Below are 72089 nucleotides of genomic sequence, written 5' to 3' on the forward strand. Positions count from 1 at the left end.
GCCTGCTCCCCCTGCGGCCGCCAGCAGACCTCCCCAGCCAGCGGCCGCCGGCCAGCAGACCTCCCCAGCCAGCGGCCGCCGACCAGCAGACCTCCCCAGCCAGCGGCCGCCGACCAGCAGACCTCCCCAGCCAGCGGCCGCCGACCAGCAGACCTCCCCAGCCAGCGGCCGCCGGCCACCAGACCTCCCCAGCCAGCGGCCGCCGGCCACCAGACCTCCCCAGCCAGCGGCCGCCGGCCACCAGACCTCCCCCAGCCAGCGGCCCACCGGGAAATTTCCCGGTATCCCGGTAGGCCAGTCCGGCCCTGTCTGCACGTGAGCATTCTTGAAGGGGCTGGCCTGCACACAAGGATGACTTGCCCCATTTTCTACAGGCTCCTAAATCCCATAGCATCATAGGCACCCCTTCCAGCCCTGCTCCCTCCCTGCCCACTTTCACACCTTTTGATCGAACACAATAAGCACTATATGTTAATGTAGTGGTCATAGTGAAGAGATTCTGTCCCTTTTCTTGAACAATTTAAAACTTTGCCATTTCTGAGAAACTGCAACATTTACTTGTATCTGGAAACACACCTCTAGTGGCTGTATGAAAGAAAGTCACTAGAGGCACTTCCTCCTTATGACCTTCATTTTTCAAAGGTCTTAATATTCAGTATTATTTGAGATGTGGAATGTGTCAAGATAGGATTGTTGTGGGGACTGCCCACTGGTATAATGATGAACTGTAAAGAAATGTAATGACTAAACAATACAAGCTAAACATTATTTATATTAACTTGGCTTGTGGATGTGGCTTTAACCCCTTAAGGGCCAAACTTCTGGAATAAAAGGATATCATGACATGTCACACATGTCATGTGTCCTTAAGGGGTTAAAGGGACACTATAGTCACCAGAACAACTACAGCTTATTGTATCTATTCTGGTGAGTATAATTCTTCCCTTCAGGCTTTTTGCAGTAAAAACACTATTTTTTCTGAGAAAAGGCAGTGTTTACATTACAGCCTAGGGATACCTCCACTGGCTATTCCTCAGCTGGCTACAAAAGGTGCTTCCTGGGGCAGTGCTGCACAGTGTTTCTGCCATTCAGTGTCTCCACCCTCTGAATGCAGACACTGAACTTTCATCATAGAGATACATTGATTTGATTAATCTCTATGAGGAGATGCTGATTGGTTGGGGCTGTGTTTGACTTGTGTTGGCTCTCCCCTGATCTGCCTTCTTGACAATCTCAGCCAATCCTATGGGAAAGCATTGTGACTGGCTCAGAGAATCACTTCTGATTATGTCAGCCAAGCAGGCAGATGAGAGGCAGAGCCAGCAGCTGCAGACTTGAATACATAAGGCATAAAGCTATCCTAGATATAAGATAAGACCAGGGACTAATGAAAGTATTTAGAAAATTGGCCAGACTAGATGGGCCGAATGGTTCTTATCTGCCGTCACATTCTATGCTTCTATGTTTCTATGTTACAAGTAATATTTTACTGTATTTAGATATTTAGGGGGCCAGGAGGCCAGGGGCCAGGAATATCCCACACAGCAACAATGTTCTCAATTTGTTTCAAGTTTCTTTCACCATTTGATAATTTTTTCCCTTGCTTATTTTAACCGTCTGGTAATATTGTAACCTTTTAACACATATGTTGTTTCTCAATGAGTCACAATAAAATAAAAACCGTCATCATTTTTTCACTCTGTGAGAAGTTTTGGATTGGCAGAGCGCAGCATATGCCAAATCATGCTACTGATGTCCCTAATTCTTCTCAGTGAGAAGCAATTGTCCTTACCATCAGTCATGATAATACATCAGAAGGTGGGGAGACTGCAGAGAGGCTGTAATAGTTAGGGGGTAGGGGGGTTGTTTAGTTTTCTTTACATTATTTCTTTAATTATGGGGGCTCCTAATCAGAACAAGAAACAATACATAAAATGATAACTGTTTTCCTTTAAAACTGTAAGTTGTGGCAACAGTAGGGAGCAGCTCCATTGTCACCCAATAAAAAGGGCATTCTTTATGGATGATCAGAGTTAACAATACATCATCCTTAAATAATAGACGCATGCTATAAATGAATCAATGTGTAACTTGAATGTGTTGTGGATTTTTACAGCATGCTGGCTCAGAGTGTAGAATGCTCATAATAGCAGTGTGGCGTTCTAAACTCTTTTCACAGACCCAAAAAACACCTGACATGGAACATTGCATGAGCAAGTCAAAGCTTGAACAAATGAATCAAAACATACTCACATTACAAGCCCTGGGAAATAGATGGGAACAATGAATTTCTTTCCTTCAGCTAGCTCTTTATTGTGACAACATGTAGCGTTGGCAAGGCTATAGCAAGTAATGTTGCATTATTTCCATTGCTCAAATACTTGAGTATTATTTTTCATGGAGTTAATATAACTGCTGCCATTCAATCCAAATACGTCTAGTTAACATGTATTCAAAGAGCAACATTTTGGAAATGCAAGGACAGCTGCAAAATGCGCTGTAGGAAGCAATGAAATAACTTAAAGTGGCACTGTCACACCGTACTTACTATTTCCCAATCGCTTCTCTTCCTTTTCCCTACTCTGTCTTACGTTTATTTTTCCCATCCATTTCTAAGTAAAAACGTAAGACAGAGTAGGGAAAACTTTGTATTATGCATTTTTCATACACCTGACATTTCTACAAACTGGGCGGGGCTACTGCCGTCTAAAAGTGTTAATCCCCCCCCAGCCATCACCAGTGACAACTACAAGGAATTGGCTCTGTCTATGGAGGATCCTGCATTTTTTTGTTCTCTCACACGTGCAGTGACGTCAGAGCACTTGCTGGGGGAAAATGGCGGCGCCCATGAGGGACCAGTTCAGGTAAGTAGATCTTACTTTTCCTTGCCAACGGACCCTCACCAAATTCTGCGAAGTCCCCAGATGGTGACAGTGCCGCTTTAACCCCTTAAGGACAGAGGACGGTTCAGGACCGTCATCAGCATTTTTGCGTTGCCGACCGGTGACGGTCCTGAACCGTCCTAACCGTCCAATGTACTTACCCGATCGCCGTCTTTCCCCCGGCGGCGATCGGCGGTGCTCCCAGTGTGGGGAGACTGCCTGCAGCCCAGACAGTCTCCCCATGGTGGTTTAGGACCCCTGTGGCCATGTGATCGCCCAACAGGGCGATCACATGGCCACAATAGGTGTCCTAGTCTCTGCCAGCAGGGGGACTATCTGTGCTGACAGGCAGTCTCCCTGCAACTGTAAAATCAAAAAAAAATTTAAAGTGAAAGTTAATAAAAAAAAAATATTATTATATATGTGTATATATATGATATATAGACATATATCATACCTATATAATATATGTCTATATATCATATATATATATAATGTCATGCTAAGTGTATTTTTATATTAATATGTACATATATTAATATAAAAATACACTTATAATTAATTTACACACGTATATATATAATAACTATATATATTGTATATATATATTATTATAAAATACGAATAATAAATAATTGAAATTAAATAAAAAAAATAAAAAATAATAATAAAAATTAAAAAAAATTATATATCTATACGAAATTTTATTCAAACTGTATTTTGATATTAATATATATATATATATATTTATATCAAAATACACTTAGAATGAAATTGTATATATATCTATGTATATATAAATAAATAAAAAGAATGCGAACTATTCATATGTCCATATACAAAATTACATAAATAATTATATAAATATACACGTAGACTTCAAATATATAAATATGCATATATATTTAAATTCTACGTGCGTATTTATGTAATATTTTTACATAATTAAGTTATTTTATTGATTGCAATTTAAGGGACCTGCCTGCCAACCCAGGCCGAAAGTCCAGAGAATTTAATTTGCTATTACTGTATTTTACCCTGTAACGTTCTACGACACCCTAAAACCTGTACATGGGGGGTACTGTTTTACTCGGGAGACTTCGCTGAACACAAATATTAGTGATTCAAAACAGTAAAACATATCACAGCGATGATATTGTCAGTGAAAGTGACTTTTTTTGCATTTTTCACACACAAACGGCACTTTTACTGATGATATAATTGTTGTGATACATTTTCCAGTTTTGAAACACTAATATTTGTGTTCAGCAAAGTCTCCTGAGTAGAACAGGACCCCCCATGTACAGGTTTTATAGTGTTTTTGAAAGTTACAGGGTCAAATATATGGGTCAAATATTTTTACATTGAAAATGGCCAGGTTGGTTATTGGCCAAAATTAGCGTTCAATTTAGTTTTTTACTTTTTTCACACACAAACAAATATGAACGCTAACTTTGGCCAGTGTTTGCGACTAAGTGGCTACTAAAAAAGTCTGGACATACCCCATATTGAATACCCTGGGTTGTCTACTTTTAAAAAAATATGTCCATGTGGGGTGTTATTTAGCAATTTATGACAGATAATAGTGTTACAATGTCACTATTGATACATTTTAAAAATGTATGTTTTGAAACCGCAATATCCTACTTGTACTTATAGCCCTATAACATGCAAAAAAATAGCAAAAAGCATGTAAACACTGGGTATTTTTGAACTCAGGACAACATTTTGAATCTATTTAGCAGTTTTTTTCATTCGCTTTTGTAGATGAGTAAAAGATTTTTCACATAAAATTCAAAAAACGTGTATTTTTTTCAATTTTTCATCATATTTTTTCATATTTTTTTTAATTAAATTACATGAGATTATATAAATAATGGTATGTAAAGAAAACCCCTTTGGTCCTGAAAAAAACAATATATAATTTGTATGGGAACAGTAAATGAGAGAGCGGAAAATTACAGCTAAACACAAACACCACAAAAGTGTCAAAAAGATGCCTGGTCGCAAATGTACAAAATGGTACAAGATGCCTGGTCGCAGATGCACCAAAACTGCTTCATTGAGCTAAAGAGTTTTGGTGTTTAGAGTTTCTCTCTAAATGTAGCAGAGAAAGAGTGCAGAGAGGATTACGGATATGACTTTCACAGCAAGACAGGGTTAATATTTGCTTTACTTTCTTTACTGATACTGCCAGCAGCAAAGAAAGTAACAGTTAACATAATTAGTAAAAAAAAAATATTTATATATATATATATATATATATATATATGTGTTTTTTTAAATCAAGCAATCAACATAAAGATTGGCATATAAACCCCCGTCAAGACCCCCCACTCCCTCTCTCTTTGCTGTTGCCTCCAGGTGAGCATTCTCCATCTCAGAGTAATTCAGCTCTACCCTTATGTATGTTTTTAGTTGGTTTAGTATTTACCTTGTTGTGGTGGTGTTTTTAGATCTTGGGGTGTTTGTGATGGGTGTGCCTTGCTGTGGTTTTGGTTTTCAGCATGTTTTTACAGCGACCCCCAATTGTGGCACTTATTGCCCTGCAGTGCCTGCCACATTTCTAGGCGTCCCTGGTATACTCTACTCTCTTCTACACTCTTGTTATGGAATGTGTTTGGTGCCAGACCACCGCAAATTAGGCCTTCACCCTGGCACTTATTGTGCTGTTTTATGGTCTCCGTGCAGTGGTTTTCCTAGTTGTCCCTGGTGCCCCCTTCCTCTCCTTCTGCACTCACTTTTAGCGTGGTTTCAGTGCTGGACTGTCATAAAATAGGCACTGGTTTTACCACAGCACCATGTGTAGGCCTTCTTGCATCAGCCCTTTTGGGCTGCTCCCCACATTAGTGATCACATGCTGGCTGTGTTGCCAGCTCTCCTGCCTCCTCCTCTGTTTCCCTCTGTCAGGTGACCTCAATTTGTTTCTGGAGTTAGGCTCAGACCAAAAGTCTTACTTCAGGTGGAACACTGGGCCCTGTTAAAGGTTTCTATTTTCATTGACCCTTCTCTGACTGACCCCCATTTCTGGCCATAACCAGGCTTTGTGTGATTGATGCACATAGGGCACATTGCAGTGTTGAGGGTGACCCCCTCCATTGTCATTCTGAGACCCACTTACTACAGATAGGCCCTACTGGTAGTTTGAGAGAGGACCCCTATAATGTTACACGTGAACCTCCTATATTTGGCTTTGTCCTTTCCCAGTGGGTGACCCCCACTTATGCACACTGGGTGACCTTGCCCTTAACCCTCGGTTCTGTATATATTTCAATTGTATTTGTGGAAAATGGCAGAAAAGACAGATGTCAATGTGCCCATAGGCCTCCAAGATTGCCTTGGCTCAGCCCTAGCTAATTCTCTTGCTAAACCACTGACTGCTTTTCACCATGATGTGCCTCCGTCTGCCCTATCCCTGGACACCCATCCCACATCCAGACAAAGGGGTTTGGATTCTCTCTTTTTTTATTTATTTTTTATTTCATAATAAGACATACAAAAATGGCAAGCATTATAAAAATACACAACATTAGCAGTCATTACAGAAAGTCTTTTTACAATATAATAATTTGTAGGTCTTCCGGTCTTCCATTATCTGTTCAGATTTTGTTAACAGAATGGAGACTAGTATTCCTACGGAAATGTATTCCCAATTATCTTTAAGTATACAAAACAACTCCCACCTGGCCAGAAATTCTATCTAAGGATTAATATATCTTTTATTAAGGGTATCAGTTAAGACTGTAGGAAATTTGATCAGCCATTTATCCCATATTTTCTTAAATAAGGACAATTTCTGTCTATTGGCATAGTAGCCACGTTCTATTATACATTGGTTGGTAATCTGATTTTTTTTTACAGGGAGTGCAGAATTATTAGGCAAATGAGTATTTTGACCACATCATCCTCTTTATGCATGTTGTCTTACTCCAAGCTGTATAGGCTCGAAAGCCTACTACCAATTAAGCATATTAGGTGATGTGCATCTCTGTAATGAGAAGGGGTGTGATCTAATGACATCAACACCCTATATCAGGTGTGCATAATTATTAGGCAACTTCCTTTCCTTTGGCAAAATGGGTCAAAAGAAGGACTTGACAGGCTCAGCAAAAGTCAAAAATAGTGAGATATCTTGCAGAGGGATGCAGCACTCTTAAAATTGCAAAGCTTCTGAAGCGTGATCATCGAACAATCAAGCGTTTCATTCAAAATAGTCAACAGGGTCGCAAGAAGCGTGTGGAGAAACCAAGGCGCAAAATAACTGCCCATGAACTGAGAAAAGTCAAGTGTGCAGCTGCCAAGATGCCACTTGCCACCAGTTTGGCCATATTTCAGAGCTGCAACATCACTGGAGTGCCCAAAAGCACAAGGTGTGCAATACTCAGAGACATGGCCAAGGTAAGAAAGGCTGAAAGACGACCACCACTGAACAAGACACACAAGCTGAAACGTCAAGACTGGGCCAAGAAATATCTCAAGACTGATTTTTCTAAGGTTTTATGGACTGATGAAATGAGAGTGAGTCTTGATGGGCCAGATGGATGGGCCTGTGGCTGTATTGGTAAAGGGCAGAGAGCTCCAGTCCGACTCAGACGCCAGCAAGGTGGAGGTGGAGTACTGGTTTGGGCTGGTATCATCAAAGATGAGCTTGTGGGGCCTTTTCGGGTTGAGGATGGAGTCAAGCTCAACTCCCAGTCCTACTGCCAGTTTCTGGAAGACACCTTCTTCAAGCAGTGGTACAGGAAGAAGTCTGCATCCTTCAAGAAAAACATGATTTTCATGAAGGACAATGCTCCATCACACGCGTCCAATTACTCCACAGCATGGCTGTCAAGAAAGGGTATAAAAGAAGAAAATCTAATGACATGGCCTCCTTGTTCACCTGATCTGAACCCCATTGAGAACCTGTGGTCCATCATCAAATGTGAGATTTACAAGGAGGGAAAACAGTACACCTCTCTGAACAGTGTCTGGGAGGCTGTGGTTGCTGCTGCATGCAATGTTGATGGTGAACAGATCAAAACACTGACAGAATCCATGGATGGCAGGCTTTTGAGTGTCCTTGCAAAGAAAGGTGGCTATATTGGTCACTGATTTGTTTTTGTTATGTTTTTGAATGTCAGAAATGTATATTTGTGAATGTTGAGATGTTATATTGGTTTCACTGGTAAAAATAAATAATTGAAATGGGTATATATTTGTTTTTTGTTAAGTTGCCTAATAATTATGCACAGTAATAGTCACCTGCACACACAGATATCCCCCTGAAATAGCTATAACTAAAAACAAACTAAAAACTACTTCCAAAAATATTCAGCTTTGATATTAATGAGTTTTTTGGGTTCATTGAGAACATGGTTGTTGTTCAATAATAAAATTAATCCTCAAAAATACAACTTGCCTAATAATTCTGCACTCCCTGTATATGAGACCACTCAATTAGTTCTTAATTTTTCCACTGTTTTGCTATTATCAGCTTTACTGCCATCAGTATCTGAACTATAAGAGCTATATCAAAAAAGGATATATAGTCTAAATCAGAGTGTAAAAACACAATTTCCGGGTGTACGGGCATTTAATATTTTAATTAAGTCTGCAATCAAACCAAAAATTATTAGCCAAATTGTATTGATGTTGTCGCAAGACCACAACATATGGACTAGGTCAGCTTGCTCTTTTTTGCATCGCCAGCAAGTTGGATCTTCCTTGGCTTTAATTTTATATAGTTTTACCAGAGAGTAGTGCCATCTATATGCTATTTTGTAATGTAGCTCTTGAATTGTTAAGCAATGAGTGATTTTACCAATTTGAATCCAAGATGCGGCCCATTGTTTTTTAATCTATTAATTTTGAAAGCTCCTTCCCCCACTTCTCAAAAGCTTTACATTTTGTATTTAGAGCTTTATTTTCCAGATAGTCAGATAAGTTACAGATAACTTATTAAATAGTAGATCAAACAATCTTCTTGTTTGATCTACTATTTAATAAGTTATCTAAGTGAGCTGTTTCATTTAATCTAGATTTTTTATACATATTATAAGTAATAACATGTTTTGCTCTAATTATGGAGAAGAAATCCTTTAAGGAAGCATCGCATTTCCTATAATTTGATTCGTTTCTATAAATTTAGAAGTTTGATACAGATTTGAATTTCTCAGGTTTTAATTATGGAATCCTCTTGATAATTTCATATCTATCATATTAAAATCAGGAGTTACTAATGGCATAGCCATATGGCATTTATCCTTTAATCCATTTTTCTGTTTAAATTTAAGCCATTCATTGATTAGTGGAGCTATTATTCTAGACGTACAATACCGTAACCAATATTTTGTGTTTCTCTCAAAGTCATAATGTTATTTCTAAATTAGGGATTCCCATTTAACTGTTGTTCGATTAAATACAATTCTTCTATTTTATTAGTCTCTAGTTGAATTTGAGATATACGAGTTAAAAAGCTTGCTTGTTGATATATAAGCATATCTGGTAAACCCATTCCTCCTTGTTTTTTTATTTTTTTTTTATTTTTTTTATTTTAACCTTAGAATAGCTGTTTGAACGTCTTTTATAGTGAAAGGAGATTCTAGATAAGAATTTTGTTCTAAATTAGGAGAAGAAAGTTTAATGTCTTTAAGATAGTTATTCATTTCTTGTATCTTATTTTTTTGACATGGAATACTATATAGTGAGAAGTAATATTTCAAAAAAGTATTACCTATGCCTGCAGAACTAAATAAGTTGCAATTAGCTGTATTAATGTTCAAAATCCTAGCTTTTACTTCTGTTTTCCTTAGATAATTCATAAGAAGTTTATTAGTTTGGTTGCCCATATAATATGCTTTCTGTTTAAAATAAAGTAACGCTTATTAGCTCTATTTATTCAATATTCTTTGATCAGTGATTTAACTTTGATAATTTTAGTTGTATATTCAGAGTTTGGGTTAATTTCATTGAATACATTTACATTATGTAGTTCTATATATAGATTGGAGTTGTGTATTTGTCATGTTTTATTTAGCTCAGAGTCCATTTTAATTAAATAACCTCTCGTAACACATTTAAAAGCGCACCACACATTGGCCGCACTAGTGTCGTTATTCCAATTTTCTTCAAAATAATTTGATGTTTTTTCATTTAATTCTTGAATATTGGTAGGATTATCAAGCAGGTTATCTTTTATTCTCCAGTTTCTTTGTCTTAAGCTATAAGAGCTTTTTATGTTAATGATGACTGTGTTGTGATCAGACCATCCAAATGCTTTTATTTCTATATTTGTTGAATCTTTCACAGCTTTATCTGTTAAAATCATGTCCAATCTGATTGGTATTGCCGAGAAAATATGCATAATTGTATTCCAAAGGATTCAATGTACACCAGATAGGGGTTTGGTTTCTCACCACTCCCTGGTTCCAGTTGCAAAGGCCCTTGGAAAGGCCACAATGCCTCTGCAAATAAGGAACCTCATGTGCCCTAATGAGTACAGTTTCTCTGCTGTGAATGGGCACAACTTGCACTCTGCTTACTGGGCATTGCCAACTCGGCTGCTGAATGCTGCAAAGTAGCACTATTTAAACTGGATCTGAAATTGGTGGACTTCTCAGGCACAAGGCACCAACTTTCTGAATCCTTCTCTACATCACCCTATAGATTCCAGCAAAGCTCACTATTTCCACGTGGTTCATCTCGTGGACGAGGCTCACCATCCTCCCAGGATAGGTCTCCCAGATTTTTCACTCTCTCAAATATTCCAATTGCGGGCAGGTTGCCTCACTTTTTCCCACAGTGGGCGGCACTCTCCTAGGATCCTTGAGTACAAACAGTATTTGGTTCACACAGAACTAGACAGCCTTTGGACAAAGGGGATATAGTGAGGGCGATGGGTTCTCCCTGTTTTCTGAGCAAAATGTTCTTATTGTGGAAAAAGAAAGACTGAGCCCTCATAGCATATGTGATCTACCACCACTTCAAGATGGAGGCCATTGATCATCACCAAGACTTACTCTGCAAGGGCAATTGGTTCTCACATCTAGACTTTAAAGATCTGATGGTTCCAATTCATCAGGAAAACAGGCTTCCTGCAATTTCGGTGGAATGACCAAGTGTGGCAATTTACATGCCTTCTCTTTGGCCTCAGCTTGTCCGCTTGGTGCTTAACCAAACTACTGAAATCTGTCATAGTATGTCTGAGGTCTGATGCATTGTCTATCTGGATGACATCCTCCTGATGGCTTAGGTTCAAGTGACTCTCTGTAGAGACACAACCATGAAGGTTCGTCTGCTGCAGGATTTCAGATTTGTGCTCAGTCAGTTCAGTTCCTGGGGTTTACTGTGGATCCAGTGCAAATGGTTCTTAAACTTCCATACTCAAAGATCGGGGTAATCACGAAAGAGATTTGCTGCATGCTTCGGATACCACAGATAGCACTTTGGGCACTGGCTTGGATGATTGACTTTGTGACTTCATCAATTTAGGCTATATTTCCAGGTCCCCTACACACCATGCAATGCCTAAAACGAACACAATCTATAGGCCATGACTTCATACGACCAGGCCATCTCAGTCACCCACAGAACTGCAGTGGTGTCTGAGACATATGGAAACTTAGAACAGCAGGGTGATATTTTGATCCTGCCCAGACTTTGAGCTGGAATCTAAGCTGTAATCAGGAAGGAAGGAATCCACATTCATCTTATGCATATGAAACCTGGTGAGTTGCTGGACCTGAGACTAGCAAACCTCATACATAGATGTAAAACGCAATGTAATTCAGGCACTCAAAGTACAAAGGTAGCAGATTTTTTTTTATTCTTTATTTTGGGTGTGTTGTAGTACATGACAATTGCAACAGTATATGACATTAGTATGCTTATACATAGTTTTATGGTACATGTGGCGTTCATCTGTTGACTTCCCTTGCAATGGTTTGTGTAGTCGACTCTTCTGCATGGGAGTCTTTCTTTCCGACATCACCGAATTTTATACAATATAACATTCAACATGTAAACATTTTTAATTACAGAAGAGCTTGTCATTTCAAAACTCTTAAGTTAGCAATGTGCATGACAAGCGGAATAGGAGAGGGTAAGGGTAAGTAAGAAGAGTAGATGAAAGTGAAAGAGATAGTGGAGCATACATGGTCGGAGTTTAGGGTACATGGGTCATTTATCGTTGTCATTGGTTAGGCCTCTATTGAAGGAATTGCGTAACATACAAAACGGTGGGCCGAGCAGGGGCTTCATGTCTTTCAAGGTTTTTTTGCCTCGCGTGCCGGGAGGCCAAGGTTGGGATTCTTGTTACTGGGTGTGAGGGCTTATGGTCTCCCTTCTCAGCTCCCGCTCCCCTAGTCCCCCTAGTCTCCAGCCAGCCACAATTCCCAGATATTCTCACATGATTTCATCATGCCTCTGACTTTTGCTGTTAGTTGGTTCATTATGCGTGTGTCTTATTTTTGTGTATGACAGCTTCTATTTGGGGGGTGTCATGTTTGAGCCATATCTGTGCCATGGTTCTCCTGGCTGCTAAAGTGAGTTTATGTAGTAATTTTTGTTCCTTTCCCATCCACTCGTCTAATGGTCTAGAGAGTAGGAATACCCATGGGTCTCATTTTTAAAAGGTAGCAGATTTATTTGGAGAATCAGTTTATGTTCAGATGCAGGCTCCCTGGGCTAGGGTGCAATGTGTGATGGCGTGGCCATGGGTTGGGTCTCTGAACTCTGGACAAACGGAATCTAGTCATCAATTGCCTAGAATTGATTATGGGATCCTTTCCATTCGAAGCATCAAGAAAGGCAAGAACCATTGCTCTCTGGTTCTCCAGATTGACAACTTGTCAGTGGTGAACTATATAAATAAAGTTTATAGTGTAAAAATTCTGTGGGATCTCACTCGAGATCTGTATCAGTACTACCTTGACCGATATCTTTCCATCAGAGCAGAATATCTCCCGGGCCAAGACAATCTAGTAGTGAATTTGTTCTCCTGTCACTGGTGACATGCCAGCGATTGGAGCAGGCCTGCACAACATACGGCCCGTGGTAGCCAGTCCCTAACTCCTAACAGCCTCAGGCTGCAGACTGAACATCAGGAAATCCACTCTTCAGCACCCAAAAGGTATGAAACTGGAGGGTGGTCATAAAAGAGTATATTTTGACCTGCATGTTAATATGTATGTATGTGTGTGTGTGTGTGTGTGTGTTTGTGTGTGTGTATCTGTTTGTCAGTATGCATAAATCCGTATGTCTGTTAGTGTGTGTATATATATGTCTGTTAGTGTGTGTATATATATGTCTGTTAGTGTGTGTATATATATATGTCTGTTAGTGTGTGTATATATATATGTCTGTTAGTGTGTGTATATATATATGTCTGTTAGTGTGTGTATATATATATGTCTGTTAGTGTGTGTATATATATATGTCTGTTAGTGTGTGTATATATATATATGTCTGTTAGTGTGTGTATATATATATATGTCTGTTAGTGTGTGTATATATATATATGTCTGTTAGTGTGTGTATATATATATGTCTGTTAGTGTGTGTATATATATATGTCTGTTAGTGTGTGTATATATATATGTCTGTTAGTGTGTGTATATATATATGTCTGTTAGTGTGTGTATATATATATGTCTGTTAGTGTGTGTATATATATATGTCTGTTAGTGTGTGTATATATATATGTCTGTTAGTGTGTGTATATATATATGTCTGTTAGTGTGTGTATATATATATGTCTGTTAGTGTGTGTATATATATATGTCTGTTAGTGTGTGTATATATATATGTCTGTTAGTGTGTGTATATATATATGTCTGTTAGTGTGTGTCTATATACGTCTGCCAGTCTGTGTGTGTCTATATACGTCTGCCAGTCTGTGTGTGTCTCTACGTCTGCCAGTCTGTGTGTGTCTCTACGTCTGCCAGTCTGTGTGTGTCTCTACGTCTGCCAGTCTGTGTGTGTCTCTACGTCTGCCAGTCTGTGTGTGTCTCTACGTCTGCCAGTCTGTGTGTGTCTCTACGTCTGCCAGTCTGTGTGTGTCTCTACGTCTGCCAGTCTGTGTGTGTCTACGTCTGCCAGTCTGTGTGTGTCTCTACGTCTGCCAGTCTGTGTGTGTCTCTACGTCTGCCAGTCTGTGTGTGTCTCTACGTCTGCCAGTCTGTGTGTGTCTCTACGTCTGCCAGTCTGTGTGTGTCTCTACGTCTGCCAGTCTGTGTGTGTCTCTACGTCTGCCAGTCTGTGTGTGTCTCTACGTCTGCCAGTCTGTGTGTGTCTCTACGTCTGCCAGTCTGTGTGTGTCTCTACGTCTGCCAGTCTGTGTGTGTCTCTACGTCTGCCAGTCTGTGTGTGTCTCTACGTCTGCCAGTCTGTGTGTGTCTCTACGTCTGCCAGTCTGTGTGTGTCTCTACGTCTGCCAGTCTGTGTGTGTCTCTACGTCTGCCAGTCTGTGTGTATCTCTACGTCTGCCAGTCTGTGTGTATCTCTACGTCTGCCAGTCTGTGTGTATCTCTACGTCTGCCAGTCTGTGTGTATCTCTACGTCTGCCAGTCTGTGTGTATCTCTACGTCTGCCAGTCTGTGTGTATCTCTACGTCTGCCAGTCTGTGTGTATCTCTACGTCTGCCAGTCTGTGTGTATCTCTACGTCTGCCAGTCTGTGTGTATCTCTACGTCTGCCAGTCTGTGTGTATCTCTACGTCTGCCAGTCTGTGTGTATCTCTACGTCTGCCAGTCTGTGTGTATCTCTACGTCTGCCAGTCTGTGTGTATCTCTACGTCTGCCAGTCTGTGTGTATCTCTACGTCTGCCAGTCTGTGTGTATCTCTACGTCTGCCAGTCTGTGTGTATCTCTACGTCTGCCAGTCTGTGTGTATCTCTACGTCTGCCAGTCTGTGTGTATCTCTACGTCTGCCAGTCTGTGTGTATCTCTACGTCTGCCAGTCTGTGTGTATCTCTACGTCTGCCAGTCTGTGTGTATCTCTACGTCTGCCAGTCTGTGTGTATCTCTACGTCTGCCAGTCTGTGTGTATCTCTACGTCTGCCAGTCTGTGTGTATCTCTACGTCTGCCAGTCTGTGTGTATCTCTACGTCTGCCAGTCTGTGTGTATCTCTACGTCTGCCAGTCTGTGTGTATCTCTACGTCTGCCAGTCTGTGTGTATCTCTACGTCTGCCAGTCTGTGTGTATCTCTACGTCTGCCAGTCTGTGTGTATCTCTACGTCTGCCAGTCTGTGTGTATCTCTACGTCTGCCAGTCTGTGTGTATCTCTACGTCTGCCAGTCTGTGTGTATCTCTACGTCTGCCAGTCTGTGTGTATCTCTACGTCTGCCAGTCTGTGTGTATCTCTACGTCTGCCAGTCTGTGTGTATCTCTACGTCTGCCAGTCTGTGTGTATCTCTACGTCTGCCAGTCTGTGTGTATCTCTACGTCTGCCAGTCTGTGTGTATCTCTACGTCTGCCAGTCTGTGTGTATCTCTACGTCTGCCAGTCTGTGTGTATCTCTACGTCTGCCAGTCTGTGTGTATCTCTACGTCTGCCAGTCTGTGTGTATCTCTACGTCTGCCAGTCTGTGTGTATCTCTACGTCTGCCAGTCTGTGTGTATCTCTACGTCTGCCAGTCTGTGTGTATCTCTACGTCTGCCAGTCTGTGTGTATCTCTACGTCTGCCAGTCTGTGTGTATCTCTACGTCTGCCAGTCTGTGTGTATCTCTACGTCTGCCAGTCTGTGTGTATCTCTACGTCTGCCAGTCTGTGTGTATCTCTACGTCTGCCAGTCTGTGTGTGTCTGTACGTCTGCCAGTCTGTGTGTGTCTGTACGTCTGCCAGTCTGTGTGTGTCTGTATGTCTGCCAGTCTGTGTGTATCTCTACGTCTGCCAGTCTGTGTGTGTCTGTACGTCTGCCAGTCTGTGTGTGTCTGTACGTCTGCCAGTCTGTGTGTGTCTGTATGTCTGCCAGTCTGTGTGTGTCTGTATGTCTGCCAGTCTGTGTGTGTCTGTATGTCTGCCAGTCTGTGTGTATCTGTATGTCTATTCATGTGTAGTGTGTATCTGTATGTCTGTCTGTGTATGTCTGAGTGCGTATCTGTATGTCTGTATGTCTGTGTGTGTGTGTGTGTGTTTGTGTGTTTGTGTGTTTGTATCTGTATGTCTGTCTGTGTGTGTATATCTGTATGTCTGTCTGTGTGTGTATATCTGTATGTCTGTCTGTGTGTGTATATCTGTATGTCTGTCTGTGTGTGTATATCTGTCTGTCTGTCTGTGTGTGTATATCTGTCTGTCTGTCTGTGTGTGTATATCTGTCTGTCTGTCTGTGTGTGTATATCTGTCTGTCTGTGTATATCTGTATATATCTGTCTGTCTGTGTATATCTGTATGTCTGTCTGTGTATATCTGTATGTCTGTCTGTGTATATCTGTATGTCTGTCTGTGTATATCTGTATGTCTGTCTGTGTATATCTGTATGTCTGTCTGTGTATATCTGTATGTCTGTCTGTGTATATCTGTATGTCTGTCTGTGTATATCTGTATGTCTGTCTGTGTGTGTATATCTGTATGTCTGTCTGTGTATATCTGTATGTCTGTCTGTGTATATCTGTATGTCTGTCTGTGTATATCTGTATGTCTGTCTGTGTATATCTGTATGTCTGTCTGTGTATATCTGTATGTCTGTTCATATGTGGTGTGTATCTGTATGTCAGTGTGTGTGTGTATCTGTATGTCTGTCAGTATGTATAAATCTGTATGGGTGTACCTGTATGTCTGCCTGTCCGTGTGTTTGTCTGTATCTGTATGTCTGTCTGTGTGCATATCTTTATGTCTGTGCCTATATCTGTTTGTGTATCTGTATGTTTGTCTGTATCTGCATGTCTGTCAGTGTTTGTGTGTATCTGTATTTTATATGCAATTTTATACCTTTACTTGGAAAGTGAGGCGCTAAAAACCTGTCTGTGGCCTGAAGAAGTTTAGCCTATTTTATTTTTGACCTTATCCTACTGCAAAGTTGTGCAGGTCTGGATTAGAGGTTCCATCCAGATGTTTTTTTCACCCCCTGAAAAATTGTTTGGGCCTCCTCCATCTGGATTTAGTCATGTCCAGGGCAAATTGCCTGTCAAAATTTTTTTTCAGCTGGTTACAAGATTCTCTCAGCTTGTCGATGCATGCATTTCTGCAGACATGGCAAATTGTCGGGAGCATATTGTTTTACCCCTTCTCTATGATTCTGCAAACTCTTCATCTTCTAAAATGGCAATGCATGACAGTCCTGCCGATAACATGTTGGATTCCTTTATGGTCAATGTTGTGGTAAGTCTTACATTTTCTATCCTACCTTTTTTTCCAAGGCAAAATCTACAGGGCAATTCCGTTCGGCTATCTCTGTGGCACGTGTCCTGTCTTCTCCACGGGATTCACTAGGCTAAACCTCCTCCCTCTCGCTGCTCTTCTTTTTTGTATGTTACCACAGTTGTCCATTTTTTTGGAAGAATGGACGAATAATAATCTGTTGTTGATACGTCAGTAATTGGCACAATTGGCCCTCCCTCTCTATCTGGTGGTTTCATTCTGTCAAGTTTCTGATGTTTCGAAGTTTACTCTTTTTCTTTGACCCCCAAGGGTATCTCTTTTGCTATTTTTCAGCAGACCAAGTCTAACTCTTAGTTTTTTTACCGTATTTCCAAGATAGGTCATGTTTCCGTGGGGCTCCCGGTCTGTGTTGTTACATTCAATTATGTCATCATTGCGCTCCTCCCGCATGGTCAACTTTTAATCCTGTGTGTTTGCCCATTTAAACTGGTATCTGCTTCTATGGTGGCTCAATTGGTCGGTGGGCAGCCATGGACATGGGTGGCTTGTTGTTAACGGCAAAATGGTCACGGGAATTTACTTTTCAGACGTTTTACTTTTGTCCCCATTTGCGTGCCTCTTACTCCTTTGTTTCTAGCTTCTAGGCCAGTGATGGCGAACCTATGGCACGTGTGCCACAGGTGGAACGCCGGGCCCTTTCTGTGGGCACGCGGCCATAGGTTTGCCATCACTGCAGAGCCTGCCCGAAACGGCAGGTGCCTACTCTGCTTCCGTGTCGGGAGGGATCGAGGAAGCAGCTCTCCTGTCCTCCCGCGAGCTGTGTGGAGTGTTGCTGCGTGTTACCATGGCAACGCTCCACACAGCATCGCGCGGGAGGACAGGAGAGCTGCAGGACCTGTCCTCCTGTCCTGCATACCACCACCGGACCATCAGGGATGGCTGTGTTCCCCCCCTCCCCTTCACCAAAGGTAAGAAGAAGGGAAGGGGGGGGATACTGATTTCATAAATATTTAATATGTTAAAAAAAAATATTAATGCTTCTTCAACTCATCCTACCCTACCCCTACCCACATCACCCCTACCCCCCTACCCACAGAACCCCTACCCACAGCACCCCTAACCCCACACCCACAGCACCCCTAACCCCACACCCACAGCACCCCTGTCGCCCCTACCCACAGCACCCCTACCCAAAGCACCCCTACCCACAACACCCCTACCCCCCTACCCTTTCCTCCCCCCCACACACACACAGCACCCCTACCACCCCTACCCACAGCACCCCTACCACCCCTACCCACAACACCCTACCCACACACACAGCACCCTACCCCCACACAGCACCCCAACCCCCACACACACACCACCCCAACTCCCCCCCCACACACACACACACAGCACCCCAACCCCCCCACACAGCGCACCCCAACCCCCCCCACACACACACACACAGCACCCCAACCCCCCCACACACACACACACAGCACCCCAACCCCCCCACACACACACAGCACCCCAACCCCCCCACACACACACAGCACCCCAACCCCCCCACACACACACACACAGCACCCCAACCCCCACACACACAGCACCCCAACCCCCACACACACAGCACCCCAACCCCCCCCACCACACACACAGCACCCCAACCCCCCCACCACACACACAGCACCCCAACCCCCCCCACCACACACACAGCACCCCAACCCCCCCCACCACACACACAGCACCCCAACCCCCCCACCACACACACAGCACCCCAACCCCCCCCCACACACACACAGCACCCCAACCCCCCCCACACACACACAGCACCCCAACCCCCCACACACACACACAGCACCCCAACCCCCCACACACACACACACAGCACCCCAACCCCCCCCCACACAGCACCCCAACCCCCCCCACACACACACAGCACCCCAACCCCCCCCCCCACACAGCACCCCAACCCCCCACACAGCACCCCAACCCCCCACACAGCACCCCAACCCCCCCCCCACACACACACAGCACCCCAACCCCCCCCACACACACACACAGCACCCCAACCCCCCCCACACACACACACAGCACCCCAACCCCCCCCACACACACACACAGCACCCCAACCCCCCCCACACACACACACAGCACCCCAACCCCCCCCCACACACACACACAGCACCCCAACCCCCCCCCACACACACACAGCAGCCCAACCCCCCCCCACACACACAGCAGCCCAACCCCCCCCCACACACACAGCAGCCCAACCCCCCCCACACACACAGCAGCCCAACCCCCCCCACACACACACAGCACCCCAACCCCCCCCCACACACACAGCACCCCAACCCCCCCCCACACACACAGCACCCCAACCCCCCCCCACACAGCACCCCAACCCCCCCCACACACACAGCACCCCAACCCCTCCCCCCCACACACACACAGCACCCCAACCCCTCCCCCCCACACACACACACAGCACCCCAACCCCCCCCACACACACACAGCACCCCAACCCCTCCCCCCCACACACACACAGCACCCCAACCCCCCCCACACACACACACAGCACCCCAACCCCCCACACACACACACAGCACCCCAACCCCCCACACACACACACAGCACCCCAACCCCCCACACACACACACACACACAGCACCCCAACCCCCCCCACACACACACACAGCACCCCAACCCCCCACACACACACACACACAGCACCCCAACCCCCCACACACACACACAGCACCCCAACCCCCCACACACACACACAGCACCCCAACCCCCCACACACACACACAGCACCCCAACCCCCCACACACACACACAGCACCCCGACCCCCCACACACACACAGCACCCCAACCCCACACACACACACAGCACCCCAACCCCCCACACACACACAGCACCCCAACCCCCCACACACACAGCATTACACACAGACACATACACTGCACCCCTCAATGCAGTATATGTGTGTGTGTTCAGCAATCTTTATGTATTCAGCTGTGTGTGTGTGTGTGTGTGTGTGTGTATTCAGCAGACTGCATGCGTGTATTGAGCAGACTGTGTACTCAGCATTGTGCATGTATTTAGCGGACTGTGTACTCAGCAGTGTGCGTGTATTTAGTGGACTGTGTGTGTATTTAGCAGTCTGTCTGTGTCTCGGTGTGTGTATGTATTAAGCAGTTGGTGTCTGAATGTGTTCAGCAGTCTGTGTGTATGTATTGCATTTGTGGGAGATACTAATAAATATAAGCTTAATTTATATCATTATTTAAAATTTTTATAATTTAACTCTGTTGTGTTCTTCTTTTAAAACAAAAAGTTGTTAACTGTACGAGTAGTTTTTTCTAAACGTAAACCTCAGTATTCAGGTTTAATTGCCATGTTGGCACTTTGAGGGAAAAAAAAGTTGGCATGTATTGCGGTTTGGGCACTCGGGCTCAAAAAGGTTCGCCATCACTGTTCTAGGCTATAAAAATGTAAACTTGAGGATTATTCTATTATTATTATTATTATCGCCATTTATATAGCACCAACATATTCCGTATTGCTTTACAATATTATTAGAGGGGTGATTTAACTATAAATAGGACAATTACAAGAAAACTTACAGAAACGATAGGTTGAAGAGGGCCCTGCTCAAACGAGCTTACAGTCTATAGGAGGTGGGGTATAAAACACATTAGGACAGGAAATTGCAGTCAAATTAGGTGGGAGTGAAGCAGAGCTGGAGGAGAGAGTAGAGTGCTGCCCTTTAGAAGAGAGCAAGAGACATGTGTGTGAGGTAGAGGTTAGTCTGGGAGGCCATAGGCTTTCCTAAAGAAATGAGTTTTAAGGCACTTCTTAAATGATTGAAGAGTAGGGGAGAGTCCGATGGCGGTAGGCAGGCTATTCCATAGGAAGGGAGCCGCCCGCGAGAAGTCCTGCAAGCGCGAGTTGGCCGTACGGGTGCGAGCAGCGGACAGAAGAAGGTCACGGGCAGAGCGGAGAGACCGAGAAGGGACATACCTATGAGGAGATATCTGTGAGGAGATATAAGAGGGGCTAAGATTATTCAGTAATTTATAGGTATGGGTTAGCACTTTGAATTGACTCCTATAGGATACAGGAAGCTAATGTAAGGACTGACAGAGGGGTGAGGTGTGAGAGGACCCACTAGGGAGGAAAATCAGTCTGGCGGCGGCATTCGTTACAGACTGTAGCGGGCAATACGGCTTTTGGGAAGACCAATTAGGAGAGGGTTACAATAGTCTTTAGTAGAGAGCCATTATGAAAATACTAGGATTCAGAACACTAACCCTCTCTTAATGGGAAATAAAAATCCTAAAAGCTTACATTCTACTCTCAGGCTTGGTGTTTGAATAATCTAAATGTTATTAAAGACAGGAGTCAAAATAATTCCCCCCACACTTTTTTACTTTCCTGTCCCTCTGTTTTCTTTTAATTATTTTTGACATGGCTAAGTCTATAATGCTTTTTTCTTGGGAGGGGTGGTTTTTATTTTTGTAGTTTATTTTGTGGTATATATTGCACAATTGTGTTACTTTGATTGGCAATGTAGATGTGTGTGATACCTTATACAGTTTACTCTTTTCTTTTCATTTTAATCTGAATTACCTTGGATGCCATGAATTCCTCTTCTGCTGTTTATGATCTGTTCTAACATTCTTGGAATGTGCTGATCTTCTGATCATCCTCAACAAAGAAAGAGGAAGGGTTTTTTTTGGGGGGGGAGTTTACAAGCCCATCTTTATGCTGACTGGTTAATTTTTTTTTTTTACTAATTATGTTACTTGTTTCTTTGCTGCTTGAGGTGTTGGGAAAGCAAATATTTGCCTAGAATAATCATCAATTCTAGCGGACTCAAACCAGTTTCCATCAATTAAGAGTAGAATGTAAGCTTTTAGGATTTTTTTTTCCCATTAAGAGAGGGCTATTGTTCTGAATCCTAGTATTTTCATAATGGCTTGCTACAAAAAGCTGGCAAATTGTATAGGCATTCATCCAGAAGTCAAAGTGTTGGAGGGATAAATGATGTTTTTCATCATTCCAACGTAATAGAAAAAAAATGTACTATTTAAACAAGAATTTTTATTTATTTTTAATGCATAAAAAAAAAAATGCTTTCCTTTACAAAACCAGAGAAAATTATGTAATTTGTTTTGTTTTACGTCCACCGTTCTTTACGAAACTAAGTAAGGAACTAACTTGGCCTTTAACATGCTGCACGAAATAGTTTAGAACAACAAAACCAAAGAGGTTTTCACCAAAAACGAAATTTTCATTCTATCAAATGCTCATAAGCCTGCCCTGTTTAGCCATTTATATTGTAAGAGTCTTTGATGCATGTTTAAAATATGTAATAACACAATTACTAAAACACTGTGAAGAAAAAACAATCTCACACTGTGCTAAGTGAAACAATGTCATGCTTCTTAAGTGCACTGGTGTCCCTGAATTAATCTCAAATTGGGCTCCACAAGGGTAATTTTGATCATTCCCATTGACAACACTAGGATAATGCCTCGCTGTATTGATTTGGTTGCAGTCCCTGATATTAAGGTTTAATGATTTTAGCGATGTACATTTAAGTGAAGTTATTTATGTGTGCAGTAAATCTGCGGGGTTTGTTTATTGGATTTTTTTCCTTTATATACTTACTAAACAGTGGGGTGGCCCCTGACTGCCAGGAAATAAATAGCATTGCTGGGGTTTTGTGTTTTTTGTTTTTTATTTTATAAAAAAAATAAAAAATTTAGCCTATACAGAGATTGTGTTTACAGGAAGGATATATTATTTCAAGTTTATTTTCTGGTTTATTTCAGTTGTTCATTGCGACACGGTCAATAGGAAAAGATTCTTACAGAATCTTGTGAAGGAAGCTCACAGCAAATGAGTAAATATCAGTCTCAGTTATTACAGTATTGGTATCTGCAGTATCCTTGTTTTAGCATTTATCTGAGTGGTTTTTCTGGATTGTACTCAAAATCTGCATTTTTTGAGTGTGATCTTTGGAACTCTTCAATGTGATATGTCTTTGTACTTCACACAAATTGTCACAGGACACTCCAGATTGGATTTGACCTCCTATTTTTAATATATTATGCAGATAACGCATTCAATTTGATCAAATAGAAAATAAAATATTCTATGGATTTCATTTATTTACTATAAATCTAAAGCTTCAACAGAGACCAGGAGCGGCTAACATTCTTCAAACAATCCCGGTCCTCCCACTGTGCATATTCCATACGTTCCTGCCCAGCAAGGGTTTATTTCAACATTATATTAATTTGGAGCAAGCATTCAGAATTTCAATTCTACCAATATAGATCTAGAGCCTCTTCCTAGCTCTGGTACTTTAATGATGAAGAGTAGCAACCCAATTTATAAATTTTATAGATCTTTGTTCAAAAGTGAATCCAGCTTTTTGGTTTACTGCTCACTAAATATAAATATATTAAGGTTATGTATAGTTAACCATGTGGCAACTGAGATTGACTTAATTAAGTTAGGTGTTGTGATTTGCAGTGTAGCATTTGTAATTTTCTGGAAAATGTACATATAATTTGCTATATAAAATGCACACAATGCTTCTTAAACACAGGCTTAAAGGGATACTCCACTGCCCCCCAATTTTTTTTTTTAAATTACTGTTTAGTACATATACCCCAAATACAAATTTGGACACATTAAACTATGCATTTTTTCTTTTGGGTATGTCTAAAAACAACTTGCAAAACCTGCAGTTCTCCTGTCTGCAGCATTTACAAGCCCTCCCCTTCTATCCCCAATAAGAAGTCTTTGCAAGGTAGGTGCTCTTGGCAGTTGTTGCCTCTTGAGTTTAGCTCCACTGAACTAACCAAACCAGGAAGTAAAAGAACTAGTCTGATCGACTGTCTTGGGAGTGTAGACAGGTTCATTTACAAATTGAAATCTTCACTTTTTTCAAAATGTACTCACTATTTACACAAAGCTTTTCAGCAAGCTAAAGTGCTTTAGGTGTCTGGAGTGATCCTTTAACCCCTTAAGGACACATGACATGTGTGACATGTCATGATTCCCTTTTATTCCAGAAGTTTGGTCCTTAAGGGGTTAAAAAGGAACACTACAAGTACCATAACCACTCTATGATACCAAGAGTACATTGACACTCCCCTATAGTGAGATATCCAACTTTTTTAGCATGGTTTGACAACTTGCATGGGTTCTCTATCAGACGAAGCTTGATGTCACTGTAGGGTAAAGAATGTCAAATGTAGGATTGCGCTTGTTGGCTGTGGGTGCTCAGCCAATGCTCACAGTCAATGAAGGCAGTTCTGCATGGTCTTTCTATGCTCTACAGAGCAATCAAGCTTCTTCTGCTAGAGAAGTCTGGATATGGCAGACAGATTGTCAAACCGAATGAAAAAGGGTGATGATATCTTATTGTTGCATGGAGCCAGGGCACTTCATGCCTCATAACCATTACAGCAGGGATGCAGGGGTTACAGTGTTCCATTAAAAAAGACACTTAACCACTGTTTAGCCTATGTCTAAATATAAGAGCACGCTGTTGTAGCGCCTGTATATGCGTTGTAATCACCTGCACGTCAAAAATAAAGAATTTAAAATATATATATATATATAAAAAAGACACTTAAGTCTATCTAAGTGGGCATTGAATAAACACCCACAGTACATATTCACACAGTGTTGTATGTTACAATTTTTTTCTTTTGGCATCTATATAAATTCAACACTTTCTGTAGCGTTTCTCAATATTAAAGAAAATCTCTAGGTACCATAACCACATCGTTGAAATGAAGTGGTTATGGTGCCACAAGGTCCAGTGTGCTTTCTTACCTGAAGGGGTTAAACCGTTCTTGAACAGTTCTCAAAGGCTGCCTCCAGCACCGGATCTTCAATTCCCCTAGTGGCATCCGGCTTCTGAATTGACTCTAAATGCCTTTATGAATGGGGAACTACTAATTGGCTTAGAGAGTGAGCTGACCGCTCTAGCCAATAAGTGGCACTCCTGCCAGGCAACACTCCACTCTTCTGGATAGTCAATGTCAGAAGCCGCTGGGAGAATTGGAGAAATGTTATTGGCATCATAACAACAACAACTATGTTTATGAAGTTGTTATGGTGCCCCAAGTGTTCCTTTAATGAAGGGGATATAACAGCAAAACAGAGTCCGACTTTGAGAGCAACGTTATAACTATGCTGAAACTATTACACAGCTCGAATGACTTTACAATCTAGAGAAGCTTCATTACTACTCTACAACTGCAAATGTTTATGGGTTTGTAGTTCAGCATACCCAAATAGTTTCATTTATAAAAGGCATACAGAAACCTTGCTGACAAACTAATTAGTCACAGCATGATTTTATTAGCTCACAGAATAGTTTTTTGTTTTAATGCATGCAGCTGCAATACAGGACCTGTCATAGGAAGCGAAGACAACCTGCAAGTCGAACAAGGTCTTGCATGGGCAAAATGAAGCTATTCTTCCTCTGTCAGGTTTCCATAAGGAGGCTGGACTTTATGCTGCAGTGACTAATAAATGAGTGCAGCTATAATTAAAAGAATGATGGGAGGCAGGTGCAGAGAAGCCCTTCACAGCAAAAGGTGCCATCGTAGTTCTAGAGCTCTAAGAGTAAATTTATTAAGGCTCTGCTACTTGAGAGTGGAATCATAGTTTGAACAACTGTGTACTGATGCTGGTTTATCTACAGATTTGGAAACTGAGTTGACTGCTGTAAACCTATACTTCAAATCCTGATTTGACCTGTCCAACAATTTCTTATTCATTATTTGCCCTGTCCGCTGCTTGTGGCAATTTAGTCTTATGGGTATACAATCACATGTGCACAGTGAAAGTTCAACTTTATCTAATTCTTTATTTAAGTTCCAGGTGCACACAGTGGCATTATAAATAGGTTGCAGTACAGCAATTATTTTGTATAAAATCATGTCGAAATAACAGTAAAAAGAAAAAGTCACACAAATAAGAAAGATCCATAGCAGTGCTTCACAAACTGATATTTTGTCACAATCCTCCCATATATCCCCCTACGTGTGTCTCCCTCCACAGATCAGTTTCCCAGAGCTGGTAGAACAAAGTGCACTGTAGAGATGGTGTCAGGCTTACCTTGCTGGGAGTCCAATATGCAGAGATATGCTCACCCTTGCAATTAGACACAGGCCAAGGTGGTCAAGGAAGAACTCACCTGGCCTGTGAATCTGTGCACGGGGGCTGTGCAGGTTAATGCTTGAAGTCGCAGTACAGAAAAAGGAAATCCAGGAGAATAGTCGTAGGTAAGCCAATGGTCAGAGGATGCCAGAAATCAGGAGGTACGAGTAGCGAGCCGAGGTCAGGGGATGCCAGAGGTCAGGGTACAAACGAGTAGCAATCCAAGGTCAGGAGAATACTGGAACGTGGAATAGCAATACTCCAACCAGAGTCATTGAACTGACACTGCCCTTAGGGAGGGGCAGTGTCTTATACCTTGTTGATTAGGTATCAGATTCAGCTGGAGAGTTACTGACAGGTCTGAGCCAAGTGAAGTCCAGCCCCCTAGTGCTGCAGGCAATTCAGGTATAAACGGGAGTTATCCAAAGTCCTGAAATGGCTCAGAGGTAAGAGAGCAGGTTCAGAACTGCCGAGTACACAGGTTCAAATCCCTCTTCGGGCCATAAAAGGGTGACCCCGTCTGGCAGTCTGGAGATCACGGTGTGAATCCTGACAGATGGATTGCAAGACCCTATTGTCCCATACACCTGCTTGTTGTGGATCAGCCAATGTAATCACATTATGCTCTTTATACAGCTATATCTTTAAGCATGTTGCCCCAACCCGCTAAAATCCTGGGGAACCGTACCCGGGTGGGAAATCCCTATTTTGGAGGAAAGGGGTTGTAGGAGACAGATGCAACATAAGGAAAATTTTATTTAGTGTTTTCTACAGCCCCATGCAAAAGAGCTTGAAACCGTGTTCTAGTAAGGTGGTTATCCAGCCACATGAAGAATTGGGACAGAACCCATGAGACTTGCATTCCAGGTCTACTAATCTCCATTCCCCTGGAGTGGAATTCCACTGAACATTTTCTGCTAATTGAGCATCCCCAGCTTACGTAAATAAATGAAGAAGACTTAATCCTCTGCATGTGGCAGCTCCACTTTTAAAACATTTAGCCCCCCCACCCCGACAATAACATATCTGGTACACCCATCATTCGTATTAGTTGAGGATATCTAACATTGAATTGAATCCTGTGAAAAGGGTTTAGCTCTGGGAAAACTCAAGAGAGTTCTCATTATGGCCCAATAACTCCAGATGATCACATTTCAGGTGAGAACCAATTGGATGACAAGGGGACGTATTTACATAGTCTTGGAGCCTAATCACTTGTTTTCATGCACTAAAACCAAAAGGTATTTTGACTGACTGAGATTGGGATCAGTAGATGGGGAAGATGTTGCTGTCACCTTTAACAGAAGACCTGTGTAATGTAATATGATATAAAAAAGGTTAGAAGGGAAATAATAAATTAATAAAACATATTTGGGTTTGTTTGTGTTTTGAGCTTTAAAATGTAGAATAAATGTAATTAAATGATAGTCGTATAATTGATACAGAATTTGAAAGTTATATTCAAAACTGTATTATGTGATGCTTTAATGCTTCTATGGTATAACATTATACTCTAGCCTGGAGCAGATTGAAAATGTTGTGTTGCATAATGAGACCGACCGAGTACTTCAGTTCCTGCATCTTTCTTTGCCATGTGCGGTGTTAGAGGTGCCACATCATAAGGAGGTGAAATACTTATTTTTCTTCAAACCGTGTTTGATTGTGGTATCAATCACTACGCAATAACGAACAGGTATCCATACTGCCTTGCTTCGAATCTCCATGGGTATTTGTTGACTTTACCCCAGATTAAAAAAATTAAACTGCAGGGAAAATGGGGGGTAAAACAAACATATGCATTCAGATTCTTAACATTGATAAATGCATATAGCCAATGCTTATTTGTTACGTAGTTTATTTTTAGTGTGGGTTTTTGTTTTCCTTATCTGATGCCAATTTTATTGTCATTGTCAAGATTGCCATTTGACCCGTGCCTCGCATTTATTGTGAGCAATCATTTATCACACAAGCTGCTATGCCACTGCAGGAGTCACAGTCCGCAGCAGTTCTGGTAACAGAGGTCTCTTCTTGTATGTAAACTTCCAAAACAAAAGCACCAGGCAAAGTGCCCACTAAAAGCTAGTATTTACTTTTACCAAGTAGCAGCTATATTCGTGCCAGGGGTCTGAAAACATCACATACTGGGCCTGTACATACAACAGATTAACATGTATCCAGTCTAGAATGCCAAAGTTCGCATACTGAAATACTCGAGTTGTTGCTATGCATAGCACATTTATTCAAGCTGCCCCTCACCCATAGTTGTTGCCTAGTGAGCTCAATCCAAAAAAAAAGAAAAGAAAAAAAAAGATTTATTTGGCAATTAACTAGAATAAGTGGGCTGCTTCTTGAGAATATTTGCACCATTTTGTTTAATTGGTAGGTATGCAAATTCACTGAAAGGAAAATATCAATTAACTCGTTAAATTGTGTACGTATGACCAGCAATCTTGCATCTGTGCTGCATGAAAAAAAAAAAAAAAAAACTCTGTTTTTTTGTTGTTGTTTTTTCGTGCTTCTCTCTTTTTTTTTTTTCCTCTGTGCAGTGATCACACAATGAAGACACTCTCTTTTGATACTTCTTGTCTGTTGCACCATTAACCTCTTCTCTGCTTTGAAGATAGACAGGTTAAAGATAGCATATCTGGGGGAGGGAACTAGCTCTGTGTAGACTTCATGACATCAACTGCTAAGTGATTGGTTTTTCTCTAGCCTAAAACGGACTGGCGTGCAGCAGAGCTGGCTGGTGTGAAGTCTGACAGGCTTCCTTTATATTTCTCGGCACATTCTCTTTTATTCCTCCCTCTCTCGCATCAATATTTAATCTCCTTGTAAGAGCTATGAGATAATGCAATGTGCAGATTCAGAGAAGGTGCAGTGAGGGGGAGACGTGCTGCTGCATGCTGCTGCTACTGCTGCTGGTGGTTTTGACTGGACACAGCGAGCTGGGAAGAAGCTGCCGGGAGACCAGGTGTATGCAGCTCTCCAAAGCCAATACTTAAAGCATGTCCTCCCTGGCCACCACCACCTCCTTCCTGGGAAGGGCAGCTGGGGAGGAGGACACAGGAGGATGAGGAGAGAGAGTCGGCCGGAGCACAGGACGAGGAGGAAGAGGAGAAGGAGAGGAGGAGGGGGTGGTGGAGGAGAGGCCAGCACAGAGGATGAAGTGGGGTGTCCGCGGAGCTTGCGCCGCCCTCTCCAGCTGCTTCTTGCTTGCCTGCGCCCTGAGCGCAGCTGCGGTGGGCCTCAAGTGCTACTCATTGGGTTCTGAGTTGAAGGGTGAGCCATTCCGCCTGGGTACGGCTGCTGGCGCCTTTTACTCTGGGGTGCTGCTTACTGCTGGTCTTTCCCTTCTGGGCTTTGCTCTGCTTTGCTGCCAGGAGGATGCATCTGGGGAAGCCAAACCTGGAAGCCAGAACTTTCTCCTGTTTGGAGTGCTGGTTTTCATGTTGGGGGTACTAAGCGCCTTTGCGGGTGCTGTTATAGACGGGGATACTGTATCGCTTGTAGAGAGGAAATATTCACACTACTGCTTACAGCAGCCACTTCCCAGTGGAGGTGGCAGTGTCACCAAATGTCAAAAGTTAAAGGATTACCAGCGTGGTTTAGTGATCTCCACTATTTTTAACTCACTGGAGTGCCTGCTAGGAATGATAAACCTTCTGCTGGTAAAAAACTACAAGTCCTCGCAGCAACGCCGCAGAAGAAGGAGGAGATGTGGGAGCAGGAGGCTTCAGAGTCAAAGCAGAGGCTCCATCTTCTCTAATGAAGAACATGATTTTTCCCCTGGGGATTTTCCCTTCCAGTCAGTCTCCTACATCAATGTTGGGGTGTTCCATCTATTTGATGAGGCAGGGGTGGAGGTACATTGTGGGGGGCATCCATCATTGGAGTTGCCAGGGTACTCCCCCATGGACCCCGATTTAAACCCATCCTACCCTTACAGCTACCCTTTGCCCAATGAGCAACCCCCTCCTTACGATGAGATATACCCTGCTCATGAAAACTGCAGCAACAGCAGCACCACAACCACCTAACAGCAGTCAGACTGATGTAGAGGGACTCTCCTGCTCCATGATCTGCACTGACAATCATAATGCCTGCATGTAGGACAGGGGCATGCCACATAAAGGCAATTTTCACAATGTAACTACATGGATGTGTTGAGACAGTGCTCATAAGCAATGTAAGTTCTAGGGTGAAAGGTCAAATGTTTTGATGTGTGTGTGCGTGTGCCTGTGTACCTGTGTGCCTGGTCCCACAAAATGCACTGTAACCACTTAACATTCATTTCACCTGTGTGGAAATGATTGAATAAGTTAGGAATTATCAGTATTCCCCTTTTTCTTTACATATATATTTTTTGTTATACCAGTGTAAATCAAAATTTTGGTGTTCATTATTGCCATGGTTACAGTGTCTAGCTACAAAATGATTATGTCAGTATAAATAGGATTTTTTTTTTCACATCTGATGATGAGATTACTCATCTTTATCAAATCTCTAGATTTTATCGGTAAATGCTTTCGGTAATGTCAAACCTCCTACCATTTTTTTTCTTTCCTTATAAATGAATCATCAACTAATGGTTTTCTATCCCAAGAAAGCTACCTGACTGCCACAATCATGATTAATATGCAAAGAATGAAAAAAGGTTTTTAAAAAAAATGCAAAAATCCTTCCTTGGCTCTAATCTATAATATTTGTACCAAACAAGTGAGATTTCCATTTCACTTTAACCCTTTTTATTTTCAAAGGGTCAACTCTTTTGCCAGCAGAGTTAATATAGTCTTTGACATTTGCAGGTAAGGGAGAGAGACCTTATGTTTACATTTGTGGATGTGTTAATAAAGAGAACATTTTATTGTATATAACCATTCAAATACCTGATGAGTAAGCAGCCCCTGAGTGATGTGCTCTGCTCAGGTAATGGTTTATGATATAAAAACCAAAAGTGGAATCTGAATGTTAATGTTAAAATGCATTGTTTGGTTTCCCTTTGTGCCTGGTTTTTACTGTAAAAACTTTGTCACATGCAATTAGAAAAAAAATCAAAAATAAATCTGTGATTTAAAGCACTACAATAACCCCCATTTAACATTATCAGATACTAATAAGATTACATTACAGACCAAAAGGCCAGTAAATAAAGCACTTTATCAGTTATGTGAATATTACTTTTGTAATAAAAAAAGATGAATGAAATATTTTTAATGCCATTTAAAGAGTAAAAGAACAATTTATTTAGACATTTCTTCTGAGATGTAGCAAATTGTTAATATTATGTTCTTGGTTTTATGCAAATTTATTCAATCCGCACTTGTGCATATTATTTATAAAATGAATGTAAATTTCATAATATTGCATGAATTCATATGCTCAATGTATATCACATTCCCATTTTTATTAGTAACTTTGATTAATGTCTGTCAGATCCTTATGTCTGTGTTGCATGCTTTAGTTAATTAATAGAAATTACAATTCTGACCATCTTTGATATTTTTATTTGAATAATATAAGCATTGGGTATTATACAATGCCATTTTTTTACTATTAATTTTGATGCTTTATAATGTATGTCAGGTGATTTAATCAAATTAAAATGGGGATTTTAATTAAATATATATTTTAAGTAGGTTACCATAAGTTATGATGTATAGATTTATATTTCTATAGAGTATATGGCCACAGACCTTTTACGTGAGCATATAATGCTCTAATCATTAAGGCTGCTCTAATCAATCAGACTTGCTCCATCCAACCCACTACTGAATGAAGAATGCTTTATGGCTGTTTAAACTAGTGACCCCTGTCACACGTCTAAGATTATTACATTATAGGAAGGAAGTGGCTTACACATTCATAAAGTATAGATCAATTCTGGAAAAGCATAGAAAATGGAAGGGCCATTTACACAAAGAAACAATTTAATCTATTAAATAAAAAGTTGTAGTGAGAAATGACTTGCAAAATATGATACAAAATAGTAAAAAGTAAGAATAGTTTATATTAGTGATTTTTTTCTAAATTATATTTGTTCTCTTTGTTTAGTTAACCAAAATATATACTTTTCAATAATTACCTAAAGAAAATAGTCACTCAAAAAATAAAGGAGCAGGTATATGTTTATTTCAACCTAATACATTACATTTTAATATTCAAAGTACAATTTCCCTTGAAAGCATAGCAATGAGAAATGCAAAGCTACTTAAGTTGAAAACTGCATATCATTATCACTGGAATTAGCATTTATAGTAACACTTTAGCAGTGATAGTATCAGTAGTAGGAGAATCCTCTATGTGGAATGTATTATGATATCATCATTGCTTATAGATGTAATAGCTCTTAAAGGAACACTCCAGACCCCTAAACCACTTTAGCTTGCCAAAGTGCTTTGGGTGTGAACTCTGCATCCTCTTTTTTCATTTTACAAAAAGTGCAGATTTCATTAGAAATTGACACTTTTAGAATTTGACCTTGTTACACCACCCTAGCTGTCAATCGGACAATGGGTCCTGTTACTTCCTGGTTTGGTTAGCTCAGTGAAACTAAACTCAAGAGGCAGCAATTGCCCAGAGAACCTGCCTTGCAAAGACTTCTCATTGAGCTGCAATGGGAAGTCTGTGATTGGACAGACACAGAGAGTCTAGGCTGGGTTAAAAGGGGAGGGCTTGCAAAGGCTTCAGGCAAGAGATCTGCAGCTTTTGCAAGCTATATTCAAATATACCCCCAATTGAAAGAAAAAAATAATGCATGATTACATGCATACATGTTTTCATTAAGAGTATATCTACTAAGCATTATATTTATTTTTAGGATTTGGCCAGTGTGGAGTGTGGAGTGTCTCTTTAAAAAAGAAATTGCTAGGACACTTTAAAGCATTGCACATTTAATAAGCCCCTCCTCTTCCATGCAACATTCACCAGTTATAAGACATTTTATTAGGGAGTGCATGCATTTAACCAATGGGACTGGGCGAGTTCTAAGCACAAGCTCTAAAGCCAGCAAGTGTCCAGGTATGCTTAAATAAACCTTATAGGAATTATAAAATAGGACAACCTTATTTTAAAGGCAAAGTTGCAGCATGTATTTACACATGATTGTTCTTAGAAAAACAAAAGTCAAACTGACTAGCATATTTAATGGTTGACCATAAAGCTAATTTTATTAAGAAAGTATGGCATCAATGCTATTTTTCATAGGTTACCTAGAAAGGGTAAATAGTTGTCCAAGTGGGATATTATTTACTATCACTTCGGAATATAATATAATAGGTTTTTTAACAAGGCCCACACTTATTTATTTGCCATGCTGTACTAGCTGTTCATTAGATTGTGAGGTTACCAAACTGTTTTAATTTGGATTCTATATATTTTTTTATATGCATTGAAGTATTTAAAAACATATATTCAACAAAACATTGGGGGGTAAAAAACTATTTGCTTAAAAACTACTTTAAAAACATTTTTTTTGTCACAAATCTTTCCAGGCTCCCTAGCCAATCCTGATCTCTACAATCTACAAGCACACATGACTTTCCTTGAGGAAAATGGTAGCCATTCATGGTAGTCAATCATAGCTGAACTGCGCATGTGTGAGTGGCTCATATTGATTTCAAGGAAACATCGTCCAGGCACAGTAATAGAAAAACAGCTGTATGCTCACTACAGCCTTTGTGACGAAATTAAAGTAATATTAAAAAGTAGAAGATGAATAAAGAGTAAAGCAAATATGTTTTAATCTATTTTATAATTAGGCAAATAAAACATGCAGTCTGTGAATATCTATTCTAAAGATGTCTAGTAAATATGGTGTTTGCCCCTATAAACATCTTGCAATGGATCTATATATCAGTGAGGAAAGGAAATCAATGAAAATAAAGTAAGAAACTGTTATTTTTACATTTAAAAATTAAACTAGGTTTATATTACATTTTAAATGCTTGTATAGTGTTTAGATTCCATATTCATTACAGTACCTATAAAAAACTGTTTTAACAAATATTATAACAGATAACTATTTTCTATGTTCTATGTTCCTTTCATAAATGTAACACTATTATTTTAGCGACAGGTTCACTTGAAATATACAGAGCTTCAGAATATCTAGACATACTAACCTGTAACAGAATGGAACTCTACCAAGACATCTTGTAGTATGTCCCCTTTCCATCGTTAAATCTGAAGTAGGGAATAACATTTTTGGTTACTCATTAAAAAAAAAATGTTAAAATGAGTCACAGCTAGAATTTTAGCAAGAAAGATCAACAGATATAGGAAATATGCATTTTTATTCGCTTTTGCCTCAGGGGTATCTGAGAAGGGATGAATTAGATTGACTTTTTTATATTCTTACTGACTATGTAACTATAAAATGCCAGAACGTACTGTACTAGAATTTTTAAAAGAGTATTCATAGAGTGAAATGTGTTAATCATAAATGACTGAATTGAAAATGCTTTGATCCTAAATTAGATTGTACTACGTAAGCCCACGATATGTCTTAAAATTCCTACCAATTCAATCAAAACCGCTTAAAATGAAAAACATAATGATAAAAGCTAAAAATGTAAAAATAAAGAATGTTCCATAATCATTTATACAGTAGAGTCTAAAAGTAATTATTATACTTAAAGTGTCAATACAGAAACAATTTCAATATATATTCACATGGGTAATTGTGTTGGTCCAATTTGTTGACACTTTTTGTCTTACTAACTCTCAAGGCAAACACACAAGCAGGGCCAACTTCAGATATCATTCAGGAGTCATAGGCCAATACCCTTGGCATACCTTTGGTGAGGAGTGGTGGCATATCGAACTTACCCATCTGCCCATGTTCATGACAATACTGTGAACTGGCAAAGGAAAGGGTTTCTTTACAGTAAAAACAATAAGGATGTGAAGTATCTGCCTATACAGTCTATACAGATGTTTAACCCCTTAAGGACCAAACTTCTGGAATAAAGGGGAATCATGACGTGTCACACATGTCATGTGTCCTTAAGGGGTTAAAGGGACACTGTAGTCACTATAACCATTTCATCTCTGTGAATTGGTTATAGTGCCTGGAGTGCCCTGGCACTGTCCCTCCATTCAGTGTTGCACCATGTTTGTGCAGTATGCCACAAAATAAGAGTCCCTAGCCACCCACAGTCCGGCCCCTTCTGTATGTGTAGCTCAGGCAGAGATTACCCACTTCCTTGTTGTCATACCATCAGTTGGGGCTCTGACAGGCTAAAGGCAGTCAGCTGACACTCTCAGCCAATCACAGCTGCCTATTGCTGCTCAGGGTAATACTTCCTTATTAGCCAAAGCAGCACATAAGGGATGGACTGCTGGGGTCTCTTGTTTAGCATTAAAACATTAAAAACGGTTAAATGCTGATAGAAATGATGGTACCAGGGGACTCCAGACACTATAACCAGTTTAATGAGATGAAGCAGATACAGTGCCTATGGTGTGTTGATAGCAATTGGATAAATACTTGCAAAAACATAATATACAGGGATATGTTTTAATTAGTGGGGTAATAGCTGCTTGATCCAAGGAGAGTCTGACTGCCATTCTGGGGTCAAAAGGGAATTTCTTCCTAGTTTGTTGGAAAATTGGAAGCGCTTCTGACTGGGTTTTTTGCCTTCATTTGGATTAACAAAAACATATGTGAGAAAGGCTGAACTTGATGGACGCAAGTCTCTTTTAAGCTATGTAACTGTACTGTAAACGGAGTCTGACTGTTTTTATTGGAGGGTTTGACCAGTTATGCAAATCCATGCATATGTATATTGGTATTTCTTTAACTCAAGCTGGTGTGCTTGTCAATTTACAGTTTATTTTGTGGTGGAGTTTGTGTTCAGAAACTGCAATAGTTGAACAGGCATTTAGACAGTAGCACACAGATACAGAAGGGATGTATTATTATATTTCTGTGTGAATAAAGACAGTCTTTAGGAGTTATTAACATCATTGACAACCTGATAATCATGGTAATTGGATTCTGCTCATGTTATCATGGAAGTGCAGGTGAAGCTTTATATAAACATGACTTAACTCAACAGCAGTGATTGTGACTATGAGAAGAGGTCAGCAAATGGTAGATCCACAGATTTTTTTCGAACTGCAACTTCAGTGATGCTGTGTTATTCTAAATGGTGGCAAAACATCATGATGGCAGTTTAATTCGATAACATCTAGGGATCAACCTTTTTCCCAGTCCTGCTGTACATTTTATTTTTTTCCTGTACATGCCTAACTCTGCCTCACTGTGATGTTCATTTTTCCGAGATCTGGGGAATACAAGCAAAATAACTGTAGTCAGAAACAAATAATATCGCTGCCATAGATAGTAAAGGTTTCTGTGCGCAAAACTGTTCAGGTTGCTTTTCATACACTACATAGAAATGCACACACTTTGGACATCAATAAAAAGCCAATACGTCATAATTACAATTCATTCCTATTGTAGGATACTAGTATGTATGGTTGTTTGTGAGTTCTACTTACCTCCACCCAGTGTCTAGAAGTGTCAAGCATAGGAAAAATACATAAGACAAAGTAGTCCCTACTTTGTCTTGTGTTTTAGTTGGAAACGGATGAAAATTAAAAAAAAAAAAAAAAAAAAGAAAGTCATCGTAGGAAAGAGGAAGCAATTGGGAAAAGGCAAGTACTGTGTGATAATGCCACTTTAAATATCAGTCAAATCCTTCAAAGGAGCATGTGGTCTGCACCAGCAGCTGGTGCATACCACTTTAATTGCTCCCTCCATGATCACTGCAGTCAGTTTTCATGGCCATGCTCTGCTCATTCACCGAGCGCCAGATACTTAGAATTTCTGTTCATTCACAGTTTAGTGAATAACCCTGAGGGAGTATCAGTGTAAATTTCATTGAATTTAATAATTCAAAAAGTATATTGTCATCACAGCCCCATTTATAATGGAGTGCAAAATACAGCTGCATATACCACACAATAAATTGGTTTCTTTGGGTGAAATCCCTATCTGTCATTGCCTATAGGCATGCTGTGGACTGTTGGGCTGATTGAACTAGAGGGGTGTTATGTTCCATAGAATCATCAATACAGATAACCCTTCTCTTAAAGCTCCCTAAAACTAATGCCGTATAGCCTAATGTAAATGCCTAACCCCAATTATTCCTCTTACACTAATACTTAGTCCCCCTTACCCTACATGCCCCTATCCTGAAAGGAGCATTTAAAGCAGCTACAATCATTTCAGTGCTGTTCAAAATATTCTAGACTTTTTAAATAACACAGCATTTGACATTTTAAATGCATAGTAACATCTTTTTCTAGATGCTGACAGGCAAAGCTAACTGCTTTCATTAGAATTCACTGGCAGAAGTAAAATTTACAAGCGCCCAGATATTGTATGATAAATATAGTTGTTTGGATAACAGTTTGTAATGAGGTGTATTATCTAGGGGTCTACTCACTAAAAAGTGATTTATGACGGTCTGTCAACTGACTTGTTGAATTTTGTTTTTTGCCTAAAATGTTTAAGATGGAGAGATTTTTTTTAAAAAAAAGATTGCGTTGGAGTGTTTTTTATCTGCTGTGTGGTCAATATTTTGCAAGTAATTAGCCAATTTATCAGTTAGTGAATAGGCCCTTAAGTGCTGTCTCTCAGATTTTATCTGTTAAGTTCAATCAGTTTCATCACAGTGAAGATGTAAAATCTTTCAAGAAAATGTATTCCATTTTTTTAATAATTGATTTAGTCTTATTGACACAGAGTCTAAGTACATCCAATACATTTCCATTTACTCTCTACACATGTGAGCCTGGGATCTAAATGGCCACTAGGACACTACAGCATGTAGGAATACACATCTGTTAAATACAGATTGTAAACATTGTTTACATTGTTATTACACAATTGTGCATGTCACCGTGTTTCTGAATATATTTTGAACCAAATTTGCATGGTGACTTTAAAATGCTATTTGCCGTTTTACCCTTGGCACCGTGATGCAAAGGGATAGCGAACATTGGTTAGAGTGAGAAGTACACATGGGCCTGATAGTGGGTCTACCCTGAAATATATTAGAATTGTGAAGAATTGTCAGAGAAGGGCAAATAAATTAAGCACGATAATGTACTTTGGATAGTCGAGCCACATGGAGCGAGTGACTGAGAGCTGTTTTAGCCCTATGGATGTCCCCGCAAATTTAGGCAAATTTAGCCTTCTTGTAATTTAATTATAATATAGCTATAAGTCTATTTTACTACTTTTTTTGCTGAAATCTTATAGTACCTATGTTAGTTTGTTTGTTGATTTTCACTTGAGAATTATGGACATTAGCAAGCTCTAAAGAAACAGGATAAAAAAAATCACTCCCTCTCATCTAGACAGACTTGAAAGCAGACTTTGAATACTTAAAAGCCAGAAATCAATGTAGCTGTTTTCACGTTTGGTTTTCCTAACAGGAATGTGCAGTACCCTGTAAGCCCCACTGCATACTGTATTGCTCTACTTACAGTGCCTTGCAAAATTATTCACCCCCCTTGACATTTTTCGTGTTTTGTTGCCTCACAACCTGGAATTAACATGGATTGTTTGAGGATTTGCATCATTTAATTTACAGAACATGCCCACAAATTTTAAGATTTTTTTTTTATTGTGAAGCAAACAACAAATAGGACAAAATAACAGAAAAAGTCAATGTGCATAACTATTCACCCCCCTAAAGTCAATACTTTGTAGAGCCACCTTTTGCGGCAATCACAGCTCCATATCGCTTTGGAGAAGTCTCTATGAGCTTGCCACATCTTACCACTGGGGTTTTTGCCCATTCCTCCTTGTAAAACTGATCCAGCTCCTTCAAGTTGGATGGTTTGCACTTGTGAACATCAATCTTTAAGTCTGACCACAGATTTTCTATTAGATTGAGGTCTGGGTTTTGACTAGGCCATTCCAACACATTTACATGTTTACCCTTAAACCACTCAAGTGTTGCTACAGCAGTGTGTTTTGGGTCATTGTCCTGCTGGAAGGTGAACCTCCGTCCTAGCCTCAAATCACCCACAGTGGTACAGGTTTTGCTCAAGAATATCCCTGTATTTAGCACCATCCATCTTTCCCTCAACTCTGACCAGTTTCACAGTCCCGGCTGCTGAAAAACATCCCCACAGCATGATGCTGCCACCACCATGTTTCACTGTGGGATTGGTGTTCTTTGGGTGATGTGATGGGTTGGGTTTGCGCCAGACATAGCATTTTCTTTGATGGCTGAAAAGTAAATTTTAGTCTCATCAGACCAGAGCACCTTCCTCCATTCGTTTTGAGAGTCTCCCACATGCCTTTTCGCAAACTTAAAACGTGCTATTTTGTTTTTTGCTGAAAGTAATGGCTTTCTTCTGGCCACTCTGCCATGAAGCCCAACTCTACGGAGCGTACGGCTTATTATCGTCCTATGTACAGATACTCCAGTCTCTGCTGTGGAACTCTGCAGCTCCTCCAGGGTTACCTTAGGTCTCTGTGCTGCCTCTCTGATTAATGCCCTCCTTGCCCGGTCCGTGAATTTTGGTGGGCTGCCGTCTCTTGGCAGGTTTGCTGTTGTGCCATGTTATTTCCATTTGGTTATGATAGATTTGATGGTGCTCCTGGGTATCAAAGATTTGGATATTTCTTTATAACCGAACCCTGACTTGTACTTCTTAACAACATTGTCCCTTACTTGTTTGGAGAGTTCCTTGGTTAGTGGTGCCTCTTGCTTAGGCATATGTAATGACAGATCATGTGACACTTAGATTGCACACAGGTGGACATCATGTCACTAATTATGTGACTTCTGAAGGTAATTGGTTGCACCAGAGCTTTTTATGGGCTTCATTACAAAGGGGGTGAATACAAATGCACATGCCAATTTTCTGTTTTCTATTTCTAAAAAAAGAGTTTTATGTATATATTTTTCTCATTTCACTTCACCAACTTAGACTATTGAGTTCTGATCCATCACAAACAATTCAGAATAAAACATTGAACTTAAGGCTGTAATGTAACAAAATAGGTAAAAAGTCAAGGGGGTGAATACTTTTGCAAGGCACTGTATGGCTACTCTAGTCGCTATAAATTAAAATCATTAGAATGTTACTATTGTAAACATGTTGGTTATTTCCATGTTGATGTGAAAATGATTGAGCATACCATGGCAACACAGCAGTTTTGCACAGAAGCAGCTGCAGACTTGTCATGCATAACAAGCAATACAATTTTACTTAAAGTATTAAGACATTCACATGATTTTTCATCAAACTGGGAATTATAAGGAATTGGCAGTGGAATTGCAAATTTTAGGTAGTAGTGGAACTAGCATATTTCTCCTTATCTATGATTCCACTTCCGCTGATTTAGACAAAATTTACAATCCCACACTTTCTGGTTAAATTTATGACTGTAGGGTTCATCATTACAATGGGACAGACCATGACATTTCACACATTAGGACAATTTTTGGAATTACAAAATATCCTATTTTTTTAATGGACTATTCTGGTCTTAAAATGTTTAATTTCCTGCTCTATACCCTGGATTGGGGGGGGGGAAACAAACCTGTGAATTAACGTTATTACAATAACCGTCAATGCACTCGGCAAAGATGTACTTATCAAGATAGAGATTTTTTTCTTTATTCTAAATTGACATTTTATGACTAACTTCTTTATATTGCATAGTTAAAAAAATACATTAAATCCACTTTCTCAGTTTACACTTTTGTGATTAATGTTTAATAATGCAATATTAACAAGATAGGCAATGGGACAAACTTTAACATGATTTATTTGCAGCATATATAGTGTTTATCTTCTGTTGCAGATAATGACTGAAAATCTTGACAGATCTGTTCATAAGTATAAATAGTTGTTGCATGGCGTTTGTTGCCGTCTTCCAGAATTCAGGTTCAAAAGATATCATTGCTGTGCAACAGCCAGCTGATCACATGAATTTTAGCGAATGTCCAATATCTCCTCTTTAGCTTTATTTCCATTATCCTACTCCCTCTAGTGTGTTTGATTATCTCACCCGTCTCCCAGGCCTTACTTTGTGCACTGTCCTTTTTGCACTCATCTCATACATGCCCTTACCCACTTCTGTTCTGCTGCTTTATGTATAGAACCTTATTTTCACTATAGTCCCTTCATTTCTGATATCTTCACACTTTTGAACTGACCAGATAGACACACTTTTATTATGTTTGGTGTAGCTGGTGGTATGGCCAAAGGCCAATTTGAAACACTTCAGGTGATCAACTGATAATTATTTATGCATCTGAAAATGTAATTTAGAACTAATTTCCTTATACATTTAGTGTGATTTAAAGAATTACTATTTGAAGTGGTCATGGTGCCTGAAGTGTGTATCTACAGCATATACCTATGAAACACTGCCCATACATAGATTAACACCTTAGCTGCCAGACTCTATTTCTTATTTCCCACAACCCGTTCACAGATCATCCCTAAGTCCAGTGGTAACATTCACTGCAAATGTTCAAAAACTTGCATTAAGGAATTCTGTAACTCAAAGTTGGAACCAGAAAAATATGTTCAGAGTAATTGTCACATTACCAAGACAATTCAATCAAAACCAACACCATACCAAATGGGGTAAAACCTAAATCTGAACCTAAATATTTCATATCCAGGTCTGGATGCTTCAAAATTGTATCTGGATTAAAAAAAAAAGTCTGAACTATTTGCTAGCCAGCAGTGGGCTAATAGCTAAAACCCTGTCTGATTTAACCATGTGGAGACTAGCCAGCACTTGCTAGCCAACCACCATATTAATACATTTTAAAATAAATTAAAAGTAATATTTGTCAATAAGATCCCCATATTACTATAAGGGAGATTTTAAACCTCCATACACTGCCACCTTCCAACGAGGCAATCGGGGCATATCTACTTAATATTTAAAACCTGGCAGTCATTGAGCATATGGTGGGGGACTTAAAAAAAATAGGGATGTAGACAGATAACTATTTAGCCCCCTGGCCAACCATGGTCTGTGGGTGTGGACTATTAAATTAAAAATAGAGTGGATATTGTAATGTCCCCCATGCAACCGTCTGTGCTGAGCAGGCGGAGACTACTTACTAAACTAGAGGGACAATGTGTTTCTACCCCAGCTTCTCCCATTGGTAACAGGTGGGGGTTACTATTATATAGTGGAGAGAACCAATGACACCACCACAGCCCCCTCCCATTGCCGGTGGGAGTCCCCAATCATAATATTCAAGTGGGGGGACCTCATGTTCCTAAGGCCTCACCTATAAGCAGCAGGTGGTGGCTCCTATATGATACAAGGAGAGGGTCCTAGTGTCTTCCCACCAGTCCACACCCATTGGCGAGGGCTGGGGACTCTAAATAATTATATAGTGGTTGTGGACATGTCATTGTCCACCCACCCAAAATCTGGCATTGTCCAACATCACACCCCCAGCTAGTTGTAAGGGGATGTTTTCCTTGGCCTCAAAAAAGGCCAGACTGAAATCCATAAAACGCAACTATTAAAAATAAAAAATACAAAAACAATTTTAAAAAAAATAATTAAAAAGAAAATTAAAAGACTTCACCCTGCAAGGGCTCTAAATTCTGGTGTATAACAAGAGGCTTGGGGACCCCTAGCCAGTCAAGTGGTGGGAGTGTGGACAAATGCACAATATGGGGGGCAGGATAACGACATGTCCACACCTTTGTATAATCATTTAAAACCCCCATCTACTACTATCGTATAGGTGGGGTAATGCTGGGAACATCCACTCACGGGCAGCTGGCTCTGAAAGCCAAATAGCTACTCAATGTGAATTCTTAAATAATTCCTTCTTAAAAGATACTCAGCATGTGCAAAACCTGCTTAAGCAGGGCAGATTTCAAACCAGACCCATTTTTTAACATGCCTAAATGCTCTTAACGAAAGTTTTCCCAAACAGCTGCCATTGAGGGGCCCAGCAGAACGGAAACATATTACATAATTTGCAAACATGCATATTCTCCTTTTCATTGTTACTCTCTCTCCTTAGGACCTTCATTGGTCCGCTATTTTTTTTTTCCTTTACTGCAGTCCTACATTTTGTTAAAAACCGTGCTTTATGAATCTTCCAAAGCCCTACTGTGTATATGACTCAGATCCATCACCACTGATTTTAATCCAGATACAGAATGCATCACGGCAATTTCTGCTAATCCTGTCGAACTGACCAAATTCTGACCAGATTTGGCTTTAGTATATATGAGAATTTCCATTCAGGTCCATTCGGCCACTTACATTGGATTATGTTCATCGTGAATTATATGCTGGTGTTGCAAATAATGCACAATAACATAGTCAAACTGACACAAAAACTCTAAATAAACAATTCACGATATCGTACAGCAAGATAAGTATATTTGTCAAGCATGCATTCTGCTTGTTATGCCATCTATTAATCAATTGTTTAAATGGTTTTATTATACAATATTATCTGTGAAGAATACAATCTTGTATAATATAAGTACGAAAATATGTAGGGAGGATCACCTAAGAAACGTGTAATAAACACTAAACTTTTCATTGAGGTCCTTCCATGTACATATAAATATTTATTTGATCACAAACTAGTATAATTTTGGAACAGAATAGTAAATATGAGTACTCTGAGAACTGGCAAAAGCTTAGAGAAACTCAGTAGTCTGCCCTTCGGTAAATCACTACTCAGGTCTCAAACTAGTTTTCGCTCACTTGTGCCATTACAGAGTGATGCTATACCACTTGCATACTGATCCCTCCTATAAGGGCTGTCCAGAACCGAGATGCCAGCAAGTTCTCTCAGATTGAGAGACACAAAAATCCTAGGCGATCGTTTAGTATAATTTTGAGACAGTGACACCTGCACAATTAATAATACGTGCTTTCTACTTTCAAGTAGGTCAAAACGTACATATTGGAAATTCTAAAGTGGACAGCCTGTACTAGTGCGTGCTGTCTATCTACAGCTGTAGAAATTGTTAAATTGTCTATGTCTTGCAGTCCTTAGATATTCAGGATCCTAGACATACATACTGTAAGTAGGCTATCAGATTTTTCTGTTCCTATAACATAATGTTAATCAGGTAATTGTTTCAATAACATAAGTAACAAATGCGTCTCTTATTAAAATGTTGCAGAATCCACGGATGGTGACAATTCGTCCACCTTGAGTTCCAGCTATATATATTCCCTTGGTGGGGAAAAGACAGACTAGTCTGTTGCAACTTATTTATTGTTTAATCGTGCATTTATTGTAGAAGATAAAATTTAACAGTCCAGTGAAAATTCAGACATTTCACAAATTTTATTTTACTCCGAGATAATCTCTATAATTATAAACCTAACTTTGTGCCATATGTGAACCCTATTATATATAATATAGTTTTATAGAAAGTTACATAAACTACCAGGTCTACTTTAAAATAATCAATAACAAAGAAACAATATATATGAAGAGGAACGAAAAGTAATCTGAGGCATTAACTATGAGATAGGAAACGTAAAGTTACTCTACGCACTATGACACCTTTAGTTATTTTAAGTGGTAATGGTTCATGAAGTCTGCATATGTAGTGATTTGCTTTGAAACACTGCACATACTAAGTTAAAAGGGAAACTATAGTTGTTTTCCTGGCACTACAGCTTCCTATAGTACACCCCTTCCTCCCTGTGTTGCAGAAGTGTCTAAAAACCTCAGTCACTTAACTGAGTCCAGCGCTGATGTCCCTCGGTGCTGGATCAGACTCCGGTTCCGCTCCTCCACCAACATCAGCCGGCGGGGGAGATCTAATGCGCATGCATGGCTATGGTCGCACTAGCATTAGGACTTACGGGGTTTCAAGTGACACTGGACATCCTTATGGAAAGTGTGAGGACGTCCTGCATCAGTTAGGCGATCGGAATTACAATCACTGACTGAGCTGTCAGATAATGCTCTCACCCAATGATTGGCAGCAGTATTAGAATCCAGATTCTATAGAAGTTGGATGCTCATCACATCAAGTCATAGAGGAGACCGTACACATTTAGGACCAGGTAAGAGGGAAAACCATTGGAAAATGACACCATGTTACTTCTACTCTTTTAACCCTTACAGAGGGCTATAGTGGTTTTGATGATTGGAGTAACCATTTAACTGTCAAATTATGAATTGCACAGTGCATTTAGAAGCTTACTTTATTTTATAAAATTTAAAACGGCTGGAAACAAATAAAATGTAAATTTGTTTGCAAAGCAATGTGAGCATCACACTTCTGGCACTGAAATGGTTAAAAACAAATAATTGTGTGTTACACGGTATACAAAAAACTGCCAATCAAAAGATTAACACTATCCCTGCTCTGTTACAATAACTAGATACAATAGATTGGAGAGAAAAAAAGTATTGAGGGTACAAGACAATACAAGAAATGAACTGAACCTGGAGGATTGGGATAGTTTGGTAGCATGCTACAACAAACACACAGTGTTGGAATTGAACTATCAAACTATCAGCATACCATAAAATAGTAAGACGTTTGAACTAATATACACAGCACATCCTGCTCATTTGAAATACTGGAAAGTAAGAGAAACAGTTCAGAAATCACCTGCAGGAGCGAGACTGAGCATGACCTGAGTACTCATATATAGGGTATTTTTCACAAAAGACCCAATTCTCCACTTATCCTAACAGCCATCATTCATTATTAATGAGTCAGTCTGTGCTGTATAAGAAGAAGAGAAGTGGAAATTATAGTACTGCAATACAATATCAGTAGTTTACTACTTTACTACCTGCAATAGTTTTTTTTTTTATTATTATGACAATTACCTGGTTGGGGGGCTGCCCTAAATGCCTTTGTAGACATGTCAACACTGCCTATGTCTCTGTTCTCCAAGTTCTAATATCACCCAGTGTAAGTGAATGAGTAACATCACATATCAATTTCTAGAGTAGACGGAGGATGTGTAAAGTCTATTCTCACACTAACCATTTTACACAACTCACTAGGCTCTGACATACCTTGCAGCAGTGTTTTCTGGCTACTTACCAGTTATCTACTATCATAGTTAAAGGGACACTCAAACCACTAAAATCACTACATCTCCATATAGTTGTTTTGGTCCAGAGATTCTGTCCCTTTGCCCTTACAATGCAAAATATTGCAGTAGCTGAGAAATTATGATATTAACAGTTGTCCAAAAACACACGTGTGGTGGCTGTTAGACAAACAGTTACTAGAGACATTGCCTCCTTAAAAGGACACTGTAGTGACAATAACCATTGCATCTCATTGAATTAGTTATAGTGCGTGGAGTCCCCTGACACTGTCCCTCCATTTAATGTTGAACCATTTTAAACCAGTTTAACAGTAAATAAGTATCCCTGGCCAGACAAAAAGTGGTGTACCTAGACAGCCTAGGATAGAAACTGAAAATTCATAAATAAATGTCAAAAATGACAGATAAATAGCTACCAAAGAGAGTACTAAGTTAATAAAATCGAAAAATAAATACATTTTATTGAATTATAATCTAATGTGACAAAAATATATATATTGAACGTGCTTATGTATAGACAGTGAATATATAATAGGTACTCAAAATCAGTACCCTGTTAAAAAGTACCCTATCGGTACTGAAACAAATAGCAGACAATCACTCCGATCTCAAGGATCCCTGGCCACCCACAGCCCAGCCTCTACTGGAGGTGTGCCTAAGTAAGAGATGAAAAACTTCCATCTAGCCATACCAAGTCATACTAGCAATGAGCACTGTGATAGGCTGAAAGCAGTCAGCTGACAGTTGACTCAACCAATCACAGCCCAGGCTAATGCTTCCTCTAGTTCTAGCAACATAGAGAAGATGGGCTGCTGGGTTTTGTTATTTAGCATTAAAACATTGAAAATGGTTTACCGCTGAATGGAAGGATGGAATCAGGGAGCTACATTAAAAAAAAAACAAAAAAAAAACACGTCAATGAGATGAAGTAGTTACAGTGCCTTAGGTGTCACTTTAAGCCCTTCCGTTTTCCCTATGAACAAGCCACGAGTGTCAATAAAGCATTCTCATGGCTGTCTCGGTTTTACACTTTCCCCTTATCTAAGACGATGGCTACTTGCATTGGATACTGGTCAACCAAGGAACCTCTGGAGTTGTGTGTCAGGGTCTTACCTGAGGTGGAGTTCGGTAGGCAGAGATTTGTGCTCACCCTTGCAAATAAACACAGACCAAGGTGACCAGATAAGAAGCCACCTGGCCTGTGAGTCTGTGCACGGGGGATGTGCAGGATCTAGCTCCAAGTCGCAGTACAGGCACCCAAGCAGGAGGATTGTCGAGGAGAAGCAAAAGTAAGAGGTCAGGATAAATGAGGGTAAGCCAAGGTCAGAAGTCAGGATAAATTAAGCTAAGACAAGGTCAATCTGGAGAACAGGTTTTCAGGAGACAAAACAGAAACAACACACGATCACTAGAATCAAAGAACTGACAAAGTTCCCAGGGAATGGCAGTGCTTAAATACCCGGATGATTAGCGATCTACCTCAGGTGATGCACAGGTATCAGCCACAGATGAAGGCCAGCCCCCTAGTGTTGCAGACAAAGCTAGGAATAGCAAGGATAGAACTTATACAAAAGAACAGATTCTGCTGTGGTTTAGAGGCATATTAGCAGGTGAAGGACCCAGGTTCAAATCCCATGTTGGGCTCTTCTGGGGCGACCACATCTGGCCGTCTGGATGTCACGATGAGAACCGTGACATTATGACAGCGATACATGTTATGCCTCTTAATCTTTGTAATTTAGCCTAAATCCTTAAAATCACCAGAAATAGGCACTGTCCACAAAACTATTTCTACTCTATTCTAATTTTACTCTTTGATAAAAGTGCCAAAATGTGTTATCTGTATCTTGTCAGAGAAAATGATAAATTATGAATCCCTCTGCATCATAGATTTATGCATTAAATCTCAGGCCATGAAAATAATTTATCTCTAGACAAAAGAATAACCAGAACCATTTAATGGTAATAAAGAAGGCTCTTGTAGAAGCAATAAAAAAATCTTTATGAATATCTTAAGTGCCTCTCCATTAGTTAACCTCTTTCTATCTTACATAGTAATGGAAGAATATAAATAGTACACATTGATTTAACATATAACCTGTGTCAACAACTATGTGCTACACACCATATTAATCTAATGAGAGCTGTCATAAGAAAAAAACAAGTACCCTTGTAAATGTTATTCAGTCACATATTAATATAATATATCATACCACATATTAATTTCAGCATCAGAAACTATTTGATGTTATAAGGGCTTTAAGGGACTATTACTATAACTACTTTTGGCTAAGTCATTCATTCATTTAGTATGCATAGACATAAATATTTAAATGCACCTATCCTATCACCCAGTAATGTATAACTGTACAACCTTTTAAATGATATCAATACAGGCTCTCTGGGGATTTTCAGTACTTGAATGAATCCAGTCCAAGCATAACAACTCCAATTCTTTTAAAAACCTGCCACAACATTACATTTGCAAACAGGAAAATATGATGTGAGCATCTCACACTTAATCATGTGATGCATTTCATTATTATTATTTTTTGCGCTGATATTTTTATTTATTTTTGCAGTCATTGTTTTCATTTGAACGACATATAATAGCGGGGATGAAATTTCAAACACTTCCAGATATCATGGAACAAAAGGAGGAGTCCTTCATATTTGGAGAAGAATATACAAAACTTAAAATGTCAAAGCGGTTTTAAGAGATGTATTAATGACCTCAATCTGATTTGAATGAATGAATACTGTACATAACTATTAGGCAGTTGTGCTGAACTTTGATTGAAGTCTAATATCTACTCATTTTCTTAATTTCCAAAGGTTAATCAACTTTTATCCATTCTAAATCTGAAACCATGAAGTAAAATCTTAATTTTAGAGAAAGGCAATAAATATCCTATACATTTACTCTGGACTATTATAGTCAACTGTCTTTGTGTTGAGATGAGGTCAGATTTTGACAACGTTCAACACATCACTACATCTACACTATTACTCTAATGTAAATAGCATGAATATAAACAAAAAAAGAGTGAAGACAGACTGTCAAGTGTAAGAAATATATCTGGACTGCCAAACACAGACCCCATATTTTAAAGATTAAAAAGTAAGTATATTTACCAATTGTACTGTATATGCGAGCATCTATTAGGTGGTGACCTGGCAAGTAACAAACATTAAAAGGAATGGATCATACAAAAAGGTGGTAAAAAACAGGGGACAGAAACAGACAAAGGTGGAAAAAAACTGGAAGAAAGAACAAAAACAGGGAAGACAGGTGTGTACTGACCTATATATACTACTATGCACATGTTCGGGGTAGATGATACTGCTAAAATATTACTGTGTTTATTTATTATTGACAGTTGCTATTATTGCAATACTAGATTTCAGGTTCCGGATTGAGTAAATGGGCAAATGCCTGTGGAGCAGAATTTTTTGTAGATTGTCAGCCTGCAGGTAATCATTAAGGGTTAATAAGTATATAGGGGTGTATATAAAAAATACCCCTCTCTGTCTCATTAGAGATATCTTTGGCAGAAGCTCAAGGAAGCAGGCTGAAGGGTCAGTGTAGGACCCGCTTAGGGGGGTTTGCCTTGACGTTGGCAGGCGGGCATTCCCTCCAATGGCCATTGGAGCAACTAAATGACCTCCATTTATCTAAATATACATAGGGATTAAGGAGAGAGCGCAGGTAACTTTTTCTTTTCTTAGGTAATCATACGAGTTGCACATAGCAGACATAGACCAGTTGGAACGTTCAACGGAACTCTTCAACTAACACAGCAACACTAAGCTATTCTAATTGTGTTTTATTAGGACATTATATCATTCTATTGTATAACTTTATTTAATTTATTTAATTTTGGGTTTCCTTTTTGTTAGTTTTTGCAAATCTCCACATCACATCTCAATAAATATATTACAAATTCACTTTATTGTCCCGCCATATAAGTTGTTCTATTGTTCAGATGTTCAGAATACATTTCTAAATGGATGGCCACCTCTGACCCATAAAGTATGTATTTTTAGATACTAAATAGTTGCTTACTTGGTATATAAAAATATTCTGACTTATTAAATTACTTTTGTGAGCCGTACAAGTAATACAATTGGTTGCTAAATTTTGAAGCCAGGAGGTAACACTGTGTATGCTCAGATGGATTAGAAAAGTTGAAACCTTTTATGCCATTCGCTGGAGTTTATCACCGAGGTAGAAAATGAATCTCCATTAAATAAAGTGCTTTCTCTAACCGTCTCTCCTCTTTCCACCTCAGTAAATCTCCTAGATATGATGGAAGTGACCTGGAATAACATCAGACATGTTTTAGGTGTATCTATAAGTAGGTTTATTGAATCACCTCTTACAGGTGCTGTCTTCTTAGCCATTCTCAAGAACAGATAGATCAGATTTTATGTAAAGATTTGGTGGCCTTTGTTTCACCCTTCATTATGGAATTGTTACGTGAATGTTTTCTGTGGAGCACTGAAGCCCAGGATTTCTCTGATTACACTCAGTCGCTGCACTTCATACTTGTGAAATGGAGCATCTGGTATAAGAAACAGACAACTGTGAGTATTCAATCAACCAACAGGTCTTCCTGACACCATATGGACCGTTTTATTAACATACGTGTTTATTTACTTGACTCGCCATAGCTGTGATCTTTATTAGCAATAGGCTAAATTTCCTACTTCGAAGTTCAAAAAGTAGTTCCAAAACGGGAGTTACTGGCTATGGCAGAGAGAAATGGGCAGGCTATGTTAATGCTAATCAGATGTCTAATTTGGAAAGATAATAATTCCACTGTAAACATGATTAGATCTCATGGCTATAGTGACTAGTGAACTGATATCATGGCTTAAATGAAAACATATAAATTCGCAAAACTAACCATTAAATAAGCACTAATGAAGAAAACATCTGCCCACCTTAAATGTACATGTTTTGATCAAAATAAAACATAAACAAAACTTGGAATATTATGTGCACCCACACTTATTATATATAATTTTATTCAGGAGAAATAGGGCTTTTATTTAACATCAAATATTTAGCTATGAAACAATTTAATATGAATAAAATGTAAAAAAAACTGAGAAATTAAGAAATTGTTTTTTTTTTTTAGTTCTGCATGACATTTTAACTGTGAATGTCATAATACTGCAATAAAATACACATTTGTATTCAGCGATGTCTCACATGTAAAACAAAACCCCCTATGTACAGGTTTTATGGTGTTTTGGGAAGTTACAGGGTCAAATATGGCATGTTATTTTTTTTTTTTTAAATTCACATTGAAATTAACCAGATTGGTTACGTTGCCTTTGAGACCGTGTGGTAGCCCAGGAATGAGAATTATCCCCATGATGGCATACCATTTGCAATAGTAGACAACCCAAGGTATTGCAAATGGGGTATGTCCAGTCTTTTTTAGTAGCCACTTAGTCACAAACATTGGTCAAAGTTAGTGTTAATAATTGTTTGTGTGTGAAAAATGCAAAAAACTAATTTGAACGCCAACTAATTAGAACGAAATTACACATGTATATTTTTTATAATTTTGTATTTTTTTATTATTTATTTGATATAATATAATATATATATATATATATATTATATATATTTAAGTAATATCATTCTACATGTATTTTGATATTAATATATACATATATATATATATATAATTATATATATATCAGACCAGACTCTGGCACTCAACCCCAAAAAAAGGTATATAAAATTTATATTACCAGGGTGCCTCCAGGCCAATAGATAAAAAGGTGAAAATCAGGAGCACTCGCTTGGATTTTTTAACTGTGAATAAACTGTTTAATCACAACTTCAACATCAACGTTTCGACCCTTCAGGGTCTTTATCAAGATAGTGATAATGCACATGAAATACAAATATATACATAATCATAATTGTCTAACTTACCCCACCTGTGTGAAGTGATTCCGGAAGTAAAACTAGCCGGACGGAGTGTGTGTGTCATCACGCACGCACATACGAACGTCATGATGCGGACGTTCTCATTTCTACACACACACTCCGTCCGGCTAGTTTTACTTTCTGAATCACTTCACACAGGTGGGGTAAGTTAACCAATTATGCTTGTTCTTATGAGATTAATCCACTTACTTGGGAAATGCTTCCTTCCTGGGACTCTCTGCAAGTCAAGGCTAAATAGGCTCCTGGAATGAGACACCTGTGACAGGGAGGGTTGCATAACCCAGGGGGTCTATATATATATAATCTAAGTATATATTATTTTAGTTTACACTGTTTTTAACCTCTATTTAACTTTATTTTAAGCAGCTGGACTACCTGTCATTCCAGGCAGTCCCCCTACTGACACTGCTATGGACGGCTATTCCGTCCATGTGATCGTGAGGTCCTCGCAAGGAGGGCCGGATCAGACGCAGGGGGACTGCCTGGGATGCCAGGCAAGTCCCTCCATTGCGATAAGCGGCTGGGGATTACCAGCGACCAGGTAAATCCCCTGGACGGTGGGGACGTACTATGCCGTCCGCAGGGGTTTAGAGCCGGGTCCCCAAGGACGCAATAGCACGCCCGCCGTCCTTAAGGGGTTAAAAGCAACAACAACAAAATCCAATTTACTGCAAAAACAAAATAAATAATTTCAGTGTGACACATGCTTTTTCTCATAAATCAAAAAAAAAGTGGTGCACAACACACTTGCAGAGCAGTGAGAGGTGAAATCCTTTGGAGATGTCGACACGGGACCCGTTTAATAGAGTCTGAATGGAGTCTGAAGAGACCTGTTATGGGATTTTTCTCTTACTATGTCAAAAAAATGTACAACTAAAGAAAAATGGATAAAGATGTCAGTTGAAAATATCTCCCTGCTAAAAAAAAAATCAAAAACATAACAAATATGTCAAGGAAAATGACGCAGAAATCTCTTCACCTAGAGTCAGAGATCTATCCTACACTGCTTGATTGACTTCCACCTGTCATAATGGCAATATGGCCAGCTGGCGGCTAATGAGCATTGCAATTCCATTTGCTTCAGTAACTGAAGGAATAAATCAGCTGTTCAAAAACAGGGGTACACTCCGTAATGGCGGAACTATCGCTAGTGCTGCAGGTGTGGTGTGGTGCTTTAATAGCTTAACTAGGCCCCTGTAACATTGCAGAACTGGGAGGAAGTAAGTCCATCCCTCCCAGAGACTGAACCATGCAGGAGGCAGATGAGGAGACGGGGTGGGAGAGACCTGGAGATCAATCCTTTAACTCTAACAGCCCCAGCCAACAGAAGCCACCCAAAAGGTAGGAAACTGGAGGGCAACCAGTATGTGTATGTTTGTGTGTCTGTTTGTTTGCATGTGTGTCTTTGTGGGTGTCTATGTGTCTGTATCAGTATGTATGTCAGTGTTTATATCTGTGTATCTGTATGTTTGTCAGTGTGTGTATCTGTATGTGTGTGTTTATGTGTCTGTATCTGTATGTATGTCAGTGTTTATATCTGTGTATCTGTGTGTGTGTCCGTGTGTGTGTGTGTGTGTCTGTATGAATAAAAGAATCAAGCAGTGTGTGTATCTGTATGCTATCAAGCAGTGTGTGTATCTGTATGTGTGTCTTTGTGTGTGTTTATGTGTCTGTATCTGTATCTGTATGTATGTCAGTGTTTATACCTGTGTATCTGTATGTCTGTGTATCTGTGGGTGTGCCGTTGTTTGTTTCTGAGTGTCTGTGCATCTGTATGTGTGTTGCCAGAGGAGGAACAGGAAGAGGCTGGGGCAAAGGAGGAACAAGGAGAGCCTGTGGGAGGGGAGGAGCAGGGGAGCAATGGAGGAGCAAGGAGAGCCTGGGGGAGGGGAGGAGCAGGGGAGCCTGGAGCAATGGAGGAGCAAGGAGAGCTTGGTGCATAGGAGGAGCAGAGGAAGTCTGTAGCAGAGGAGAAGGGGAGATGGGGCAGAGAAAAATATAAAGATTTGAAATAACAGCAACTATATTAATATTTTGAAGGGTTCAATTTATGAAAATAGCCTTTCAAGGGATACACCGGTGGAAAAAAATTGATAACCACTGGAATAGATTGTGATGGGTAGAACCCGTGTTTAGGCTTACGTGGCATTGGAGTACATAGCATACAATTAGCATTCAACATACATACAATTAGCATTCAACTAGTCAAACATGTCATCTGTTTTTGGACTTAATTAAATCATATTGTGATCTGTATTCTAGAATTTAAAAAGATTTCAAAGTTTGGTCTCTTCTTAACCATTTAATGAACTGAATCAGATATTATAGATATGCTACTTATATTTGTCAATTATCTGTTGAATATTTATATGATATTTATTCATGAAAAAATATTAATATAAATCTTTTCTTTAAAAAAATAAGTAAATGCCTGTCAGTTACACAGAGCATGCCAAGGATGAGTGGGAGCTGGGTGACCCCTAGTGGTGGTAATGATAGCAAACATGAAATGGACTAAGTCTCTGCTTGCAGCATGTTTTAAGAGACAGTAAACACCATAAGCAGAACAGTTTATTGTAGAGGTTATGGTAAATGAAGTCTTTGGGAGCTGCCGCTATGTTTTTCTCAAACTGGCCACAAGGTTGGCCACAGTGCCGAGTACAAAAAAATGCTAAAGATTCACTTCCACATTATCAGTATAAATTCATACAAATAAGGATCATAAGGAGTGACAGGTTGTGGTTTGGTTTAGTCTGTGTTTTTAAAGTGTATAAAGATGTTTTAGCATGTGTCATAGAACAACAGCCAGTAATTTCATTTTTGGACCTGTTCGTTCTGCTTGCAGCAGTGTCTTCAATCACAAATTCCTACTTCCCCAGCAGTCCCTCGCCACACCACTCTAATCTAGCATTCATGGCTTGCTAGTATCCTGCGGTTGCGTTGCATTAGTGTTTGTGCCGGTGATGGTTCTGCTACACACATCAAAGGAAAACATGCTGAATCAGTTGTAGGGTAGGGTTTTTAACCCCTTCAGGACGTAGTCAATAGTGCACGTTCTGATCAAAACAAAACGTAAACAAAAACTGGAATTTGCGCTATATGTCTGTTCACCCGTAGTTCCCCTCTTTCAAATTATATGCACCCACACTTATTATATATCATTTTGTTCAGGACAAACAGGGCTTTAATTGATCATTAACTATTCATATATGGAACATAATTTATTATGAATAAAATTTAAAAAAAATGTGAGAAAATAAGATTTTTTTTAAAATTTGCATTTCCGTCTGACATTTTAGCTGTGAATGTCATAATACTGTTAGGTTTTACTGCAAATAAATGCACATATTTGTAATCAGCGATGTGTCACGAGTACAACAGTACCCCCCATTAACAGGTTTTATGTTGTTTTGGAAAGTTACAGGGTCAAATATAGAATATTCCATTTTCAAATTTAAATTTTCCAGATTAGTAATGTTACCTTTGAGACGGTGTGGTAGCCAGGAATGAGAATTACCCCCATATTGGTATAGCATTTGAAAAAGTAGACAAGCCAAGGTATTGAAAGTGGGGTATGTTTAGTCTTTTTTAGTAGCCACTTAGTCACAAACACTGGCCAAAGTTAGCGTTCATATTTGTTTTTGTGTGAAAAAAGCAAAAAACGAATATTTGGCCAGTGTTTGTGACTAAGTGGCTACTAAGAAAGACTGGACATACCCCACTTGCAATACCTCGGGTTGTCTACTTTTGCAAATGGTATGCCATCATGTGGGTAATTCTTATTCCTGGGCTACCATACGCTCTCAAAAGCAACATTACCAATCTGGCAAATTTCAATGTAAAAAAAAAATGAAATGCAAGCCTTATATGTGACTCTCTAACTTTCCAAAACACCATAAAACCTGTACATGGGGGGTACTGTTATTCTCGGGAGACTTCACTAAACACAAATATTAGTGTTTTAAAACAGTAAAACGAAAGGCCGAAAACCGGAGCACACGGACTGTCACCTATCCTGCAGCTGGTCGCAAGAACATGGGCCGAAAAACAAAGAAAACCAAGGCGGACCGGGCGCCCAGCAGCCGAGATATCGTCGATCTCCTGCGGCGCGCTCAGCAGACCGCATGGCACAATATGGCGCCGGATGAAGCATCTTCTTACTCCTCTGAGGACTTCCACGCTGATCTGGACGGAGGAGCCTTGCTGGGAGCTGTACCAAAGGTACAAACTACACCACCTGCTGGCCAAGAACCGATCACTAAAAATATGCTGTAATCCATGCTGGAGGAGCTGCGCTCCAATATAGCAGCCGACATCTCTCAATTTAAAGAGACAGTAGCTGGTGCACTTACCCGACTTACAGCCCTAGAGGACACATCTAGCAACCAGGATTCCAGACTAATTACAATAGAGCAGAGGCTGGAAGAAATAAAACTAGCCCAGAAAGGCATGGAGGCCAGAGTCAACTCCCTGGAAGAACAGAGGCGACGGTACAACCTTAAACTGAGGGGCATCCCTGACACAGTGAGTACAGAGGAAACGCCGCACTACATAAGGCGTCTCATCTCAACCCTGCTACCGGCCAAACAAGCAAAGGCACTAAAACTGGACGGCATGTTCAGGCTACCAATGCCACAAAATGCCCCTACCACGGCCACGGCGGATCTTATTCTCCGCTTCCAAACAATGCACGACAAATCCCTAATCTTATCAGCAGTGAGAGGGAAAACCCCAATCCAATTCGAAGGCTCATCTCTGCTCCTGTTCCCTGACCTCACCAAAAATACATTACTCTGGCCATGGGCGTCCGCAGAAATTTTTCCAGGGGGGGGCATAATTGTAATGACATCTATGCTTGGCCCCTTTTTGACAGTGTCATGAAGGAGTGGAGCATAGTCATTATCACATAAAGCCACGGTGAATAGCGTTTTCACAACTATGGTGTCAGGAATACATGTTTGTATTTCTGACACTATAGTGTTCCTTTAAGCAAATTAAAGGAACATTCTGGTCACCATAACAACTTCATCTAAATGAAAATGCTATGATGCCAGGAAGCCCCTGGGTGCTCTTTTCTTTAAGGGGTTAAACCGCTCTCAAATGGTTTAACCCCAAAGGCTTCCTCCAGCTCTAGGTCCCTCAGTGGTATTCGGCATCTGAAACGGAGTGTCAGGAAGTGCAGACTTACGTCAGGCATGGGTGCCGCTGATTGGCTAGAGTTGACAGTTGACGCTCTAAGCCAATCGCTAGTTCCCGGTTCATTTTTTTTTTTTACTTTTTTATGAATCGGGAGCTACTGATTGGCTTAGAGTGACAGCTGACCGCTCTAGCCAATCAGCAACACCCCTACCCAGCGGCACTCTGTGCTTCCTGACACTCAGTAAATAAACGTGAACACATTAACACTGATATTTTTGAGAAGGTCCAGAGTTTCCCTGCCAGGCCCCTTATGATGTGGTGTCCAGAATAAAGTGGAGGGTTCACTTCTATATTTGGCTCCTTCTGCTCCTTTACCTTTCTGCTTATTTTGCGCCCTTCTGCTCCTTTCTCATTTTGATTCCTTTCTGCTCCTTGCAGGCCCTTTCTGCTCCTTGCAGACCCTTTCTGCTCCTTCTCCTACTTTAGTTTTGTGCTCCTTCTGATTCTTTCTGCTCCTTTACCTTTGTGCTCCTTCTGTCCCTTTCTGCCCCTGCTCCTTGCATACCCTTCCTGCTCCTTGCTGCCCCTGCTCCTTGCAGACCCTTCCTGCTCCTTGCTGCCCCTGCTCCTTGCAGACCCTTCCGGCTCCTTGCTGCCCCTGCTCCTTGCAGACCCTTCCGGCTCCTTGCTAACTCTTCATTTAGGCCCCCCCCACCCCCATGCCTCACTTGCCTAATCTATACCCCCCCATTCCTCACTGGTCTAATCTATAGGCTACCCCCCATGCCTCACTGGCCTAATCTATAGCCCCCCCCATGCATCACTGGCCTAATCTATAGGCTGCCCCCCATGCCTCACTGGGCTAATCTATAGGCTGCCGTCCCCAATGCCTTACTCCCCTAATATATAGGCTGCCCCCCCATGCCTTACTCCCCTAATATATAGTCTGCCCCCCCATGCCTTACTCCCCTAATATATAGGCTGCCCCCCATGCCTTACTCCCCTAATATATAGGCACACCCCCATGCCTTACTCCCCTAATATATAGGCTGCCCCCCAAGCCTTACTCCCCTAATATATATGCTGCCCCCCATGCCTTACTCCCCTAATATATAGGCTGCCCCCCCCCATGCCTTACTCCCTTAATATATAGGCTGCCCCCCATGCCTTACTCCCCTAATATATAGGCTGCCCCCCCATGCCTTACTCCCCTAATATATAGGCTGCCCCCCCATGCCTTACTCCCCTAATATATAGGCTGACCCCCATGCCTTACTCCCCTAATATATAGGCTGCCCCCCCATGCCTTACTCCCCTAATATATAGGCTGCCCCCCCATGCCTTACTCCCCTAATATATAGGCTGCCCCCCCCCATGCCTTACTCCCCTAATATATAGGCTATCTACCCCCAACCCTCACTCCCCTAATATATAGGCTATTTTAAACCCCCCACCCCATGCCTCACTTACCTGATCTGTAGGCTGTCTCTGGCTGCATGTGTTGCTCCCCTGCGGTTTCAGTGAGAGAGAAGCAGGGATAGATGCAGCCGGCGCCGGTATTGCACTTCATTTTAAATCTTACACGAAATTGCACTTCATTTTAAATCTTACACGAAAATTAGCAAAACAAGCTGAAAAATCCAGGGGGGGGGCAAGTGCCCCCCCTTGCCCCCCCCTGCGGACGCTCATGACTCTGGCGCAGGTCAATGAAACCCCTACTCCAAATCCTAAGAGCCCAGGACGTGCCTTACCGCTGGGGAAACCCCAGACAACTCATACTCACTCACCAGGTTGGCACCTACAGAGCCAAGAACCCTCTAGAACTAGAGGCCAACATGCGCAGCTTGAAGCTGCTACCCGAATAAGACTCAATCTCCCGCCTCCGAAACTTGGACCCGTCTAAGATCCCAACCTTCATGCCACGGTCAACCATAGGACGCCCGCCCGCACTCCTGGTCACTTGACTGGCCCACGACACGCAGTTCGCCGGCAGCGACCAACAAGCCAGAAGGACAGCAAGATCAAACAGACGAACTGCGTACTAAAAGTATCATAACTCTCTTACATTATTTTTGTATTATTTTGCTGCTGCGCTCCCACTTATACCTAACTATCCTTCTCCCCTCTGTAATGTAGCTGTTACCTCAATGGGGAGCTGATACACCCCGACCTAGACGCTATCCTGACAAACCTACACAGAGGGTGCACGTTATTTGAGAACCCACCCAACCCACCCTCCCCACCCTTTATAGCACGATACACACATGCCATAGATATGTTATAAGAGGGTGCTATTCTGTACCTTGGGAAAGGTTCTACACTACAGTGGATGCTACCTGTTAGGCCAGCATGCCCATAAATATATAAAAATCCTCCCCCCACTCCGTACTGATACACATTGTCTAAAAGTCATGCTTGTTTTATGGTATAACTTCGTTCCAGGAATATCATCTGTTGCATACTCCCGAGTGTAGTGAGGCAAAAATAAAGAATAAAAGAAAAAAATATTTTAAAAAATGTGCAAGTCTTCCTCATGCCATGCTCATGTTATATTATGTTTCTGTATCCGCGCTTGAGACTGCTGTTGTGGCACTCTAAGCTCTGTTGTATTCAACTGCACGACAAAAATAAAGAATTTAAAAAAAACAAAAACAAAAAAAACAGTAAAACATATTACAACAATAATATAGACCATAAAAGTGCCGTTTGCTTGTAAAAAATGCGAAAAACTTCACTTTTACTTAAAATATAATCGTTGTAATACAATTTACCAGTTTGAAACACTAATATTTGAGTTCAGCGAAGTCTCCCGAGTAAAACAGTACCCCCTATGTACAGGTTTTATGGTGTCTTGGAGAGTTACAGGGCAAATATAGTGCTTGCAAATTAAATTCTCTGCACTTTCTCCCTGTGAGGTCAGGCATGTCAATCAAATTTTAATTAATCAAATCACATAATTACGTTAAAAGATTATTTAAATATACACGTAGAATTTTAATATATATGCATTTATAGGTATTTAAATTCTACGTGTATACTAATGTAATCTTTTATGTAATTATATGTATTTATCTATATATATATATATTTGCGGTTATTTGTATTTTATATATAGATAGATATATATAGAATGTTATTCTAAGTGTATTTTGTTACCGATATATATATATATATTAATAACAAAATACAGTTAGAATGAAATTACATATGCATATATAATTTATATTAAATTTTGTTTCAATATTTTATTTATTTATTATTTTAATTATACGTATTTATATATAATATATATGTACATCTATTATATATATAATATATATACATATTATATATATGTAATGTCATTTTAAGTGTATTTTAATATTAATATTAATATATACTTATATTAATATTAAAATACACTTTGTATGACGTTACATATATATAATATGTATATATATTATATATATATATATTATATATACATATTATATATATATAAAAATATTTTAAATTTATTTTTACACATGTTTAATATATATTTTTTTACTTTCCCACCAGCAGGGGGATATTTCAAACAGTCCCCCTGCTGGCAGATCCATAGCCAGCTATAGAGGGCCATGTGATCGCTCTTTGAGAGCGATGACATGGCCCCCGCCGGCCTCATTTGCCGGAGGGGGGCTGCCTGGGCTGTCAGGCATCCCCCAAGAAGAGGATCGCGGCGGAGGTGAGTACACCTCTCCAACAGGGGTTCAAAGCCGTTACGACGTACCATGCCGCCGCAACGGCTTTAAAGCCCATTTAATGCGGGACGGCATGGTACGTCGTAATGGCGTTAAGGGGTTAATTAAATTGTATGGGCACCATAACAACTTTATTGAAATGAATTTGGTTTGGTGCCCTGAGGTCTCTGGCGCTTTCTTAATGAAAGGGGTTAAACCGTTCTCAAACAGTTTAACCCCTTAGGTGAGAAAGCGCCAGGGAACTCTGGGCACCACAACATCTTAAATTTAATGAAGTTGTTATGGTACCCATACAGATTATTTAGATAAGTTTCAGCTCTCTACATTTCTCTAGCAAGTGCATGGAAGGGTCAGGTGATGCCTACTGTGCTTTTATTAGGGTCAGGGAGTCCACTGGCCATAATACCGCAGGGGAAGCCCTTGCAGAACAAGGGAAAGCCTAATCCCCTATTCCTGGGTGCAGGACACTCTGGTGAATGGACAAGGCAGACAGGGCAACAACATTTAAAATAAATTATTTTAAATACACTAATTCAAAATGTTTAACAAAAGTAAAGAAGTAATTTGTCCTCCAGTAGATTCTCTGCATCATAATCTCCTGTTTCCTAGAGTGATTTTTTATCAGACACAGAAATTGACTAATTTTCTATCATTCATCTTTCAAACATGTAGGTAAGAGAAAGAATTCAGAAAAAGAAAAAGAGGAAGATAAAGAAAGAGATAGGAAACTCCTAATCTCTAATCTAGATCGACCATGTTAGGAAACCCCTTCCTAGTAGTAATGATAAAACTTAACCTTTAATGGAGATGCAGTAAGACAATGTGAACACAAATAATAATAATAGTGGTAACAAAAGGAAAAACAAAAATAGAAAAAAAAATAATAATAATAGAATAAGTAGTGATTCCTAAATAACTGTGGTGATGGACAATAGCAATTATAGAAAAATTAAATTGTCGTCCTTATAAACCACCTATAGGAGGAGAATTAAAGTCCAAACTGGTACAAGCAAATGTAAAGGGGGAGGTGGCGGGAGAGAGTCAGAGTAAGGCTATAAATGCCCTCTGCAACTCTTAGAATGGGAAGGATCGCACATATAGAAAGGCTTTAGCACACTAGCTAACAAGTAGGCAAATACCAAAGTTACACTTTAGGGTACACAATGTTGCAAAACCCTATAACCATAGGAGCTCCCCTACTGCGTACTATCAGGAGACCACCTACGTGGAGCATATGAAGTAAGTATAACTTCGGCTAACTAAATTGCCGGTTGAAAGCTCTAAACTTGCTCTAAACTTGCATTCAGTGTGCATCTAGGAGACCACCCACCTAGAGCAGAGGGAGTAATAACTCGGCTAGCAGAGTAGCCAACAGGAACACCTAACCCCAAATACCCCTTGTGAACAACCTCCAACCACCCTGAAAAAAAAGGCGACCAGTCTAGCTAGACTAAAGACTCTCAATCTGGAAACACTACTGACTCAGATACCTAACGCGCGTTTCAGCGCTTCTAAATGCGCCTTCGTCAAAGGTAAAAGTGACGTTCTGTCCTCCTGACGGTTCTTTTATATCCGACGAGCCGGCAACATGAGGAGGGAGTGGCTGACCTGTTCGCGCCGAAAAACGGCGATATAATCAGTGCCACTAACTGGCTGTCAGTGCAGGGTACCTACCAATGCGGTAAGTGTGTAGCCTGCCCATTTATGATGAAAAATTCTAAAATACTCCCAAATCTGATTGATAATTCTGTATGTCAAGTGAAACATTTCTTTAACTGCAACACGAAAGGCATCATATACCTACTGACCTGTGTATGTGGACTTAGGTATGTGGGGAAAACCATACGCCCCTTTAAGAGGCGTGTGATGGAACACATACACTCAGTCAGAAACCTCAAAGATACCCCTGTCCAGTGGCGTACATACCAGGGTCGCAGGGGTCGCGGCTGCGACCGGGCCCGGCCCACCAGGGGGCCCGGCCGCCCCTACGACCCGGTATGTACCCACAGGGCCAGCCTCTTCTGCTGGGGTAATCTTCCGGCTCCGGTATCAGTACGCGGCGCGCGAGGGAGCTGAAGAGGGAGCACCCAGGGGACAGTGCTCCCTCGCGCGCCCGCCAGCCGGGTGACCAGCAACACCACTGGACCCCAGGGAATCCCCCCAGCTCTCACACAGGTAAGGAGGCTGGGGGGATTAAATTAAAAAAAAAACCCAGAAAAAACGTGTGTGTGTGTGTGTTTAGTGAGTGTGTGTGAGAGTGTGTTAGTGTTAGTGAGTGTGTGTGTGTTAGTGGTAGTGAGTGAGTGTGTTAGTGAGTGTGTTAGTGATAGTGAGTGTGTTAGTGAGTGTGTTAGTGTTAGTGAGTGTGTTAATGTGAGTGTGTTAGTGTTAGTGAGTGTGTTAGTGTTAGTTTGTGTTAGTGTGTGTGTGTGTGTGTGTTAGTGAGAGAGTGTGTTAGTGTTAATGTGAGTGTGTTAGTGTTAGTGAGTGTGTTAGTGTTAGTGAGTGTGTTAATGTGAGTGTGTTAGTGCTGGTGAGTGTGTTAATGTGAGTGTGTTAGTGAGTGTGTGAGTGTTAGTGAGTGTGTGTGTTAGTGAGTGTGTTAATGTGAGTGTGTTAGTGTTAGTGAGTGTGTTAGTGTTAGTGTGTGTTAGTGAGAGTGTGTGTTAGTGAGAGTGTGTTAGTGAGTGTGTTAGTGAGTGTGTTAGTGTGAGTGTGAGTGTGTTAGTGTGAGTGTGTTAGTGAGAGTGTGTTAGTGAGTGTGTTAGTGTGAGTGTGTTAGTGAGTGTGTTAGTGTGAGTGATTGTGTTAGTGAGTGTGTTAGTGTTAGTGAGTGTGTTAGTGTGTGTTAGTTTGTGTGTGTGTTAGTTTGTGTGTGTGTTAGTGAGTGAGTGAGTGTGTGTTAGTGAGTGTTAGTGTGAGTGATTGTGTTAGTGAGTGTGTTAGTTTTAGAGTGTGTTAGTGTTAGTGTGTGTGTCTGTTACTGAGTATGTTTGTGTGCGTCTGTCACTGAGTGTGTGTCTGTCAGTAAATGTGTGCGTCTGTTCATGAGAGTGTGTGTGTGTGTGTCTAAAGCACTTACCTTTCTCCAGCGCCGGGCTCCCTTGGCGCTGGGGATCTCTCCGTCCCGATCCGCCTCTCAGCTCCGAATGCACATGCGTGGCAAGAGCCACGCGTGCATTCAAACCGCCCATATAGGAAAGCATTACTCAATGCTTTCCTATGGACGTTCAGCGTCTTCTCACTGTGATTTTCACAGTGAGAATCGCAGAAAATCCTCTAGCGGCTGTCAATGAGACAGCCACTAGAGATGGATTAACCCTCAGTGAAACATAGCAGTTTCTCTGAAACTGCTGTTTTCAGCTGCAGGGTTAAAACTAGAGAGACCTGGCACCCAGACCACTTCATTGAGCTGATTTGATCTGGGTGTCTGTAGTGGTCCTTTAAGTGTATGTGTTTATGCATGCACTGGCGTACATACCGCGGTCGCACGGGTCGCAGCCCTGCGACCAGGTGCCCGCCCGCAATGTGTTGCGGCCCCAGCCCGCGCAGAGTAAGCAGGGGGGGGGGGCACAGATCAGTTTTCGCACCGGGGCCCCATGGGTTGTGTGTACGCCACTGCCCCTGTCGCAAGACATATTAGGAATTACCATCAGGGCGACACGAAAGGGGTGAAATTTGCATTGCAGGGATTGAGAAAGTCCTACTGGGTCGTAGAGGGGGTGACCTGGATCGCACTCTCCTCAGAAGAGAATCCTTCTGGATTTACAGCTTCAATACACTGACCCCTAACGGTCTAAATGAGGGGTTTACATTTACTCCCTTCATTGAAAAATGAATTACACTGCGAGCATTACTTTTCACCACCAGTAATGTATCTTCCCTATACTGTATATATTTCAATAAACTTTGTAAATACTTTTGTTATACTTTATATAACTTGGATCACATACGTCTGTCCCTTTAAGAGTTGGGAGTCTTGGTGGCTGTCACCTTTAAGACAGAAGAGGCCTTGATGCTGTTACTCTAATGACCATTAATAGACCCATTTCTATATGTTTTACTGTATCATTATTATTATTATTTTGGATGCAGACTTAAGTGAATAAGACTATATCATATATTCACTGTATCCTTTTGAATTTATAGGGAGATGTTAATTCCTCCTGTATTGATTCTCTATTTGCATATAGTTTAGGGGTTTTTTCGTAGTAAGCACCTTAGGTGTTTAATCGCATTAGCATATTCTGTCAATCAGCCCATCGCATTAGCATATTCTGTCAATCAGCCCATGACGTAATCAGATGGGCGGCACTGATTATATCGCCGTTTTTCGGCGCGAACAGGTCAGCCACTCCCTCCTCATGTTGCCAGCTCGTCGGATATAAAAGAACCGGCAGGAGGACAGAACGTCACTTTTACCTCTGACGAAGGCGCATTTAGAAGCGCTGAAACGCGCGTTAGGTATCTGAGTCAGTAGTGTTTCCAGATTGAGAGTCTTTAGTCTAGCTAGACTGGTCGCCTTTTTTTTCAGGGTGGTTGGAGGTTGTTCACAAGGGGTATTTGGGGTTAGGTGTTCAAGTTGGCTACTCTGCTAGCCGAGTTATTACTCCCTCTGCTCTAGGTGGGTGGTCTCCTAGATGCACACTGAATGCAAGTTTAGAGCAAATTTAGAGCTTTCAACCGGCAATTTAGTTAGCCGAAGTTATACTTACTTCATATGCTCCACGTAGGTGGTCTCCTGATAGTACGCAGTAGGGGAGCTCCTATGGTTATAGGGTTTTGCAACATTGTGTACCCTAAAGTGTAACTTTGGTATTTGCCTACTTGTTAGCTAGTGTGCTAAAGCCTTTCTATATGTGCGATCCTTCCCATTCTAAGAGTTGTAGAGGGCATTTATAGCCTTACTCTGACTCTCTCCCGCCACCTCCCCCTTTACATTTGCTTGTACCAGTTTGGACTTTAATTCTCCTCCTATAGGTGGTTTATAAGGACGACAATTTAATTTTTCTATAATTGCTATTGTCCATCACCACAGTTATTTAGGAACCACTACTTATTCTATTATTATTTTTTTTTTCTTTTTTTTTTAATTTGACAATTTTTATTGTTTTCAGTTTTTTTTTTTTTTAAGGGGTACAGAAGAAAAAGAGGGAGGGGAACAAGCAATATTTTACGTTTTCAACATTCTTGAGGTTCAGGGAGGGTACAGAAGAGAAAGGGGAAGGGAAGTAGGGGGGCCCTACATTTCCACCGATGTGTTGCTCTCTTAATTTTCTTCTGTATGTGCCTGTGTTTGGTAGTGGGAAAGAGGCATGTTTAGCGAGGCATTTAGTTAGAGCGATTATCCATCTCATTTCCCCATGTTTGTGTCTTTGTGTATGTTGGAATGCATGTAACTCGTGGTTTGTAAGTGTTTGCCTAGCCTCGTTGCAGTCCTTCGATGGTTATGGCATTTCATGAGTGGTTTTGCGGGTAGTGCGTTTGGCAGTTGGGGATTTGGGACCCGGGGGGGGGGGGGGGCGGCAGTTTTGCGTGATATCATGGTGAAGTGAGTAGGGGGGGGGGGTCATGGAAGCAGTGGTTGGAGAGTTAGCGGTGGTTCAGTTGTATTGCATGAGTTACCTTGTTGGGTATGGCTCGTCTTCGAGAAGTAGGTGGACAAAGCGTTTCGTGCCCCTAGACATGAGGCATATTGCAGTAATTGGTTCATATTTGCGTGTCCTATGTGGTCGGTCTATTTTGGTCCCATAACTTCCAGGCTTCGGACCACTGGGGGCCGTTACTGTGTGTTTTCCTAGCCATGATTTCATAATTTTTGTTACTTTCTATAGTTGCAATGCATTGCTGGATTGTGGGGGGGGGGGTGTCCTGCTTCCATTTCCTGCTTATGCTAGTTAGTGCAGCTACAATGATATGGTAGTTGAGGTAGACATGATGTTTGTGTGGTGTGTGGGGCAGGGAGAGAAGTAAGTAAGTTGCAGGCTGAAGCGGTAACTTTGAGCCTGTGCAGTTGGTAATTAAGTTTGCTACCTGTTGCCAAAATTGTTGGATTTTTGTACAGCTCCACCATATATGTAGCATGGTGCCTCTATCAGCTTGGCATCTCCAGCATAGGTCTGACGTGGCCGGATAGCTGTGTTGTAGGCGTGTAGGGACCAGGTACCATCTATATAAGATCTTGCGGGTCAATTCGAAGTGATTCGTGCAGCGGGTGAATTGCTTATGTGCCTTAAAAATTGTGTGCCATTGTTCTTCGGAAATGTTGTGGCCAATGTCTTTCTCCCACGCTTCCATGAAGGAAGGGGGGTGCCTTTGGGATAAAGTTAGTATCGATGCGTAGATTGTAGAGATCAGTTTCTTAACTGGCTTGGTTGATGTGCAGATCTGTTCTATTTTCTGCCAGCGTGTGTCAGTTTTATCAGTTGGTTGTGGTATCGGGTGTGTGGCATGCCAAGACAACATTTGCCGGTAGGAGAATAGTGCCGTGGCGGGTAGATTGTATTCGGTTTTAAGGTCTAAGAACGATTTCAGGTGGGAGTCTGCTAGCAATTGCGATAATGTTTTTATTCCGTGCCTGTTCCAGATTTTGTAATTTAAGTCTGGTATAAGGAGTCTCAGTGCTTCAAGTGGGAGGGCAGGGGAGGGCAGTGTCTTGTTCCCGAGGCGTTCCCGGTATTTGTCCCATACTGCTAAAGTGAGCTTGGTGGTGGGTAGCATGCCATCTGTTTTTGGTCTGTGTGGTTTGGGTAGCCAGGCTAGTACTGAGATGGGAAGGCTGTTTGCATAGTTAGCCTCTATTTCTGTCCACGCTAATGGTTCACGTTGGTGAGGTGCCGCCAGCAGGGGAGCTATGTGAGCCGCCTTGTAGTATCCCTGTATATCCGGTAAGCCCATCCCTCCTCTGGCAGGTGTTTTGTGCATTGTGGTTTTTGCTACTCTGGGCCTTTTGCCTTCCCATACATAGTTGTTTATGGCGTCTTGTAGATTTCGTATATAATTTTGTGGGAGTTTTAGTGGTAACGTCCTAAATAGATATTGGATTTTGGGTAGAGCCACCATCTTTACCGAGGCAATTCTACCCGCCCAAGAGATGAATTTCCCTTTCCAGCTTTGCAGAAGTTCGCTTAAGTTCGCTAAGTAGTCTAGTATAGTTTGCTTTAAATAGTGAGTGTGGTGTGGGGGTAAAGTTAATGCCTAAAAATTTTACATGGTCTCGTCTCCAGTCATATGTGTAGTTGGCTTTCAGTCGTGCTAAGTCTTGGGCCGGGACATTGATACTTAAGGCCAATGTTTTAGCTACATTCAATTTATAATATGAGCAGCGACTGTCAGGGCCGTCTTTAATATTGATTGGGCCCTGGGCAAGCATTTGCTTGGGCCCCCTGGACCCACTCCCTGGCATGCAATCATGCCTCCACCCCAACGCAGTGGGCGAACTAAAGTAGAAAGAGTCCTGGTGCAAGAATTTCATTTGGACCCCCAATTGCAAGGTTGGAAAGAAGGTAGAACCCTATCTGTCGTGCAACTCCAACAATGTATTGACAGCTGGGGCTCTACCAATTTCCCTTGCTTGCAGGGTTGTATTTAGCACTGTGTTTGTATGTAAACATTTTTTTGTATGGAGTATGATTGTGTGAATGTGTTTGTATGTAGTATTAGAGTTTGAATGCAAGTGTACATTTAAGTGTAATGCTGGTTTTTGAATGTAGGGGTTTGTTTATATATAATTTTGGTGTTTAACAGAGGTGTGTTTGTATGAAGTGTTGACTTTCAATGCAGGAGTGTGTTTGTATGTAATGTTGAAGTTTCAATGGAGGGGTGTATTTGTATTTATTGTTGGTGCTCTGACACAGGTAAACACGCTGACACACAAGCAGATACACACACTGACTACATACAGATACGCACACAGATAAACACACACACACAGAGATAAACTGAGACATACTGACACACATAAAAACATAGAATGATAGACATACTGACACACACACTGACACAAACTGTCACACAGGCACATACGATGACAAACATACTGACACACAGATACATATACTGACACACACACACAGGCACAAACACTAATAGACATACTGACACACACACACAGGCACATATACAGACATACTAACACACACACAGTATCTCTATCAGCATAGGTGGCTATGTGTGTGTCAGTATGTCTGTATATGTGCCTGTGTGTGTGTCAGTATATCTATCAGTATAAGTGCCTGTGTGTGTGTGTCAGTATGTCTATCAGTGTATGTGCCTATGTGTGTGTGTCAGAATGTCTGTCAGTGTATGTATCTGTGTGTCAGTATGTTTGTCATTGTATGTGCCTGTGTGTGTCATGATGTCTATCAGTGTGCCTGTGTCAGTATGTATATCAGTGTATGTGCCTGACACACACACACACACAACAGGTACACACACACACAGACACACTGGAAGACATACTGACACACAGGCACATACACTGGCAGACATACTGACACACACAGACACATACACTGATAGACATACAGACACATACACTGTCAGACATTCTGACACACACAGACACATACACTGTCAGACAGACATACTGACACACACAGACACATACACTATCAGACATACTTACACACACAGACACATACACTGTCAAACATACTGACACACAGACACATACACTGTCAAACATACTGACACACACACACACACACATACTGACACACACAGACACATACACTATCAGACATACTGACACACACACAGACACATACACTGTCAGACATACTGACACACACAGACACAGACATACTGACATACACACACAGACATACTGACACACACAGACACATACACTATCAGACATACTGACACACACACAGACACATACACTGTCAGACATACTGACACACACAGACACATACACTGTCAGACATACTGACACACACAGACACATACACTGTCAGACATACTGACACACACACAGACACAGACATACTGACATACACACACACAGACATACTGACATACACACACACAGACATACTGACATACACACACACAGACATACTGACACACACAGACACATACACTGTCAGATAAACTGACAAACATAAAATTTACATTTTAAGCCCACCCTCCAGTTTCCTACCTTTTGCTGGAGGGTGGCATCCTTGGCATCCAGTGTGCTGCCTGAGGATGATGTGAGTGAGGAGCCCCCATCCTCACTGGCTCCTCCTCCTCCCTCCCGTGCAGGTCCTTCTTCTCCCGCGCAGCAGCTCTTTATGGGAGGAAGTGACGCTCGGCACTCACTTCCTCCCAGTGCTGCCGAAAAGCAAGGGGCCCGGTCGCGCTGTTAAAGGGCCACAGCGCCCGACTGGGCCCCTGCTGGTACAAGCCCACTGGGTGGCCCCAAGTGCATGGGCCACCCGGTGGGACTCCTTACAGGGCGGGGCCCGCCTAAAGTGGCCGGGAAACATTTTTTTTTTTAGGGCAGCGGGGCCCACGGGACAGTTGCCTTGGGCCCCCCAGGAGTAATTGGGCCCAGGGCAGCTGCCCCGTTTGCCCCGTGTTAAAGACGGCCCTGGCGACTGTACTGTGTGAGAATTTTGTGGAAGTTCGGGAGGGATATGTGGGGTTGTTCTAAAGTGAGAAGGATGTCGTCAGCGAATACTGTCAGTTTGTATTCCCGTCCCTTGAGCTTAACTCCATGGATGTCCGGATTGTCTCTTATAATCTGATTTAGGGGTTCCAGTGCCAGGATGTAAAGTAGGGGCGAGAGTGGACATCCTTGTCGAGAACCGTTAGTTAGAACCGTTAGAGATAGTCAACGGCTTGGAGATGAATCCCCCATTTACTACTCGGGCGGTTGGGGCTGAGTATATTGCTTCGACTAGTTTTAAGAATTGGGGTGGGAAGTTAAATTTCCGGAGGACCGCAAGGAGAAAGGGCCAGTGAAGCCTATCAAAAGCTTTTTCAGCATCCAAAGAGAGCAGTACAGCTGGGGCCCTCCCCCCTGCAGTCCGTGCAGCATGTTTAATATTTTACGCGTGCCATCAGCCCCCTGTCTGCCTCCCACAAATCCCACCTGGTCCCCTTTAACTAAGGTCGGTATAATGGGTGCAAGCCTGTTTGAGAATATTTTTGCAAGGAGCTTCACGTCTGTATTTAATAGGGATATTGGCCGCATATTTTGACATCTATCCGGTGGTTTCCCTGGTTTCGGGAGTGTGGCAACATGTGCCATCAGCATTTCCTGTGGCATATTGCCAGTAGTTAGTATTTGGGTAAACATAGTTTTCAGGCGAGGGGCCAGTTGTGATGCGAATTTTTTATAATATAGGTTGGTTAGGCCATCCGGGCCTGGCGATTTCCCGGGTGGGAGAGCTTGTATGGCTTCCACGATTTCCTGAATGGTTATTTCATCTTGTACGGAATGCACTTGACTTGGTGATAGAGTTGGTAGTTGTGCTCCTCGGAGGAATATGTCTATTTCTTTGTCATTGGGTTGATGTACCGAGGTGTCAGTTTTTAAGTTATACAGGTTTTGGTAATAGTCGGCCATTGTATCATTTATGGTTTGTGGGTTTAGTATTTTGCCTCCCGTAGTAGCTATTAAATAGGGTATTTTGGAGTTTGCTTGACGCTGTTTGAGTAGTGTTGCTAGGTATTTTCCCATTCTATTACCTTGGGTGTGCGTCTTCATTTTCAATTTGTTAAGCATGTAGGCCGTTTTGTCAAGATTTAGTCGGTCGATGTGGTTGGTTATGGTTTTGATGGCATCTCTGCGTGCGTCGGTAGGGTTCATAAGGTGTGCAGTTGTTGC

General features: G+C 40.9%; 1 protein-coding gene across 1 annotated transcript; it reads left to right on the forward strand.

The window, feature by feature from the left end:
* Positions 1–29081: 29081 nt before the first annotated feature.
* TMEM271 (transmembrane protein 271) lies at positions 29082–32315 on the forward strand. Its single transcript, XM_063457289.1, has one exon. The coding sequence runs from the start codon at positions 29529–29531 to the stop codon at positions 30402–30404; it is 876 nt and encodes a 291-aa protein (XP_063313359.1). The 5' UTR covers positions 29082–29528; the 3' UTR covers positions 30405–32315.
* Positions 32316–72089: the final 39774 nt, after the last annotated feature.

The sequence above is a fragment of the Pelobates fuscus genome, chromosome 5, assembly GCF_036172605.1.
Source record: "Pelobates fuscus isolate aPelFus1 chromosome 5, aPelFus1.pri, whole genome shotgun sequence".
Taxonomy (NCBI): domain Eukaryota; kingdom Metazoa; phylum Chordata; class Amphibia; order Anura; family Pelobatidae; genus Pelobates; species Pelobates fuscus.

Bases quoted from the DNA above. Each gene is read 5' to 3' on its own strand.
- TMEM271 (XM_063457289.1), top strand. From the start codon at position 29,529: ATGAAGTGGGGTGTCCGCGGAGCTTGCGCCGCCCTCTCCAGCTGCTTC.